Below are 56,207 nucleotides of genomic sequence, written 5' to 3'. Positions count from 1 at the left end.
TAATTCAATAAAACAAGGGGTACTCTATGCTGGTGAAGGACAAGGAATTCAGTAATTCTAACTCCATTGACGGTTTAAGTACAGCCACCATGAGTATTATGAAATGACATAATTGCTTGGTATATCACTTTGTAATGTCAAAGACACTGGGCAGGCTGTAGATCACACACATGACAAATGACATTTAATAGAGAGAAGTTTAAGGTACTGCACGCAGGCAATAAAAATGTGCATTATAAATATCACACGGGAGATACTGAAATTGAAGAAAGAATCTATGAAAAAGACCTAGGATTTTATGTTGACTCAGAAATGTCTTAATTTAGACAATGTGGAGAAGCTATAAAATAGGCCAACAAGATGCTCGAATATATTGTGAAAAGTGTTGAATTTAAATCAAGGGAAGTAATGTTAAAACTGTACAATGCATTAGTAAGACCTCATGTGTTCAGTTCTGGTCACCTCGCTACAAAAAACATTGCTGCTCTAGAAAGAGTGCAAAGAAGAGCAACCAGAATTATTCCAGGTTTAAAAGGCATGTTATATGTAGACAGGCTAAAAGAATTGAATCTTTTCAGTCTTGATCAAAGAAAACTACGCGGTGACCTGATTCAAGCATTCAAAATTCTAAAAGGTATTGACAATGTCAACCCAAGGGGCTTTTTTGACCTGAAAAAATAATCAAGGATCTGGGGTCACAAATGGAGATTGGACAAAAGGGCATTCAGAACAGAAAATAGGAGGCACTTTTTTTACACAGAGAATTGTGAGGGTCTGGAACCAATTCCCCAGTAATGTTGTTGAAGCCGACACACTGGGATCCTTCAAGAAACTGCTTAATGAGATTCTGGGATCAATAAGCTACTAACAACCAAACAAACAAGATGGGCCGAATTGTCTCCTCTCGTTTGTAAACTTTCTTATGTAGATTAAAAAAAAGCCTGAATCTCCAAAACAACTCCTTCCATCACCATCAGCTAGATTAACCATGTAGTTTCACATGGTGGCTAGAGAAAAGGTATATGAGCAAGAAGATCCAGGTTTCAAATCCCAGCTGAATTACTGACTTACTGTGAAACTTTAACGGCTGGTTTCACAGATTATTTTTAGCACTACATTTAGACTACCTTAGCTAACATTAAAATGAGTGCTAGTCAGGGTCTGTAAAACCAGTCAACAAAGTAACTTGCTATGGATGTGAAATACAAAGAGTTATCTTAACTAATGTACCTTGCTGGTTTTTTTGCTATTTTCACTTTGTAGCACTATCAGTCATCACATCCTGGTGATTTTAACACTCAGTTTAACCCCTACGCGCTGGACCGCTCTAATTTTGGGTTTTAATAAAGTGGTGTCTCGTGGCCCTAATAAGCTGTGGTGCAGTCAAATCAAATCAGTCTTTCTGAGCCTTGTCATTGAATAAGGCTAGGCAATAGAAACAAACCAACTGTATCCGTACATGCCAGTTTTGATGATATACTTCAAAAACACAGGAAATGACGAGAGGACAAGATCGAGAGCAGGCTTATTCTTGACAGTACGTACACCACACACTTATTTATTTATTTGTTTATGTATTTGTTTGCTTACAGCGGTGGCCACATTTATTGCATCACCCTATTATCTTTATGATTACTGCTTTATGATCACCATATAGTTCTCTATAGACTTTCTTATTTATTTTTTGTTTTGTTTTGTTGATTTGTTGTTTGTGGGTGTATTGAATTCTATAACTTTTATATATAAATATGATTTTCTCTTCGTAATGTAAAATTATTGAAAGTCATACAATAAACAGCACATAGTTTGTTTTTCTATACATTTTTTGTTATAGTAAATTTTTCTATAGACTTAAAAAATTCCATTTGTGGTTATATTGAATTCTGTATGTTTGTATATAAATATGATTTTTCTCTTCATAATGCAAAATGATTGAATAATTTAATAAGAACAACTGCGTTTTCTACTTGTATGTATGCATATTCCATGGGTAAAAGGTTTTACATATGATTTGGCAATGCACTTTGTGATATTTTGCTTAGTCTGGACTACTTTCATAAAATAACTGACAGTGCCTGTAGATAGAGCCGTTTTGTCATACAAATCACAGCTCGGACAAAATCTTGTAGAAGATATTTTAAATCTGATTTTTTATTTGAAATATATAACTTAGAAAGGGGAAGTTTTAAAAAAATATATTATTTATAAAATTATACATGCCACAACAAAATACATTATCTCATGGGAAACAGCTACTTAATGCCTTTCTGTTGATATATTGGGTTTTAATTTCTGATTTAAGGTTGCCAAACTACAAGCACTAAAACACAAAGGGCTCATATTCATGTCCATATGTAATCATTCTGCTTAGGCGTCAAAGGGTTAAAGTACCCCTGTTGACCTCACTAGAGCTTTCAGAATCATCTATGTCCTCTATACAATCATTAACATGTTCCCTGCACCACTCTGCCTCTAGTGGATGCAAGAAATACCACATAGAACAAATGCACCAAGTTGTCTTTTAAAGGCAACTGCAGTAATTGTGCTTCGGTCTTATAAGGACAGTCAGGACACCACTGGGGAATAATAAGCCTTTCCGCTCACCTGGGTTATCCTGGTAAAATAATAAAACTACCCTTCCTCAAGCCTACAGTTCCAATTATATTACCAGCCGGGGGACTGCTTTCACTTCAAAAGTGTAAGAAAGGTAGAAAAGCACTATATGATTATGTGCATGGTAGGAAAACTTCTTAAGTTTGTCATCTCTTACATTCAGTTTATAATACATGCCTACTGTGCTAGTATTCCAAATTCCACTCAAAACATTAAATCAATTTGAAATGCCATTTGCACTTGCAGATAAATGTTCTGAAAATAAATTAGGGTGAAAAACTGAAAGAAAAGCCACCATGTTCAATTCAGATCCCAGATGAAAGAGATGAAATACTCAACAGAACAACAAAACAGAAATCCAAGAAATAGCTGCTATTCCAGACCACTATAACCAATGGCAAAATACAAGTTTAATAAGTTTAATAAGACACACTTGAGATTGCTACTTATAAACTTTGGCTAATCAAGCTCATAGTAAAACCTGGAATGGGTGAAGCTGCTATGCAATATGAGTCTTATTTCCAACCATGACATGCTATATGGTACATCTAATTCGTTCCTGGTTGACCTCTAACTGATGACGCATTCTTGAATGCAATAATGAATTACTTACTTACAGTAAGACATCTCCCATAATCAGTGACTTTACCTAAGAATGCATTGCTGTAGTACTGGGGTCTCCAAACCTGGTCCTGGAGATCCCCTATCCAGCAGGTTTTACATCATCAGTGGCTAAAGAGCTGGAACACCTGTTAATCTTGACTAATTAAGCCAGTAAGTGGTTCAGTTAAGTAACAGAGATTACTAAACAAAAACCAGCAGCCACAGTAGCTCTCCAGGATCAGGATTGGAGACCCCTGCTGTAGTATCAGGAGAGGGTCTGCATGATGTCTTTCGAATGCTGGGTCCAGGGTGCAATCTTTCTGTAGGTTTTCACTCTGTGGATGAGCTGAGAGCCCCCATACTGCAGAGACAGTGTGTCCCTCTGGTCTTCATACAGCTCTTCAAACAGTCTGGACAAAGGACATATCACTGAATATTACTGTATGTAGCATGCTATAATATGATTTGTATTATTATATATAGCTCTCAAATGTGCAGTTTTAAAGTTTTAGAAAATCTTTGTTTACACTATGATTTTAGACTTTATTTCCTGTGAATTTTCAATTACAGTACCCCATAACAGCTCCAGCAAACTGATCCCAAGGTCCTGCCAATCACCTGCACCCAAGGAGCTTGAAAGTGAAAATTGGTGAGAGCTACCAGCCTCTGGAGTACAAATGCTAACCCTGCAAGGGGCTGCAGTGAGGTGAGGTGAGGTGAGGTGTAACCTGCAAAAGTGCTACAGCCAATGCAACACTCAATATGGTGAGCCATCTGGAGCCTCCTCTTTAAGATATTTTATAGAAACACAAATCATAAAACATTTGTGCTTACCTTTCATCAGGCAATGTAATCGATGTGGTGCTCCGGAGGCAGAAACTGCTTGAGGTACGCCACGGCAGGGTAAAGCTCCTCACTCAGGATGTTTTCATTCTTCTGCTTTTCATGTTTCTAGAGTTAAAAAAAAAAAAAATAATTAAGATAGACATTAATAAATCCTGACTGACAGTACTGTAGGCTGACACTCTTCTGATGATGAGTATTCACAAAGTGAGTTTACTTCTCACTACCCAGCCATCACTGGCTTACGGTAGGAAAAAAACAACAACTGTACAAGCACTGGTCTTGAGTTCACAATTAAAGGACATAAAAGTGATTGTTTTGTGAATCCCTATGAAAGCAAGGCTTTGTACTATTCATGTGGGAGTTACAAGATCACATAACTAATAAGAGCAATTGAAAATAATTTCTAAATTATTAAACTATGGGCAACAATCCTAACAGTTTTTCAAGTAATAGCTTCCCTTGTGTTAAACTGAGAGGTTTAACCCTTGATAAACTGTTTCTGTTTTGGTGGTGTGTTTTAGGTCATCTTGTAAAGATGACAATGCAAAATACAATATTCTAACAAAAGAAAGACATATGGAACTGTACATAGCAAAATGCTTAAGCATTCCAATGAAAAACAAACACCTATTTAGTTTACACAAGTTTATCAACAGGTTACAAAGGGGTTATTTAAATGGCAACTGAGTGTTTTCTTTTGCTGTAACATGTATACACGTTAATCAGTTGCTCCTTAATGGCCTTTTTTATTTTGCTTTTAAAATTGCAATATCAACCAAACAGAAAACATTTTTCATAAGAGATCACAGCTACTTTAGTGTACATACAGTATCGTTGTTGTAAAAATCATCAAGAGGTTTAACGTGACTTCATAAAAAAGGATATGTCATGTGGCTTGTAAATAAGAGCATGGCTTTCAACTACATCCAAATGAACACAGGCACGACTGAATTAAAAGCAAACTATGCAAGTAGCAACGCAGAACTCCAAGGGAATAAATTCACAGACTGTTTCAAACCAGTCTGAACAGGCAGTGTTTCCACTCTGTGTGTGGCTATTCATGTTCATTCTAGTTTGTAAGAGATAGAGGGCTTCTTCAGTTGCCAATAACCACAGCAGCCTTTCACAGGTTTTGTAACTGATAGGCTTATTTGATGGGGGAAGAGGAATTCTTAGTTAAACAGTTGAACAGTGTATTATTGACGCCTGCTGAGTACTTGCAGTGCTTTACTGTCCCGCAGATAATTAAGTAAAACGTTATGTTATTAACTCCAAGATTGTAAGAGCAGTACTTGGGTGTTATTAGGATGACCCCTAGTCATAATTCAAAACAGAAGTACTCTGTAGCAGGCCAGACACTCGCCTGAACATACTGTAGTTACTGTATTACCTATATCAAAAACGCATCAATTTACAAATGCAAATAAGCAAAACAAGAAGGACAGTAATATATTTCCCATCCATGGCTCTACAAAAATACATAGTTATCAGTATCGGGGACTTTTCAGGTTGAAAAAGTCCCTTGGGTTGGGTCGACATTGTCAATACCTTTGAGAATTTTGAATGCTTGAATCAGATTGCCATATAGTCTTCTTTTTTCAAGACTGAATAGATTCAATTCATATGACATGCCTTTTAAACCTGGAATTATTCTGGTCCCTCTTTCTAGAGCACCAAAGTCCTTTTCTGTAGCTAGGTGACTAGAACTGAACACAATATTCTAGATGAGGTCTCACTAATGCATTGTGAAGTTTTAACATTACTTCCCTTGATTTAAATTCAACACTTTTGTTATGTTTTGTTATGCTAAAATTACTTAAAACTCCATAGGAATGTGTCGACATGTGGGACATGTTGTCCTCCTTTGTAAAAACTTGTGTGAAGTAATCATTTTAATAGATTTGCTATTTTTTTCTCTTCATCTGTGATATTGCTATTTGTATCTCTTAGACATTTTACTTCCTCCTTTAGTGTTCTTTTTCTGTTATAATATTGGAAAAACTCTGCACAATGCAGAGCTAAATGTAATAATGCTTTTACATAGCAAAACTCTACAACAAATCATAAATATACCCTTGTTAAACAAGGGCATAGACATAAAAAAAAAAAAATCTGAGTTGGCCCTTTTTTTTTTTTTTGTTGCAGCTTATGTCTCTGAAAGTGTAGTTCTTTGCAACTTCCATATGTGTGTTATAATGAAGCTGCATTGCATACATTTTGATCTGAGTATCTTTCTTACAAACACTGCAACTTGCTCAGAAGCTGAATCACTTGCATTTCCCACTGGTCCTGAAATGTTTGCTTTTCTTTCTTCCATGTTCTGCTTTTCTTGGCAGTTGATTTCACATGGTGTGTCTGTACAACGTTATCATCGTTATCAAACTACGAAACATTTTCTGATAGGCCTACTGATTGAAAAATGTTCTGATATCCATACTGTTGTTTTCACGTAGTTCGACCAAAGCTTTCTCTCTGTCACCTAATTTTATGTGCACCACTTTTTCAAAATGTTGCATTTCCCACATCGAATTAAAAAAGCTGTTATTTCATGATATGAACATGAATTTACTAGAGCTGCTTCTTCAGCACATCACTGTGTAATCCTAGTCTGTTTTGTGTTGCTGAGTAGATTTTATGCTCTACAGAACACATCACACGGTACGGTTTTGCCTTCCTGTGGTGATTTTTACTGCAGTGAATCAAGTAGGGCACGAAGTAGCACATTATAGTGTCGCTGATTAAGGAGTTGATTGTGGGCTACTCAGGAGCTGCTGTGGCAGAAGCGTGTGTTTGTTTTACATCAAGGAGGAGAGTGTGCACTCGGTAGGAACTACTACGGACCCCTTCAACTGCAAGACTGTGTCTGTGAAGGCGCTTGCCCAGCCAGGACCGTCAGAACTGCCCGGAGTCCCTGGGAGGCTGGGACTTCTGAAGCTTTTGTTAGCAGCGTGTTGAATAAATCTGCCCGTCTGTGTGGCGTGTCAAACCCAATGCTCTGTGTCTGCCTCGTTATTATCCAGTGACGACCCACACATGTAACCCATCACGCTGTTACACCTTCATATTACATTTTGTATACAGTCTGACACCGCCTCGCTTGTAAATCTGTTTGAAAATACTCCTGAAAATAAAATAGTGTCATGGGTTAGATCTCTTGACAGGGCCTGTTCGGATGTGCCTATCCCGAGATCCGGATAGTGAATAAATGCAAATACATGTTTGCATAAACATAGATTTCTTTCAAAACTACATTTTTGAGACCTATAAAGACAACTGTGTGTGGGATAGAAATGTATGGACTGAAGGTAGTATTTATCAATAGGTCAGTAGCATGGTGTCCCTACCTTAGAAAAGGTTGGGAACCATTGCTATATATATATATATATATATATATATATATATATATATATATATATATATATATATATATATATATAATATATTCACTATTGTTCACTGTAAATAAAACAATAATTATTTGAAGGATGCTAAGTGTTCGGAGCTAATCACATGTGCAGCATTAATAAATATTGTACCTGTTATGAAAGTCAAGAAAGTTATGGGCAATGTCAATTGGTGGCATCTGGGTCCGTGATTATCCTGAAAGCCTAAATAAAATGCATGTTAATTTTGTATTTGTAATTTTTAAAAAAAAATTCTAACTTGCATCTAATGGATGGTTTGGGCATCATGTTGGAAATGTCCTGAGGCCAATACAGAGAGACAGAACCTTGGATTTGTACAGAAAGATAGTAACTCCCGGCAGGGAAGGAGATCACTGAGGCATCATGGATTATCTGTTCTATTTCTCTTCATTGGCTACGTCCCCCTGCACAAAAAATAGCATGTTAAACTCCTAGTCTATGACTTGTACTGTGTGTGTTGAAAACATGAGGAGAAATTGAGCAACATTGTTTTTAGACTGCATTTTGTTGATCACCTTTGTTTGATTGGCGGTTACATAATATGCTGTTCATTTACCCCAACCATGCTCTTGTTATTTAGGAATCCTATTTAAAGAGGACTCTTAAATGGCAAGATGGTTCAGGTAAATGAATCAATAAGAAAGCACACTTTATGAAGTGTGACCTTCTATTAGTGCTAATGCCAAGAAATAAAAGCCTACCAAATATAAATGAAACCAATTGCTGGCCAGCACACTACTGTACTGTACATTGCAGCTGGCTCCTCTCTTCAGGAAACACGTTCCTGCAAATGTGCTTGATCTTCTGGCAATCAGTATGATTTGAATTAGTCAACCATATATCAGCAGCTCTTAAGTGTTAAGGTTGGGAAACAATCGAGTGATGATGAATTCTGTTCCCGGAATTTAACCAAAGAACAGTGGTAAGTAATTAATGTGGTATTTGTGTAAACAGTTTGACTATTTTTGTTTTAGTTTTCTTTTTAATTTGAAGAAACTTGTTGATACCACATGCCATTTCTTTTAGTTTTTTTAATTGATGTACAGTATAAATGGCTTCATTTTTATTAACATTGTTTTCTTTGTTGAGCATTGCTCAAATGCTGCTTGTCATTTGTTATAATGTCTTTTTATGGAAGGATTTAATTTATGTAAGCAATATGTCCTATTTTGGTCTGGTATGTATTGGTTTTTTTCTCAAAAGATAAAGGCAGAACACAGAGAATCTAGTATATTCAGAACAATCGGATATTCTAGGCTGTAATCCAGACCATAGCCACTGGTGGCTTGATTTTCTAAAAACAAAAAAGCAGAAAATTAAAAAGGTAGAATTATACGAGACACCAGACTGCCCACAGAATCCATGAATAGGGTTTATTGCTGATGCCTAAACCACTGAAAAACAAAACAACCTGCAAGTTAAATCATGGAATACACAGTCTGTAAAAAAACATGCTCAAAGTATAATTTATAAACTTTTTTTTTTTTTTTTTTTTTTTTAAAAAAGAGAAAAATACCAGCTAATTTTGTAGCAAAAAATATAATGTACGTTAGGGCACTCAAGTACTCTCTTAACACAAAGGAACCTGACAACCCTGCAATAGCTAATGAAAAAGTTTCTGGGGTATCTTGTGCTTCTAAATGCACTAACAAAATAAACTGCGTACAGTAGGGTTAAATGGTCTACTGTGTTGAGTAGAGTTTTTTTTCCCTATACTGCACTACCAGTCGCTTTTTTGAGTGGAGTTATTCTTCCTAGGTCTGCTGTGTAGAAAGAGTCAATGCATTTTAATTAAAGGCTTTTATAATATGGACCTTGGTTTTTTTCCCCCTTATGAGTTCTAAAAAAAGGATCTGCTAGTTTCTCAAAATGTCAAAGTAATGAACTCCCACCTTGCGAAGGTAAACCTTCACCTTCGACGATATCAAAGCTATCCTGTCGACTCTGTGTTGAGATCTCCTCCGTCTTCAGCATCTCACTGGGCATCTTCAGGACTGTGAGACTGTACCGCAGGGAATGGCAAGTCATAGCTGTAGCTACAATTTCAAACCAAATGACCAGTCAGAGTAATTTAAAGTTCTAGAATAAACATGCCACTAGCTGTATATGTGATTATATGTTATTCTCTATTAATGTATTCAAAATAAAAGTATACAATAAGTGAATAGAAAGTAAACACAGCAGTATAAAACTTACCTGAAGCAAGTGTTGCTGGTCATATCAACATTTTGAACAATCCTCACATATCTAAAGGTGCAAAAATACAAATTTTGAATTATATACACAAAACCAGTTACAAATTTGCTATACTGTACATAACAATACTTAATTGCTGGTACAAATACTTAAATAGCTTTAAGAGGTAAACTATCTCAAATAAAAAGATGCAGAGATTACTATTTTCATATTTGTAAGATATTTCTGTATGTAATAGTGCTACAGTATGCACTTTAATACTTTAAGAATGTTTTTCATACTTTATTTTACACAGCACATTATAGTTGGCCATTGACCATTTTGTCTACAATGATAACAATATGCTTAACATATGGTATTCAATGTTTGGTGTATTTTCTTATTTCGTTTCATAGTATTGGAAAAAGTCACACATTTTGTTAACATGCTCCCTTTCTTTGGCTCTGGATGCTTGGCCTCCCTCCTCTTGGGCGCTGGAGATGCGATCTCCCCTTTTCCAGGCACTGGACGCTTGGGATCCCCCTTTTGGGAACTGGATGCATGGGCTCCCCCTTCCGGGCACCGGACGCTCAGGCTCCCCCCTTCTGGATGCTTGGGGCCCCCCCCCTGCTGGGTGCTATATGCCTGGGCTCCTCCTACTTGGCCAATGGATGCTCTGGCTCCCCCCTCTTGGGCAATGGACGCTTGGGTTACTCCCAGTCCAAGTCCATGTCAGGGTCCCAGTCAGCTTCCGGGCAGCTTTCCTCCTCATGTCTATAGCACAGGTTGAAGGAACACTCTGGGATACAGGCCCGGGCCTCTCACTCTTGGTAGACCCAGTTCACTGCTTGGGTCATTGCCTCCAAGGCCTCCATCAGTCCTAGATGTCCTTGGCTGATCCCTTCTACCTAGATCTCGGGCTTCAGCTGGATGAAACCCAGGAGGATATACAGGTGTCCCTCAGTAGATGTCTCCCTGCCATTCTCAGCCACAGGGGGGTGCTGGGGTCCCTCAACCAGTTCTCATACCTCTCAATTTTTGGCACTGGAGCTGGTAAGAGCTGCTTCCTCTTGGGCACCAGACGCTTGGACCTCCTCCTCTTTTTGTGGTCTGGTGGCCCTTCCTTTCCCCTCTGGAAAGGACCTTCTCTTGTGTAGCACCCCACATCTGTGAAGTGCAGGCACCATGAACCTTCCTCCATCCTCTTCATTCACAAAAAAAAAAAATTCTTCAAAAAAGAAAAAAGATGTATACCCGCAGTACCTGTTCTGGCCTGGGTCCGTGGAGGTGCCATTATCTAACACTGGACATCAAGTGTGGCAGGATGGTTTGGTGGAGACATCCCAAGACCAGGAATTTGACACATAAACACGGGTACTGCAACTTGATGTGCTGGTGTGTGTATTATTTCAGTAAACAAAAAGGACTGACGCAAAAACAGTGATCACAGAGCAAAATAACAGGGTAAACAAAGACAAATCACAAGCACAATAGCTCCATCCAAAACAAGTACCGTGCTGGTCCTTCCAGCATGTGTAGCAATTGTTATTTCTTTCTGTTTCTCCCGTTTCTCTCTTTCTCTCCTTCAACACCCACCCAATTCAACAAATGCTGCAGGTTTTTATACATGTGGTCATCTCCAGATTAGTAATAAATCAATTAATCTAGAGATGACAACATTCTGCACAAGAGTTTTATATCTGCGTAGTCAACAGCCAATCTATTAATGATTAATTTGCTGCCGACCACGCATTCTAACGAGATGTCTGGCAGAGACAAACTGCTAACATCGCCTCTGCAGACCACATTTAACTAACACAACACTTTTAAGCACACACCAAATAATACATTAAAATCACCCATAAATTCACCCATTCTAAAACCAAACAAAACATTTTACGCATCTTCCACTTCTTAATGATGGACTTCACTGTGCTCAGAGGGATAATCAGCGCCTTTGAAACTGTCTTGTACCCTTCTCCTGCTCTGTGCCTCTCAACCACTTTATCCCTGACTTGTTTTAAAAGCTCCTTGGTCTTCATGGTTGCTTTGTTGGATCACTATGTGAGTTGCAGCTTGAAAGTCTTTATATACCTGAGGGAAATTATCTACAAGTTAAACAACTTTGGGTACACACAGGCTGAAACCATTTCACTGATTTTGTAACCTTTTAAACAAATCATTTGCACCTGAACTGATTTAGGACTGCAATAGCACAGGGGTTGAATATTTATATATCTGAGATTAATGTGTTTTTCTCTGTAAATCTTACTTATTTATATTCTTGTGGCAGTGCAAAGCTCTGCCCTTTTTAAATTGACAGGGATGGGGTTAATTTCCCCTACCTGCCTGGGTTTATTATGTTCAGGTGGCTGGGGTTGATTAGTTGATTAAGTTATCATTTGGGAGGAGGGAGCTGAGGAAGCAGGTTGGTGTTTGTGGTTGTTTTGTGATTTTTTGAATTTTGATAAATCCAGTGAAGGCATTGCCCAGCCTGGAAACTTTATTTTTGTGAGTTTTGTTTTTGCTTTATTTGTGTTTGAGTATCTGTTATTTTGCCCTTGTGCACTTTATTTTTGTGTTTATTTATAATAAAATTGTTATTTTTTTGAACTGCAGACTGTCTCTGGGCCTCTATCCACTCATCAGCCTGCCACAATTCTATATGCATCTTTTTAACTTTATCAATCTGGAGTAGTTTGTGTAGATTCTACATGTAAAGTCTAATTTGAAACCGTCGTGGATAACACTCAAGTGCCAACAAAATGTGAAAACTTTGCAGGGGGTGAATATTTTTGCAAACCACTGTGTGTGTGTGTGTGTGTATGTGTGTGTGTGTGTGTGTGTGTGTGTGTATATATAAGCACCTTTGACCATTGTTCCATAGTCCAATTTCTGTGTTCTTGTGCATATTTTAGCCTTTTAGTCTTGTTCCCCTTTCTTAACAGAGGTATTCTTACTGCAACACTGATTTCAAGAGTGACCTTTGTACTGTTGATTTGATGGACAACTATGTACACTACCTCAACTGGTTTCTCAGATCAGGGTTTGACAATGTGGAAGTGGCAGCTCACAAAAGGGTTAATTTTTCTGTATAAGACCCACGATTGAACTTGACTGAGAGAATCGCAGAAGACATTTGTCTACTAAGTAAAAAAGGCTTCTTAAATGTTGCTTCTTAGTGCAAGTAATTGTAAATCTGAAACAAAAACACACTGTAAATGTGAAAAAACACCAAGTTATTAAAAGTGCCCAGCCATTTAAAGTAAAGATATCATAAACCCAAGCCAAGTTTCAAGAAACCATTGGAGCAACCTTGCTCAGCACAAAGCAAATAGGCACAGATTTAAAAGCGGTGGGGGTCAAGGTTGCCCCAGTTGTTTCTACTAACTTGTCTTGTTTTTGATGCAAGTTCGGTCCACTTTTATTGTGCCTGAAATAAGATGATCCCTGGAGCCAGCACAACACTTCAGCCATCAACACCAGGCAGAAGGATATCTACATCATCAGATGGAAGGAAATGTAAATTAATGGAGATGCAGATAGATCACATTAGTTACTGTAAAGCTACATCTTAGTTGGTGTTTATCTTGGCGAGAGCCGAGTTCAAACCTGCATGAAGTTGTAACATCTACTCTCATGTAATGGCAATCCCCATTCAGTTGGAGTTGGAGAATATATATATATATATATATATATATATATATATATATATATACATTGTGATCACGATATGGATGCTGTTTACGCTTTCATGTCCTTATTCGTTTTTGTTTTTTTAAATTATTTTATTTAGCTGTTTAGTTATACGTAGTTATACAAGTATTTCAATATTTTCAATAACAGGATTTATAGAAACCACCTGTACCAGTTTACACAGTAGCTGTGTCAAAATTTGGCACAGCACCAACAATATCAATACTTTACTACGTGGCACAGTGTCTCTAAAATGTGTTTTAAAGACCCTTGTTTTTAATACTTTCTTTATGCAATATACAGCCGTTAGCCCTCCAATGTAACATATTCCTGATTTAACATTTGTGTGTCAGTGGGAGCTAACTAACAGTTTTGTTTCATAACAAAATTACATTGTATTGTATACCCTCAAGGATACGGTATGCAAAACTTTGGAAAATGAACAAGCAGAGAGAATGAATTTGTATTTAAAAACGAAATTAGATCTACCATTGTTAATAATAATAATTAATAATAATAATAATAATAATAATAATAGTTAAAACCATTAAAAGACAGCCATGTTGATATCAGAACACAGGCGTGTAGGCTACGCTTACAGAAATAATAATAATAATAATAATAATAATAATAATAATAATAATTGTCACTTCATTACGCTCAAGCTCCTCCTCATCTTCCTCAGCTTCAATGGCAAAGACAGAGAACCGGCGTTTCATAGAGCCCGCCGTTTATTTGCAGTATTTTCTAGCAGACCCCGTACTTATTAGAGATGATTATTTGAGACCTGGAAATAATTTGAAGTTTTACAGTATGTATTGTACTGTCTGTTTGTGTTTACATGCTGTGTGTGTTATTCCCTCCCGCTCTATTCAACCATTGCTTGTTCACCTTTTGTGTGTGTATTCCTGAACCACGTAACATGCTGTTTGTTGGTCTCCCTGGTCTGTTCCCTTGGTTGTTATCTGTGAGTCCTCATTGGTTGTTGTTTGTCTGTCTGTGCCCATTGGTCCTGGTATGCGTCTAAATCCTTGTACCCTATTTGCATAACGGGACGGGCTAAGCCTATAAGAAGGCACTGCAGCTGCCCAACTTTGACGACACCACGATCTGGGAGACCTTCTATGCGCAGCTAACCATGCTGGGTAAGCTGTGCAAGTGGAGTGAGGACGATGACACTCATAGGGGAAGCCCAGGTTGTGCTACTGAACCTGGCCAAGGCGGAAATGGGCAGCTACCCTGCAATCGTGGTTTGGTGGTAAAGGGGAACCAGCACTGCCATGAACCAGGTTCTGAAGGCAAGCATGGACAGCAGGGGAGGCCCAGTAGGCATACGTGGACGCTGCCGCCGCAGAGCAAGAGGAGCAAGCCCAGTTCCAGTTCATTAAAGCCACGGGACCTGGTGAGCTCCACAAGTACCTACGCCTTGCCAAACACTGGTCGCAACAGACCGTCCTCCAACTCGCCCAGGAATGAGGAGAATGATGCCACCCAGAGTCTTGCATTTCTGAAACAGACTGTGCAGGTTATCATGGCCATCCAACAAGCCATGGTGGAACAGTCTGGGCCACCACTGTTCCCCAGTCCCCGTCTGGCTAGAGAGGCGGGCAGCCTGGTCACATCCGTGACTACTGCCCTTGGCCGGTGCCACAGTTAAAAATGGAAGAGGTCCAATGCAAAAGGTAAAACCTGCTGATGAAGTGGAAGGAAGAGGACTGGCGGCCTGTTGGACTGAAGTAGCCCCTCTCTCTCAGGCTGTGAGGGCCACCTGCAAATAGTGGTGCCTGCCTCACTCCAGCGCATTGTACTCCAAACCAACCATGGTGCGGCAGGGGTAGGACACTTTGGTATCAACAAAATGGTGGCCCGCCTCCGTGACCTGTACTACTGGGGACGCTGCTGTCGTGATGTAGAGACCCACTGCCGACAGTGCGATGACTGCACCACCAAGAAAGGCCCCGGAGAACAGTTACATGCCCCCCTGCAGCATTGCCAGGTCTGTGAACCAGTGCCATTCAGACCAAGGGCAGAATTTTGAAAGCAAGGTCTTCGACGACATTTCACCCCCAAAGCGATGGCCTGGTTGAGCGTTTTAAACACACGTTTGGCACCCAACTGGCCATCGCCACCAGTGAGCACCAGTGGGATTGGGCTCTCCACTTGCCGTTGATACTGCTGGTCTGTTGCAATGCCATGCAGGAGTCCACCCGCTGCACCCACTCCCTGTTAATAGCATGGGGCGGGAGCTGCAGGCGCCAGCTGTAATCCCGTATGGACCGTTGGGGATAAAGGAGCCGCCAGTTATGGAATACGCCCAGTACTTGCAAGACCACCTGGATAGGGCTCACGCCTTTGCCAGCGAACAGCTCCAGGCTGCTGGGATCCAGCAGCGGCAGAACTATGACCTGTGGGAGAAAGGATGACACTTTCAACCTGGGGAGTTGGTGTGGGTTTACAACCTCCGCCTAAAGAAGGTGGGACTGTATACCGTGAGTGGATAGGGTGGTCTTCCGGGTGCAACTTTGCATCTGGAATCGAAAGATTGTGCTCCACCGCAACCGCCTCACACCCTATCACGGGCCAGAGCCCGCAGCCAGACCACCTTCGACCCCGCCCCGACTCCCCGACTTTGCCAACAGCACAACCCTCTGCCTCCAGTTTGGGACCTGCAAGAGACTCTTGCCAAGGCGAGGCAGGGGCGCAATGACCCTGCCGGCCGCCCGCTCAGTACAGGAACTTTGTGTCCTCCACCGTACAGCCCAGTTGGGCAATTGAACCGTGCTGGTTCAAAGCACCTTGACTGACAGCAGCAACATGTAAAACCTGTGCCAGATTGCAGTGACGTCAGTGGGGCTGGCATTGTCCCAGCTGTGGAGCAGCTCTTGGGCATTGAACCCTGTGGACTTTTTGGAGATAAAAAGAGACTAAGGTGGAGGCAATGTAGCGATCGGTGCATTTGTATTTAAGTACTGTATTTCCTGCTGTCTGTTTGTGTTATTCCCATTACTTGTTCACCTTTTGTGTGTATCCCCGAACCATGTAACCCGCTGTTTTTTTGTCTGTCCTGGTCTGTTCCCATTGGCTGTGCATCCTCGTTGTTTGTTGTTTGTCTGTCTGTGCCCATTGGTCTTGGTGTACCATTTGAGGGCCAATGAGATATGTTTGAAGCCTGTTACCTTATTTACATAAGGAGGCCAGCTAAGTCTATAAGAAGGCGCTTCAGCGCTCTTCAGATGCTTGTTCCTGTCATGTAACGAAGCGGACAGAGCAGTGGTCTCTGAGTGGATGCTGGAGAATAAAAATAATTAAACTGAAAGCAGCCTGTGTTCTTCATTTCTTGCCTCCCGTGAAATGCTACAATCCCTTTTTCAAATGTAAGTATATACATTATGTTATTTTCTGTTCTTTGATGTGAATAAAATGCATTATAATACATGTAATAAATCATTGTTCAAATAATAAATAAAACAAAATTTTAAAAAAATTAAGCTCTGCTTATAAAGAAAAAACTAATATTCCCAGAATACAAATTATATAGTGAATTAAACACAAATCAGTGTCAAAGAAGGGGAATGAGCGTAGCAAAATAAATAGTGTAAGTGATGATCTATAGTTTTAACATTTTAACACTGTTTTATTCAGGGCTGTTGTCATATCTGATTTAATACCCTGTATATGTGTAGTTTAGCAGGCCAGGAAACTCAGACTTCACCCGTTCCAATCTGAGAATGTTGATGCGTGTTTTCAAACACATTTTCAAACCATCAGTTCCTAACTGAGAATTCTGACCGTTTCGCCCCTTTTTGTGGGATATAACAAGAGTATATTGCTGCAGTATTAAGGCTCACACAGGGTAGCTCACACAGGGTAGCTCACACAGGAGCTCACACAGGGAGCTCACACAGGGGAGCTCACATAGGTTAGTGCTCTGTGCACAACTCATAATAGACGTAGTGCTTCATTGACCCTCAATATCCCTACCACATGACCATAATACCCCACAAACCATAGGTTTAGGGTTAGGTTGTTGTTATGAAATAAACTTAGTTTTAGTACCTAAATTTATCATTCTTATCAAATGATCGGGCTGTAGCATATAATGATGACATCTATTCCGAGTTGCGCAAGCAGCACACCCTGTGTGAGCTACCCTGCAAGAGCTAAGCTGTGGGAGCCTTCATTCTGCATCAATACGATAAAATCATTTCAAACTCGATTTTCATCTGGCTGTTGCCAATGACGCAGATACAAGTATTCATAGCGATTATTAAGCCCCACAAAAATACTTGCATCTGCTTCATCGGCAACAGGTGGATGGGAATCAAGTTTCATAACCATGACAGTGGAACTGGAACAATTTTTAAAGTGGGGGAGCTGAAAGCCACTGAAGAAAACTGTAACCCCTGTATATGATGGAAGCCATGCAAAGACAAGGGGGTGCAACCGCACCCCCAGCACCCCTAGTTCCAGCACCCTTGAACCATGATGATTTTTTTTTTTTTTTTTGTGCTCTAGAAATATTTAGATATAAAGTTTTTAGATAAATATTCCTTCTCCTCATCAAGGTATGATGGAATAATTTCTTCCGTTGTTCCCGAATGTTTTTGCAATCATTTACTAACGTTCTTCGATCCTTTTTTTTTTGTTTTTTTAGTACTAGCCTACAGATATTACTTGCAGCTAAAAGTCAATTTACTTATTATTTGTCTAACGACTTAATGCTTAGTATATTAAATATGCGACCTGCCTGTTATACAAACAAGTGTGGTGATTTGAAAGTCTAAAGCTGTAATGTCTAGAGCACACACGAGTCGTGTAAATTATATTAAAATTCATAATATGTTGTTTACAGATATTTCGTTATGTATTTTACATACTGTATACACACAATATTTATATTTGGTGTATACAGTAAAAAAAAAAAAAAAAAAAAAAACACGGGGCATACCTATAGACAGCTGGCAATATCATAGTAGTCTATCGCTGTATAGTTTGGTATCCCCAGTGTATTACAAGCAACGGGGCTCCCAGAAATGACTCACAGTCCCAGTATGCCTATAGTGCCCCATTGTCACACACAAATGACAGTAAGGTCATGAACAAACAAGTCGCATTTAAAATAATATAATATGTATTTCTGAATGCATAAACTTTTTATGGAACATGCTAAAGTAACAAAGTGGAAATGAACAACACAATAGAATGTTTCCAGAAAACCACCTGTGATTACAGGAAAAGAAAGCAGCATGCATCTCTTCCTTTTACCATTCACACGCTTCTCTTCGCCTGTGCTTTCAGCTCTCGTCGGCGAATCTATGGTAATCTCGCGAGATTGTCAGGCTATATTTGTGGACATGTAATTGAAGGTAAGGTCCTGGAAGGTTTGTATCTTTGTTTTTCGTAGTTGGTCGTCTGGCGAATACATTTATTGTGTTGGCTCGAGCAGAGTGGGAGCGAAATTTAAATACATAACTCGCCATTTAGACAGTGTTTTATGTAACCCATTAAGTTTAAGATACGTGGTGGTAGAGGAGGCTGCTATGGCGTCTGGCTCAAACCACACAACCGAAGAGAGAAAGAGAGAATGTACACAAAACATATTTGCACTAATAGGAATCTGCATAGAGTAGTTAAAAACACACTCTCGTTTATGAGGACTGGAATACAATACTACTAATTTCATTTAATTCTGATTAACGAGCAGCATGGAGCATAATCATTATTACTGTAAAAAATAAATAAATAAATAAATAAATAAATAAATAAAACGTTGAATAACAAGATTACTGTGTTAATAATGCATTCACTAGGACTGGCTAACTGCCGGTATGTTAATCTTGTCTCTGGAATATAGTTATGATGTACCTTAATGACCTTTAGTGACGTTTACGCAGACATGACCTGAACTATGCGTTTGCAGCGCAATGGGTCATCTGATTTTACAAGTCTTCTGACAATGTAAATGATAAGTGTACCGTCCACTGATCTGGTCAGGGAGAACTTGGTCTCCGCACATTGGTACTTGCTAGTGATTGGAGAACACTGCCGTTGGAAATAAGGTGTGCTAATAATATTCATTCGGATCAAAATATTCTGGTCAATATTAGGCCTCGAGTTAGCCCCTGATATATTAATACCAAAAAAAACCCCACAACTTATTGTAAATGGTGACATTGAAGTTTGAGGTACAGCATTATTTCCAGATGAGTGTCTCTTAACTTACTGGCCAGGGTGCTGCACTGCTTTTTTATGGAATAAATAGCCCATTGTGCAGCAATATGTAATTTCACATTGAGAGCCGAATTAAATATACCAGTGTTTTTAATTCAGGACTGGGCAGCTATGTGGAACAAGGTTTCCAGATTTCTGACAGAAAAATTGAAACATCTTTGATCAAAACAATCGCAGCTCCAGCCACTCCCCATTTCTGGTCACACTAAAGAAAAATATTTAATGTGACATACTTTTTTTTTAACCAATCAGAATGTTCTGTTCGGGACACTTTAAATTGTCTTTGTAATATATGTCTGAAGTAGGCACACAAAAATGTGGTTGCAGAAGCAAGTGAGAACACAAAACCAAAAAATTGACATTCTACTTTAAATAACTGCAGTTATGAAAAAAAAAAAATCAGAAATTTATATTTAAAATACATTACTTACTATTTATTGGGCGCGAATAACATAAAATAATACATTATATTAATGTATCAGAGACCTGTGCCTTCAATTCACTGTGCTGTTTGAATGCAGTCACTCCATTTCTTAAAAATGGTACAGCAGCTTGCCAATAAGGACCAGTCATGTCCATGCACATTATGAGCATACTGTGTAGAAAACTAGAGCTCTTTATTTCAACCTGGGTGTACAATATATGAGTTCGACACAAACGTGTTATGTTTTTTACTTTTGACATAAGCGACCAGGAACAAAAACAAGCCCAAAATTTGAGAAAAAGCAACTAAGAAGAATTGCAAACGAATGTCTGTATAGGCAAGCCCAATTTCGCGGGTTTTAAGCAGAACTGGTAACACTGATGTAGGAAGTTTCATTTGGATCGAAGGCGGTCTGTGTGAAATATTTTAGCAAACCTCACAATTTGATTTGAAACAAATTCAGCCCTTATTGAAAACTATTCCTTCAGGTCAGCAACTTGTTTCAGCGCTTGTCGCAATCTTATTATTAACAATGTCCTTTGGAAAACTAATGTCTTATTGATACAGTCAGTGCCGCCTAATTGGGATACTGATAATCGGGATTGCTGCTTTAATGGGATACAACTCTGGGAGACGGTTCTCCCCAGTGATATTTATGTAATTTAATTGGGACGTCACTTTGTTTAATTGGGATACAGTGTTTTCAAGTAATGAATGAATGGAGAGCAAGACAGGTTTGCGTAGCACAGTGCAGTGAGTACATGATTACACTGTGACTTGTGTAAATTGCATAAACCACGTTGTTGAAGAAGGAGTCTCCTGTGGTTTCTCAGGCTGCTGTTCCTGTGGTTTCTCAGGCTGCTGTTGAAGAAAGTTGCCATGTCAACATCGCAGGTGTGATTCACTTTGTTTAGGAATAAAAAAAAAAAACACTGACTCACATTTTAAGTTATGTATTTAACATTTAATCATAATGTAATGTGATCTTCTTCTTGTCATTAAGAATTCAACAAGTGTGACTAAGGTCGTCTCAACTGCCTCTCCTTTATTCTGGATATTTTTCCTTCTCCCGAGGCGTCCCGATAAAGCAGCGCCGACTGTAATAAAGAAACTGGTATCTACACTAGCAAATGGACAAAGAAATCCTTTGACAAAAAATCCTATTTCTTATAGGATTTTCAATATATATATATATATATATATATTATATCTATATATATATAGTATATAAATATTTGTTAATAGCACTGTCGGTAGAAACTCTCAAAGAATTTTCTTTAAAGCCTGTGCAGCCGTTATCCTCTTCATACACCCAATTTGAGTCCCGGAGTTCCATTATTCATTAGATGCACGCTAAATGTTTCAGTGACCACGACATTAACCTCTGTTGAACGTTATTTGTTAGATATCTGCATGACACAAACATAACACTAGAAAATGTACTTCATATTTGGTGCACTTAAAACTTGCCATTGAAAGGTAGTTGCAGAACATGCCCGATTCATTCACGGTATGTTTTCAGAAAAGCATGGCATTTATTGTTCTGTGTGATTATTTTATGTATTTAATTTTAAATAACATTTATATTTAACTAGTAATTGCCCTCAGTTGTCTGTTGTATCACCAGCTCTTGCCATCTGTCTGAAAATTGCTGTTTGCAATTTATGGTTTTCAGTTTTCTATATATTTCTTATTGGTCTCTTCTCATTTTTTTTTTTTATAAAGGTTCCAAGAAATAGCATTTGCTCCGTAACAAGATGGAAAAGCCGTTACAAGACCTTGCAGCCACTGCATTTGTCCTTTATTCCAAAGACCACAAAGACACTATATTGAGTAAATTTGAGGAGCACCGGAAGAAGGATTTCTTGTGTGACATCACCCTGATAGTGGAAGATGTTCATTTCAAGGCCCACAAAGTAATACTGGCTGCCAGCAGTGAGTATTTTTCAGTGATGTTTGCCAGTGAAGGCCAGGTGGGTCAGTCCTTCTACATGTTGGAAGGGATGGCAGCAGAAACATTCAGAGCAGTGCTGGACTTTGTCTACACTGGCCAGGTCTCTGTCATGCAGAGGACCGCAGAGCAGATCCTGGCGATGGCCCAGATCTTAAAGATCAGCGACCTGGTAAAAGCCTACACAGAGTACGAAAACGATAGCACTGTCAAAAACATGGAAACCACAACAGAGCAGAACAGCAGCGAGAATAACACCGAGCAGGATGTGAAGCCCAAACGCAAAAGAGGGAGACCAAGGAAAAACTACAGGCCTGCTGGTGGGGAAGAGGCAACAGAAACTGCAGCTACCAAGTCAGGTGAGACACTGGAAAAGGAAACCACAGCACAAGTCATATTAGCAAACGGGGACACTGAGTCCACCACCCAGGAGACTTCAAATGAAACACTTCAAACTGAGGAGCTAGCTGATTCAGAGACTCACCCAGACCTCCCTGAGGATAAAGACGAGGATTACGACCCGAAAAAGGAGGGCAGGCTGGTATATCGCAGTCGCTATAGTAACCGAAAGATAAAAACGTCAGTCAAGCTGAAGGGGTTCCGGCTGGAGGAGGACCAGTCAGAGAGGTGGGAACCTGGGAAGCGGGGGAGGAAGAGGAAATATCCGGACACAGAACCGCGCTGTGAAGACTGTGGAAAGATCTTCAAGAATCATCTCTTTTTAACTATCCATCAAAGAACCCACACTGGTAAGCCTTTCAGAGGATTAGTAATCGTGACAGAAGTTGTGGTAACATACAAGAATGTCTTAGATATTCATTGCTTTCCAGTGCACATAAAAGACTGTGCTCTAAGGCTTTAGATAGTTGGAGTCTCACAATATTAGAATGCATGAAGTACATATTGAAGCAAAGCTTAACTGTAGTGTATGTCTTGTTTTTATCTTGTAGGAGAACGTCCATACAAGTGCGTTGAATGTGGGAAAGGGTTCTCCCAGAAGCACACCTTGGTGGTGCACCAGCGAATGCATACAGGAGAGAGGCCCTACATCTGTACTGTGTGCTGCAAGGCTCTTTCTACAAAGCACTCGCTGGTGGAGCACATGAGCCTGCACACAGGTATGTGCATCATTTTGGTGTGTGTAGACCAGGGGTATTCAATAGGCGGAATCCGGTCTGAATCCGAACCGCCAGGTCATATGCCAATCTGTTTTATCTTGCATTCACATTGGAAATGCTGTGAATTTTTCAGAGAGCATAGTTCTTATTGGTGCGTTGGTTGATGTGGCCTGTTTTGTAACCATCAACATATCCTTTTCTCTATGACTAATAAAACAACCGTCATTTGTAATTTTTTTTTTTTTAAATACACAATTAAGGTAGAATTTTCATACCTTATGGTACGAGTTCCAAAAATCTCACTTCACAAAGACCAAGAAAACAATGACAGGTACCGGTGCTACAAAGCCCATTTTTGTTAAGCAGTTTTACCAAGCCGATTCAAAAAATACTAACAGGTAAAACATATTATTTTTAAAAAACGCATACGAGTCAATGTTTATTTGTGTTACTGTTGGTGGTACTCCTGACTCTGGGAAAGCGCACAATATGGGACCGTACCGTACTACTCGTGTGTACGAAACTTCACTTTGCAAGCAGTGGTAGCGCAACGGACAGAACCCGGCCACGACAGATATCTTATCATTCCACCATCCACCAAAATGTGCAGCACTGAGCTATAAATATGCTGATTGTACTGGTGATTCAAATTGTCAAATTCTGCAATCCAAGTCAGGCTTACAACACATGCAGTTAAAATGTTTCCTGTCTAAAGTATCTGCAGAACATGTGTCTGGATTTTCGTTCTCCAAGATGAATATTAATAATATTAATGTCAGCGTTCTGTTCTGACTGATACAAATCTTTTCGTCTCTGTATTGCTCTTGCTGAGCTCACCTATAACTCAAGGCCTTTGAGAACTTGCTACTTCTCCCACTTACTGTATTAGCATTTTTATAAATGCACTGAATATAAAATTCTTCTTGTGCTTCAGTTTTGTTTGTGACAATTTGCATTGTTTTTGCAATGGTGAAAAAAATAGGAAATTTTACCTCTGAAACAGGAAGTGTTGCCTGGGTGGCTAGATGCTTGCGAGTGACTGATTTATAGAAAGTTTTATGGTACCTGTGTATATCGTGCTTTTTTATTTTTTAGAGCAGAAATCTTTCAGTTGTGACCAGTGTGGGAAGAGTTTCAGTCAGAAGAGACAACTGAAGAGCCATTGTCGAGTACACACAGGTAATGCATGTGAAAAAGCATCAGATTATTTCTGCATTGTGGATTGTTGTGCTATTGTAGTTGCTTCTCTTACTTGAAAACTGTTGAATTTTCTTTCTAGGTAAGCCTTTACCAGAGTGTGCACATTGTAACCGTAGGTTTATGGATGCTGCTCAGCTGAAGAAACATCTAAGAACACATACAGGTAACAAATTCTACTACCACCAGTTACATTTCATTTTTTATATATTTTTTGGGTTTGTTTTAATGTATGTATTTAATGGTGTGTAACCCTTAAGAATCAAATTAAAAAAACAACATCACTAAACTATAACAGGCTTTGTATTTCTAACTTTATTGTTTTGTTTATCACAGGTGAGAAACCATTTACGTGTGAAATCTGTGGCAAGTGTTTTACAGCAAAGAGCACCCTACAGACTCATATCCGAATCCACAGGTAAGAGGCCCTGTGTTTTACTGGCACTGTAGGGTTCCCAACCTTTTCCAAGTGGAGACCGTTTTGGTGTTAGGCATGTTCATGCAGACCGATACGTAAATGGAACCAAAAACATATTTATACTACAGACTGTACTGGTTCCGACACTGTAGTAAAACCTTATCTAATACGTTCTAACATTACTTTGTAAGCCTCGTATTTTCCTATATGAAACTCATACACATTATAGTAAATGTGTATTTGTTTTTGTTTTGCTTTTTTATGCTATCCCATAACATACAAACTACAGTTTCACAGGATTTGTATTGCCACCACAAACGTGTGCCTAGGTAATATCAGACAGGCAACAACTCACTTGTAAATAAATAAATAAATAAATAAATAAAAGGAAGAGGTTTATTTATTTATTTTCCCCCCGTCTGTTTTCAGAGGAGAGAAACCATATGTGTGCAGTGTCTGTAGCAAGTCATTCTCAGACCCAAGTGCCAAGAGGAGACATGCAGCCTCCCACTCTGGAAAGAAGCCTTTCTCCTGCTCCCTCTGTAATGTAACTTTTGCACGCCTGGACAACCTGAAGGCTCACACGAAGACCCACAACAAGGAGAGACCCACCGAGTTGGCAGAGAGCAGTGCAGGGGTCGAGGAGGTACGGAGCATTCTCCAGCTGCAGGAGTACCAGCTGCCAACTTCTGGGGAGCAGGAAATTCAGCTGGTGGTCACCAATGAGGTGGACAGTATCAACTTCTTGCCTGGTCAAAGCCAGGAAATAAGTATCATCACTGCTGACGGATCCCAAAACATGACTCCAGAGCAGGCATCTGGACTGACGCTTCTGACTCAGCCGTCACAGCATGTGCAGAATCTGGCCCTGGTCACGCAGGGAGAGCAGGCAGAACAGATACAGACCATCAGCGTCATGGAGGGTCAGGTAGGCGCAGGCCAGCCAGAGCAGATGCACGTCATTACTCTGACAAAGGAAACCATGGAGCACCTCCAGGTCCACCATGGGCCGCCCCAGCACCTGCAGATCATGCAGACACCTTCACAGCCCGTCCATGCCATGCAGGACTCAGCCCAACAGATCCATATCAGCCAAGAGCCTCCTGCTCAGCAGCTGCAGATGAACAGAGAGCAGCAGGGGCAGGCAATACACATCAGCGGACAGACAGCCCAGCCGATCTCCATCAGCCAGACGACCCAACAGATTCCCAAACATCAGATACAAGGGCAGACTTTTCAGATCCAGGCAGGGACTGTTTCTTACCTCTACACCACAAATTTGACAACACAGGATTGATGTGAATCAAGTGCATTTCTAAATAAAAATAGTTTGTGGAACAGTTATACAATATACCATGCATAAAGGGTGATTCATAAATAATGGACCATATGACAAAAAAACACCTATTGCATGAAACTTTGTAACTACAAAACTTTGCTTACTTGAACACTAAGTCCACATGTTCGTCACTCAACACTGTATGTGTTCTTGTCTACTTAGAAACCTGAAACAAAATGTAGTTATAAATGTAGTTGTATTTCTGAAAAGAGAATCAGCCCATTAATGAAACCCGATATATGTAGCCCTTTTGTCTACGCCCCCTCGTCCCTTGCCTCCACCTTGCAGCGTAACTTAAGCACATGGTTTTATGTGGGATTAGATTATGATGATATTTTTAAAACAAGAGGTCTTTCTTTGTTTCAGATTACTATACTTAAATTGGAAGTTGCAATATCTGTTTCTTTGCAAAGCGACAATAGCAGCACTGATGCATTCAAAAGAAACAATTGCATCTAGTCCGCTGATTGGTGTTGCCATGGAGAGCACGGATTTGTTTACAGCCTGGCTTGTCCCACAACTTTCATATCGCGAAATGCATTGCAGAGGTAAATCTAAAACCCATCGTGTTCATTTTAAATAAATAAAAAAATTAAAAATTTTAAAATGTAGGAGGGTCACATTTACATTTTGTAGATAAGGAGTCAGAGTTATAACATATTTGGATTAAGTTGGTTTTACTGGATGCTATGACACATTTTTCAAAATTCAGATAGATAAGCTTATTCATATATGTTGTATGTGTGTGTATATACTATATATATATATATATATATATATATATATATATATATATATATATATATGTGTGTGTGTGTGTGTGTTAAACGAAAAAACTTTTTAATAAAGTGTATTTATTGTAATAACACATTACTTCATTCTACACATGATTACTGCAAATAGTTTTTCTGCTATAACTTGTTCTTATGAATTGTTCTTTCAATGATGTGCTTGATACCAAAAAGCAAAATAAATTAAGAAAGAAAATTCAAATTAACCAAATAAAAAAGATGTGTTTTACAAAACAGGGCCTGAAACTTAAGTTTCAAAGTAAAGAGTACCACAGGGGGCAATGTGTCGTCTCCGCCGAGGCGAAGAGATTGACCTTTGACTTCCTGAACTGCTTCCAAATGCGCTCCACCACCTGAGTGTGGAGCCGCCACTCTGATGGGTGCATACCCTCCCTTGAGAAGAGGTCCGCCGCCCAATTGTCCACGCCCATGACATGTGTTGCCCAAAGCGACAGCAAGTTCCTTTGGACCCAAGTCAAAAGCCTGAAGGCAAGGCGATGCAACCCCTGGTGGTTGACATACGCCACCACTGATATGTTGTCAGTGTGGATCAACACATGCTTATTGCGCACCTCAGGTAAGAAGCGCTGGAGAGCAAGGAGAACCGCCTGCAGCTCCAGCATATTGATATGCAGGGATGTCCAGCGGCCCAACCAGGACACGTTGACTCCTCTGCCTTCGCAGACTGCACCCCAACCCAAGTTGGAGGCGTCCGTCGTCACGTCGTTGGAAACCACTCTTATTCGGACCCCCTGGCACAGACGAGGTCGTCCTCAACCAGCGCAGGGCCACTGAGCACGCAAGACACACTGTCAGCTGACAGTGTGTGTCGCGCTTGGGATGCAGATGAAACGCATTGAGCCACACTTGCAGTGGGCGCATGCATAGTAAGCCCAGCTCGATGGTTGATATCGCTGCTGCCATCAGTCCCAGTAGTTTCTTGCACAAGACAAGGGGCACCCTCGATCCATGTCAAAACAGGGAGAGATGGTGCTGGAGAGCTGCTACTCTGTCATCCGACAGGTATGCACGCATCATAGCGGAGTCCAGTCGGAGCCCCACATATGTTGTGTATTACACAGCCGTCAGCCGACTCTTGACATCTTTGATGGTGAGGCCCAGCCTCACTAGATGCTCCGTCACAAGCGTCATGTGGGCCACCGCTCCCTCTCGCGACTGGGAACAGATCAACCAGTCATCGAGGTAGTTTATCACTCTGACCCCTTGCAGCTGCAAGGGGGCCAGGATAGCGTCTACGCACTTTGAGAACGTACAGGAAGCCAGGGAGAGGCCAAACGGCAGCACGGAAAACTTATAAACGCTGCCTTGAAAGGCGAATCAGAGGTATTTCCTGTGTTCTGGACGAATGGGGACGTGAAAATACGTATCCTGCATGTCCACCCTGGTTAACCAGTCGCCCGGCCGGACCGAGGAGTCAGCATTTGGAACCTCCTCTGTTTCAAAAACCAGTTGAAGAATTGCAGGTCCAGGATGGGGTGAAAGCCACTGTCCTTCCTTGCCACCAGAAAGTATCTCAAGTAGAATCCCTCCCCGTGAGAGGTGGTGTCTACGAAACGAATGGCGTGCTTTCACAGCAAGGTTGCCACTTCGGTCTGGAGCACCGAGGACTGGAGCGGATCAAAAAGAAGGAGGTCCCAAGCGAAACTGAAGCGCATAACCATCTTGCACGGTCGCAAGCACCCAAGCATCTGAGGTGCAAGCTCGCCAGTAGTGCAGCTGTTATGCCGTGAACTGGGTCAGAGGCCGCAAGCCTTCAGTGGCCCTGCTGGGGCTGTTGGGGCTGACTGAGGCGGCTGCCTAGGGCGATTACCCTGGAACCGCCTTCTAAAGTGCTGTTGCGTGGACTGGCCGCTGCCTGCGCGCCCTCCACGTTGTGGGAGAACCCTGTCTCTTTCCTGTGGTGAGGCCTGTAGGCAACGCCTAAGGTCACCCAGCAGGGCTGTGGGGACGGGCACGGTCCGCATTGGAGGTGCGTGTCAGCGGCTCAACCTACCCCATGCTGGAGTGGGGGGAGGGAGCAGCGCGGCCACCTGCCAAGATGCCTTGCATTCTCGGAAAGACCACTGCAGGATCTCCTCCACTGCTTGCCCGAAGGTATGGCCTGGCAATATAGGCGCGTCCATAAGTGCAGCCTTATCCGCATCAGGCACCCGTGCCTGCGACACCCACAGCTATCTGTGCACGACCACTAGGCCAGCCAGGCTCCGGCCCAGGGCTTGCCCCAAGCAGGCCAGAGATTGGGAGCAATGTGTGCGACAGCAAGCACAACTCCATGGCCACCGGCTCTGGGAGCGGGGCGTCACGCAATATGCCATCCATGTATGCGACCTCCCACCACTGGAGCCTTCACCAAGGCTGCAATTGTGGAGTCTACAGGGGGAAATCCCGCCAGACCCAGCTTCTCAGCCCCTTACAATGAGGCCAGTTGAGAACTGACTAGGTGCTGTGGCTGGGCATCCCAAGAGGACAAAACCTCCTCCACAAAGTCAGGGAAGGTGGGGAAGGGCTGTGGCTGCGGATCCACGTCATGTGGCTGAAAAATGGAGCAGCGTGGCTCTGCCGCTGCTGCCCAGGGGACCTGCAGGTACGCTGCTGCACGCCCCATGAGCGCGGACAATGACCCTGACAGCGGTGGTGCACTAGTAACCGAGGACAGCTCGGAACTAGGGACTGCTTTGGTCGGGAACTTGGGCTCCGCCTCGACCTTCGGCCGTGATGGAAAGCGCGTCCTCATCAGAACATAGCGCTCTGTCTTCCTGCTCACCCTGTTCTCCCACAGGGAGATCAGGGGGCGGTATAGCAACCCTCAGTGGCACTGGAGGTGAGGGCAGAGCCCCCGGGGCCTGCTGCCTTTCCAGAATCTCCATAATACCAGCAATCTGGGCTTTCATGTCCATAATGTCCCGCGCCTGCCGAGACTTCTTCACCCGTTTCGCCGTAGGCGACAGGAAGCGGCTGCGGGTGGAGACAGACACCTGCGCACAAGGAAGCACGCCCCCGTGCAACTCTCTCCAGGCGACTGGCAAACACTCAGAGCTGAAAAGCCACGCAGATGCTGCAGGAGCCTTGTAGGGCTGAAGTGGCGTGTTCTGCGGGAGACACACACTCACTCCTTTAAAAATCAATACTGCACAGGCAGTCTACTCACAGACGACAGACAGTAAAGACAAAGCATCCTGCAATGCAGGCGAGCAGGTGCTGAAGTTGTACAGTATAGAAAGAGAAAAAAGGGCTACGATTTAGGAGCTACTGATTCCATGAAAGCAGCAATCCAGTGCAAGGGAACTAACAGCCAGCTCGACGCAGCGCTTTTAAAGTAATAAAAAGGGTTCAATGAAACACAGAAGGTCTTACCGTACCAACTTGAGAAGCAAAGAGAGGTTGATCCTTCTCTGCATGACAGTTTTATTCCCTCAGTAGGCGGGACCAAGGAGGTCATCGAGGGGAGGGGGCCTATCGGTAGCTTTGATAGTAAGAGCTCAGTGACACCTACCTATAGGCAGGTGTATATCCCATAAACAGTGTTTGGTGGCCATCTTCGATTTGAAAGGGAACATGTTTCACCATGCCAAATCACCCTTCTTTTTTCCACTGACTTCCTCCTTTTATCCCCATTCTCACACTGATGGCCACTTTCATTATATTCTGTTACCAGAAGTGTCAGATTAAACAGAAGGGTAAGAATATTGGCTGTCTAAGAAGGTAATTACTTTTGGTAGACTGGGTAGAATGTAGGTGACGGTGCCCAGGATGGGTAAGATTTGGTAAAAACAGACCTGACAACCAAAGACAGGCCCGTCACGCTGCCCAGGTAAGCTTGTTTGAACCCTTGGCGTTTGTGGTTGTGGCCAGGGTTCAAAGGGGGGATTATGTAAGGATTTTGAAACCCTTGCCTGTATTGCCCTGACCTTGTAGGGAGTGACTGGCTTCTCATAACTCAGAGTGCAGCTGTGAGCTTGGAGGGATGATAAAACCTTTGGTTCTGCTTAATAAGCTGTTTTGAGCCTATATAAAAACCATAATCAAACCAATTAATACTGGTTCTAAAACCATTTACTTTTGTTAAGTGATATACTATAACTTAGGTAAGTGTCTCAGAACGCATAATAACGCACTATACAATTGGAAGACGTAGGTTTTTTCTGATAACCACACACCTTGTATGTGGCAGTATATACTAGTTTTTTCCAGTTAAATCGCACAAGCCCTTCTTGTTTCATCTGCCATCTGTTCTTTTCCGTTATACTACCGTTACTTATGCTTCCCATTTAAATGGTGAAAGAAGTGAGAAATCATAGAAACTGATTTTCCCCTGTTTAATGTAACCTCTAAATCAACACATTTAAACCCTGCAATCATCAGCCTTATCGTTCGACCTTGTGATGCGTGGGTAAAGCGCTTTGCAGCCTATGAGAATTGAGCAAAACTCATAGCATTGTTCTTAAATGTAACTTCTTGTTATCTGGGTTTCTGCTGACATTGGTAAAGTGAAGAAATGCAAACATTACCTTTTAATGTGCTTTGTCTCACACCATGCATCATGCTAGGGAAATAAGACCAAATGTGGTCAAGGAAATTACATAAGCTAGCTGTATATCTGTGCTATTCAAAGTCATTTCCGGGGTCAGCTCAGAAACTAACATCTCTGTGCCATGCCAGCTCAGAAAGTAACATCTCTGTGCCATGCAAGCTCAGAAAAAAGCCAACATCTCTGATGCCATGAAAGCTCAGCTCGGCTCAGAAGTAAATAACATCTACCCTGATGCCAGCTCAGAACACCATCAACTGAGATCTGTGTGTGAAAACACAGATGTATCGTGTTTGATTTGTTTTGTTCCTGTTTGTATGTTTGATTCCTGAATAAACTCTTTTTGATTGACTTTACCTGAAGAAGATTAATTATTTTTAAGAATAAATGGAACTCCTTACAATGGAAGAAAACGTACTTAATCCATGGGTGTGGAGATTATATTTTTATAGCTTTACACTCCACACATTTATGATGACAGGAAAGGAAGTGACTGTTTTCTTGCCAGAGTGAACATGGCCTTATTCTTAACCCATTAGAATTCCATCAAACTTTTGATCTAATCAATATTTTATCTGCTCTTTGTTGTTTGTAGCACACATTTGTATACAGGGATATCTCTTTCAGAGAAAATGCCATATGGAGGTTATTATTTGAGGTAAAGCCTGGAAAGAGTTTTGCATGGCCTGATGGCATGCACAGCAAGCAGTTGACACATAAAGTATTTCTTCAGCTTTTTTTAGAGCTCTGCTCAAAGACAAGTGTCAATTTTCATGAACTGTGCGCAGGAGAAGCAGGTCGATATTTCATTGTGTTTACCTAACAGCTGGATTCAGGGTGGAGGTAGGGTAACATAAAGGCTTCCAGTAGATTGTTTAGTAGTTTTGTGTTGCTGAGTTAAAGGACTGTACATTAATGCATTGCACCACCTAGCCCTCTGTCAGTCTTGGTAAATGGCAGAAATATGATGTACACACAAACACACTATAGAGGATTAGCCAAAATGCCCTGCTCTGGAGGTCTATAAACTGAGTTTTCAAGACCCTTGACGTTAATTCAATCTGGAAGAGGATTGTAACATCTCTTTATTTATTTAACAATTAAACCATGTACTGCGCTCTACCTGAAGCCATTTCCATTTTTTGCTGGAATTAGATTTTTATTTATTTATTTATTTTTTATCACAAGCTCATTCATAAGGTCTAGGGGTCATGATAATATTGTTCTCTCGAAATTTAGCAACATTTAACTACAGTACTACTTTTCCGATAAGTAAAATTAAATTACATCAAAATATCAATTTCTTAAATGTACGATTCATCTTTTGCATTTATAGACATCTCAGGTGGAAAAGGACTGGGTGGAGAATCAATTTACGGGCCAACATTTGAAGGTAAACGAGCTGTAAATGTGCATGACCCTATTACTCAAATAAATAACTATAAATAAGTATCACATGTTGATGATAAATAGTAAGGGGTTCTGATTTTCAGGTTTAAAATTTTTTTTTTTTTTTTTTTTAATGTGTTAATCTGGCTTTATTTCTGAACCTTTTTGGTTAAACGTTGGTACCACAAGTCACAGTTCAGCAGATGTATATTAGTGACAGATAGGTTGCCCAACAGCTCAGGATATCAGTTGTGGTTGTCTGCTTCTACTTTCTACTTTATAAGCAGAATTTTTCTCTCTCTGTTTTTGAGGAGTAAATAAAATACAGTAATACACCATTCTGTTGCTGTAGTACATGAAATCTACTATATTATAAATCTTTAAACACCTTTTAAAAGAAGAGCAACTTATTTGCAATTCAGATACAAAAAAAAAAGAAAAAAAAAGGTCGTCCTGGACATGCTTATGAGAAAAAAATATTTCAGGCTACTGTGCAGTAGTAATGACGTCAACATTTAACTAGACTGAGATTTAACCTGCTTGCAGTACCTATTTCTCACCACTAGATGGCATGTCTCCTCATCTTCGCCTATTTGTTTTAAACAATATTTGAATATTCTCAGAAGCCACAAATAAAGAGCTTTTTTTCTGATTTGTAAGTGTTTCTTGATGAAAGCTTTGCAGTTCCCCACAACAAAAAAGGGATACTGGGGATGGCCAATAAAGGAAGACACACAAACGGATCTCAATTTTATATTACACTTAAGCCTGCGCCCTGGGTGGACACAAATCATGTAGCTTTTGGGTGTGTATACTAGAATCTTATCCTGAGTTGTTTGTGTGCACGTAACACAATAATGCAAGAAAAATCAGGACATTACTAAGCCATGCCACATTCAAATCCTGGAGTTCATATGCAAAGGTATAGAAATAACATCATAATAAGTGCATATTTCATTTACATATCTACACAGTTAATGTTGAAGCAGGAGACTATGTGGTCCAGTGGTTAAAGAAACTGGCTTGTAACCAGCAGGTCCCCAGTTTAAATCCCAGCTCAGCCACTGACTCACTGTGTGACCCTGAGCAAGTCACTTAACCTCCTTGTGCTCCATCTTTGAGAGATGATGTTGTAAATGACTCTGCAGCTGATGCATAGTTCACACACCCTAATCTCGTATCTTGTCCACTATGAAAGGTGCTATATAAAAATAAAGATTATTATTAAATACAGGCATGTTTTAGTCCCTTGTACAATATATAAACACATAAAAGTGGTACAATTCACATTGATGTAATTTTCAATATTTATATTTGATGTAAATACAGTAGGACAAAGTACAAGCCCCAGCATGCAAGGTCACTGAAAATAAACTTTTTGTGGCTTACTGATCTGAGGCACTTTTGTATACTGCTGTGCAAATAGGTACACTTTGTGATCTGCCATGGAAAATAACAACTTGCAATACCTACTGCATGCATTCTGTACCCCAAGCTATTCTTTTTCATAGGCAGTTAATCGAGGGCACAGAGGTTCTGAAGAAACTGGAAGCTGCCCACCTACAACAAAAAAGGAATGAAAAGTGATGGACTGTGGCTGTGGCATATATGTGCCTTGAAAAAGAATGTATATTATCACATGTACAGTAACATTTAAAAATTGACATTCACCACTTGTCATGTTTTTCACGGCATATACAGTAACTAGAAGAGGAAGGTATTTTACTTCAAAAATCATGTTTATGTTGCCATAATTGACTATTGTAGTACAAATATTTATAAATCATGTCAATTGCTTCCAATTAAAGTAACAGAACTGGATCAGTGATAATCAAGTGGGTCAATTTCAAAAGGGGGAGGGATGCTTATTTTTTTCTTTAAACTAAAAGAAGCTTCATAAATTCAATGACATTAATGTGAGAGATTTTTTTGTCAAAACCTTTAATTGAATTGAATAAGTTTCTCATAGTTTTTTTCTAAACTTCCCATAGATAAGCAATATTAATTGATTACAGCATTCATAATACACCCCCACAGCCAGAATTTCATGTATACTGTGTATTATACACCTACAGCCAAAATGCCATCCCACACTTTTATATATAAAGATGAAAATGAAAATGCAACTATATGATATCTGTAAGCAGAATGCACTGAGAATGGAAACCCCCAATAATTCAGTGCAACTCAGATTTCATATAGGAGTAAATGAATATTCAGATTTTGAATTGCTTTTCCCAGAGGTGTCTGTTGACATTGTCACAGGAAATGTAGAACTGAACCTGTTTCCTTTCACCACTTTTAATGACCTGGAGTACTGAATGAAATACAGTGCAAATAATACATCTACTGCCAGGAATCAAACACATGGCAGTAACACAATCATGTACACATTTCAACAGGTTACAAGTTATCAATGTCCCTTTAAACTGAGTTTCTTTTAAAACTGAACATGTGGGTCTCCAAGTGGCTCACCTGGTAAAAGCACGACCGTGTGGGGTGCAGGGCGAGTCGTACAGCGCAGGTTTGAGTCCTGGCTGTGTGAAGTAGCGGGTCTTTGCTGGGGACTCTGAAGGGAGCGTTACATTGTCTGTGGCAGACCCGTGGGTTAGGGAGGCTAATCCGGCAGGGACTGTTTCTCCTCAGTATGTATTGTAATTTACACCCTGTTGATACACATGGAGTGTGCAATTGTCTGCCTGAGATATGCATAGATATATTTTTATAGATCACCCTGCAGTAGGCTTTTGACAGAATTATAACACTAAAACTCCATTGATTCTGTAACCTGACTGTAAGACCACACAACGGTGTCATAGTGCTCACAACATTAACCAATACCCATGGGGTATTGAGGCGACATATATAAAGCCATCAGCTATAAGTTCATACCCCCTTGAGCAATTAGCACCTGGAGTGCCTTCCTCATAAAAAAAAAACAAAACAAAGAAAAAGCATCAGCAAGATGCACACAAACCAGCCCAGTTTCACATCCGACAATCTACTAAAAGTGATATGTTTCCAATTCTGAAAAGACTGGGGCCTTGGCACATTTTCTTCATTTATAAGATCAGGTATTGATCAATGTTCTGCTGGCATCACATAACAATGCCTTAAGTCAGCGTCTAATCTAACATGCTGTTTATAACAGGGAGCACTATATATTACTGGTTGGGGTAAAGGGATGACTAAGTCTAGTCTGGCTCAATTACCTGGGGGGGGAGGGGGGGCAGTTTGGGGATCACTTGAATCTGGAATAGTGAGAGAGCAGTGCTCCCACAGTTGGAATGGTTTTACTGGGCACTCTAGAGTGGATGAATTTGGTCCCATGGGGTGCTCAAGGGGATGAGTGATGGCAGCAGGCAATGTTACTCCCAATAGGAAGGGGGTTTTCAATGAAATACAGAAAGCCAATAGAAAGATAGAAAGATAGGTAGATAGACAACAGGTTATTTTTACATAACGGTGTTGCGCCAACACACCTAACATACAAAACACGAAAAGGCTCAAATGGGCGTATGAGGCCTGAGGTAAAACAAAGCAGAGGGGCAGATACAATCATCAAGCACAACTCACCTCCTCCCTCTGCAGTGAGTCAGTAAGTGCCACATGACCTGGATAGCAGGAAGTAAGGTACAGCTACACAAAACCAGTCTTCAGCAAGAATCAGAAATAGTCTGTTGTTTAAGTTTTGCAGGATTATAGTCCATTTGTTTTTATATCAACTTCGTTCATATCACCTAAAAATGTATTGGAAACTACTCTTTGTGGCATTAACTCTTACCCTGCTGGGAAGTACAACAACAGCCGAGAAACTAGGTAAATATTTAACGGTGTACTCTTTTTTAAATTTTGGAAGTGTAGCAGAGCAAGAATAATACAAGAGTATCTTCGCAGATCCCACGCAGTATTTCTACATAAGGACATTTTATTTTTTAGGTGTGAGGAAATTGGGTTTAAAAGTTACGCAGTGACTCGACATAATTGTTATGTTTCATTACAGTTATTAACTTGTATGATGTAATAATAATAATAATAATGCAGTTTTATTTAAAAAGCAGTTTGATTCCTGTGTACTTCTGCATCGATGTTTAGTCGATTAATGATCCCTACGTGTCACGTATTTATAGTATACGCACCAGGCAGTTTATAACAAGGGACAATGTACCGACGACAGTTTTGAAAACAGCTGGTCGATTCTGCTGAAAATGTGTACATTCCCAGTTTAAATCAGTCGTGTCTTAAGAGCAGTTGTTCAAAATAACAAAACTTCAGGAGGAAGAGAATATTCTAGAAACTTCTTAGGTTGCCTCGCAGGTATCGCTGCTTCAGATAATATTCACAGAAACATGGACGTTATGCTGTTTACGATAACACAATGAATGACCAGTCATCCAGTTAATTATAAATCTGATTAATTTGAAATTCCAAAGCAACGCGCTTTGTTTGGGAGTGTTAACATTTTTTAAATACAGGTGGATAAACAGCTGACTCAACAGCCATGTGGCGTGGTCGAAACTAAATTGATAGGGGTCGTATTGAGTCTGGGCTGAAACAACGCTTGTCTAAAGAAATAGTTAGGCTCAGTGACGTGTGACATCGTTTGGGCTTTTGTCCTCTAGGCCCAAATTCCGTGGTCACCCCTTGTTTGTATCCATTTTTGAATCTGGGTATATTTACAAATGTAGTCATCAATTTAACAAGGTTCCTCTCTTGAATGATATGTTAAGACGTGTCTTTTACTACTTAGATTAACAGCCAGCGTACCTGGCTGTAAGTTAACTAATATAAATACTGAAGGGTCGTACACGGTCGTGAACATAATTTTCTCACCACTGGTAAACGGTCTGAAAGAGGCAGATTTTTACATTGGCATACCGGGTCTGTGACAGTACGCATTGTTAAATGTAGACAACACCTCAATCAATTTAAAATCCAGAGTTTAGTTTCTTCATCCCTTCAGTCCTTACTGTTCACTGTGTGCTTCAAACTACAGTTTAATTCAGTTACAGTCGCCTATTTCACAAGATGAACTCACTAGCTGAATTGTACAGGTTTATTTTGATTACTGTGTTTCCTCCAGATTTGATTTTTAATAATTAAAAAAAGGGCTTTGTGTGTCAGTTGTTGAACATTCTCTGTCCCAAATAACATCATGAATGAGAAAAAAGCAGACAGTAAGTAATCGATGCTGTTTATTAGAACGAGATTGTGTGCTGCTCTTTGTCGTTCTTATACTTAAAGTAAATTATACAAAATGCCTAATGCAAGTAAGCAATAAGGCACTTCAGGGTGTGTGATACACTCTAATGTCACCACACAACGGGAGCGTTGCAACCTCCCAGGGTGTGGTATTAGAGTATATCACACACCCTGTAGTGACTTATTGCGCTTATAAAATCAGTTAACTAGCTAAATTGAAGAAAAAACAAAACACAAAACGTTTTTCTAATTAACAAAAAAGTCGTTTTTATTACATATCCTTCCGCCTAAACTGAACAAAGAAAAAGTAGTTCCATATACAGTAACTTTAATTTTTTTAATGCATTAATAAATAACTAAATAAATAAATAAACGATTTTATAGATGTTGAATTGCACATTGCCATTGAAAGTTTTTCTCCATTTGATTCGTTATACTTCTTACAGTTCTTGGTTTGTTAATTAAATTTTAAAGTAAAATATTACTGTCTATTTTCATCTTGACCGAGCACAAATGAGTCTGCCTTTATCAGATGACAGTGCTGTGTTTTTTTTTTTTTTTTTCCCCCGCTGAAGTGACAGGAGCCCATACCGGATTAGCGCTACCACTTCACAGTGACAAGAAAGACATTATTTCATCCGGTCACTTATCAAACTGACCTTCCGGTTTATGGCAGGACAATGTGGAGAAATACTGGGCCCGTGTTAAACAATTAAAAAAATGTTTTTTAAAAAATCAGGGCAAAGCAGAAGACACCTGGAATAATTTATGTGGAGAGAAAGGTATGACAGGAATTGCCAAGATGTTTTTTTTTTTTTTTTTTTTTTTACTCTGTATCACAAATCGCACATCTGTGCAGGTGGGGCAGGAGATGCAAGTGACTGGAGTACAAACATACAGTAGTCCAAGGCCTGTGGCAGCAAAACATCCATTTAACCACATAAGGCTATTTTAAGAGCAACCCACATGTTTTTTTAAAAAGCTGAAAGTTTTAAGATATTTTGTTTTAAAACTATGCATTTTCTGAATGGGACAGGGAACGCTGTAGTTCTAGCTGAGTTCAGGGAGAAAAGGCAGAGCGATCAGACTGGCAAATTTTGAATTGTTTTGACTACTTTAGCATTTTTTCACTACTTGAATTAGTCAATGATGTCCAATTCAGCCTCATTCAAAATATCATCTAAAATTAGGTTTCCCAAAAGGTCAACATTTACATAAACATGGTTGGTTATTTCTATTTGTGATAAAATGCCTGCCGTTTTTTTTTTTTTTTTTCCCCCTCCAAAATTCTAGTGCCGTATGGATATATCAACCAGTGATTTGCCAATTTTTGAAAAGTGCCGACCCATGGTTGTACACTGTACTATCAGCACCCATAGGTGACCTGTTTTGACCAATCAGAATAGAGCATTTAAAATTCCCATTTTATAAGTATTTTTAAAGCATAGCACTGGTTTATAACAAACTCCAAAATGTCGTTCAACAAAGTAGTATTTTATGGTAATGAAGAACAATGTATGATCATTTCTTAATGACGTCACGCATAATAAAAAGGCACATTTAATTTTGTCGACGCTTAGGTTGAGTTTGAACATCTAAATAAGATATTAGAATGATAATGTAAAATGTCATTTTTCACCAAGCTGAACGTATTACATTATTTCTCTGAGAAGAATACTTCCATGTGTTTTGTTTGTGTTATTGTTAATTTTTGTAAAAACAAATAACAGTATGCAAATTTCCTAAAATCAGCACTATTGACTGATACAGTTTTAAAAGCTTAAAATGTGTCTCCTTTAAAATGAATGTCTTTTCAGGTGGCTGTTCAGATTGGACAAACTGTTCAAACTGCACAGAAGTCTTGGTTGCGAATGAAACTGCCTGTCAGTGGGTGACATGCACAGGTGAGTAGTAATAATGGCTGCAGTAATATGTTATGACTATTATATAGACCCAGTGGTTCACAGAGGTTTTCATATATGCAAAAAATCTCAGTGTGACTAGCAAACTTGTTCAGAATTAAAGTGCTTGATGCATTTTATGTGACTGGTTGGCCCAATTCACAAGGTTTAAGTAAACTACAAAAAAGCAATCTTCATATTCATTAGACATTCTTACACACAGAGGAGTTATGACGGTTCAGAACTACCACTGAAGCAACTTATAGGTCTGTGTTGAGACTATACCGCCACTGAAGCGCTGTGGTGGGTGTGGTTTCAAAGTCAACATGCCAGGTCACTATAGCATAGGTAGGTAAGGGCTGTGCCTGCAGTGCTTAATTTGTACAGCTGTATTAAATCTGTAGGTTTTTGTGTGCGCGCTAAAGAGAGGCAGTCCACTGCCATGTTTGCAGCCTATTTTAAATTACTTTATGATTTGCGCTTGAGTGCCTTTAAATAAGATGACACTGGCTGCAACTCTGTCGTTTTTTATACACAAATAAGCTTACTTGATTTTAAAAACGTCATGAGCAATACAAGCAACTTCTTACACTACTGGGTTTGATTAAATGAGCAGTACACAACAAAATATGAAAGCTGAACATTCATTTCAACAAAGATCGGCAACTTTTTAATTAAAAAAAAATACTGTAGCCTAATTCAATAGGAACATTAGCCTGCTGTATTATATTAAACCAAAACAATAAAAATAACGATCTGGTTCTCTTGCCTTTTTCAATGAATATGATTTAATTCATATAGAATAAAAACATACTAAGCTAACAACTACCTAGCCTAAGTTTAATGAGTCGTTTATGTAATCTATCAGCAGCTTCTGTTGCATACACGTCGCTGATAATAGTGCAGGCCGTGGGTCAAACTAATGTTTGTGTTAGGTCTTGTCAGTGTTTCAGATTGCACAAGAACAGTCTGCTGTTGCCATGAGAACAATCTGTTGATTGACAGGTTTGAAAGTTGCTATCTCTGGCTGTGTGAAAGGGTTATGACGTTATTACACCGACACAGACTGCGCAATTTCTGCTGTGTGAAAGGGAATTCTACACACTCGTTAGAACGTTTCAGAGACGGCACAGTAGCTGCATTTCTGTGTGAAAATAGTGTTAGACTGTTATTAAATAAGCCAACAAAAGTGTAGCAGTTTTACAGATATCAAGCTGTTTTATTCAAAACAACAGACTTGACTTGCAGTACAAGAAAACACAAACCAAAATGTTAGCAATGTGAATTGCATTACCCAGGCTGTTAAGGGTTTAGATAGGGCTGTGCTTTTCTGCCAGGTTTATCCCCCCCCCCTCCCCCGCATGTTTGTTTTTTGTGGGCGGGGAAAGAGATGATGGCAGCTGGATAGCACAAAGCTGTAAAATGTTTGTGCTTCTGTATCAGTTATCTGTAAATGTTTTACCAAGTATTTTATATGTTGTATATCAAGTATCTATCAGTACGTTTGACACCCAGTGAACCATGTACACTATGGGGACATAGGGCAAATAATGGTGTGTTTGTCTGTTCATCACAAAAGAATAATGAAATTGTCTCTTTTTTTTCACAAACAATCAGGATGTTCAAATACATGAACCTTACTTTTGGGAATTGTTGATGTAGTCTACAGTAGCGGAGTGAGTCTAGTGGGGGGGGGGGGGGGGGGGGGGGGTACAGAATGCAGTTCATGTCATAATTGCTTGTAGTTCTTCTGAGATATTAGTTTGTCAACTGAAACCAATTGAGACCAATTGCAAAGTCACTACATTTATTTAAAGCCACTATGCAACAGCATGTCGGGTATTTAAAATGACAGAGTGTTACAGTGTTATCTGTTTCAATGTATTGTGACAGAATGACCTAATAATAATAATAATAATAATAATAATAATAATAATTAACAGTGCAGAGGTACCCCAAAGGCTTTCTGTACTGCCAAGACTGGTGCTATACTAATATTTTATTGTTAGAATTAAAACATTAATGCTGTGCATCTTTTAATTTTCTGTTCTTCATTTAATAAATCTCTGTGAAACCAGCCATATACATTAAAAGGTAGTTAACAGTTTAATATCCCCTTTTATTATTTTTGGACTTAAGAGCCTGTGTAAATGGGAAGCATAGAACACGAGAGCAAGGATCAGCAACATAGGAACCGTTTTATCCACAGACTTTTATGGCTGATTTTACTGACTATGGTACCGTAGCTGTGGATCAGGCTTCGGGAAACCAGGTGATAGTGTTGTCGCAGAATAAATGTCAAATAAATAATACAAAAGATAAGCAACAAGACCTGTAGGGCTAATAAAAAAATACTTTTAAAATATTACATGTTGGACATAAATTATAAAATGAATAAACAGTTCTGAATTGGCTGTAGTCACTTCACAATGGCTTTATTTAAATGAAGAAGAAAAGTAATATGTAAAAAAGATTTTTCACATCAGAAGGCATACTAGTAATAATAAAAAATTGATTATTATTTTTTTGTATCCTAGTAACTGTGATTTATGGTATGTTTTCAGTGCTGCAAAATATAGTTTACAGTTTACTGCACACAGTGTGCCATATGCTGTAACTGAAGTCACTGATCTGTGCTGCTCTAGTGCTCTATAAAAAGTAAACAGGCTGTGTTTCACATTTTGTGTATTTTACATAAAGGGGTTTTTTTCATGCTATAATTTTAGAAGGGAAAATAATACATGAATTCCATTCTCTCTATCTAGCTTAGACTATTACATAAATGACACACTCTTGTACAGAGAATGGATATCAACCTCTGTTGTGTAGTCCCCAGAGAAGACCTTTAGGTTAACGTCCGCAAACCCCATGAATATTTCATCCTTAGACGGGTCGGATTGACTCCGACCGAGAGCTTTGTAGAAAATGAGGCAAAAGGGATGTCAGCAGCAGCTGAGTATGGCAGAAAGTTCTGATTCTGGAACTCCCTCTGGTTCCCATCCCAGAATGTTTTGATATGCAGGGAATTCATTGGCATGCAGGAAGAGGTAGAAAATGTGAAATAAGAACAGTGTAACTGCTGAAAAAAATAAACTATATTAAACTAGGAAGCTATTGGAAGCTTTCCAGTGGGGGGAAAGGAATTCCAGTCTCTTGTCTGACCAGTATCTTTCTATCTTTTGTCAGCAATTTGAGAAGAAAAAAAAGTTTTTGTTTCATGTTTTTTCAGTATTTTTTACTAATTCCCTTAAGCCATTAAATGGGCTGTTACTGTCTGCAACAACCATATACAGCTCCAGTGATGCTAATGCTGACATTTACTATTAATGTGGTCTTCTGAATCTTTTACCGTAAACAGTAAAATAAAGTAAAAATGCAAGTGTTTTTTTTTTTTTTTTTTTGGAAATTTACCATCCCTTTTGAATATAAAATATATAAATAAAACTGATGTTTTCCAGGAAAGGGGCATTTGTTTTATTTGTGAGGGGGTAACCTTTACTTGAGTCTGTTCTGTTGAACACGTGTATTTATTTTCAGATGTATTTTCATTATTTCATTATTTTCAAATGTGCCTTGGGATCATGGATTTGATTAGCTCTATAGAAATAGGTTGAAGCTGTCTTGGTAACTGGAACATTTCACATCATGAGCATCTGTTTAGGCATTGTGCAGTCTACAAACACAGCCTTCAGTACTGAGTGAAACACTCATAAGGATTTGTAACAGGAACTAATACAGTACGTGAAAGGGACATTATTATTACTATACAGCACTTTGTGACCGGTAAATACCATACATGGAAAAAAGGTGTGCATGCCTATGCTTTATGTTGTTTATTTTAGATAAAATAGACAATGCATATTTTTTAAAAGTAATTCCTGCTACTATATTTTCTTTGCAATAAAAAACAGCCATAAGCTCTCTTTCCATGCGTGTATCGAGGAAGTTTATAATTTGCTCAGTAAAATTGCTACAAAAATAGCAAGACACATTGAGGAAAAAACAGTTTACCAACTAATGCAGATTCTTCCAAGTAAAAGTGGTTTCCCTGTGACATTTAATGTCGTCATAGCCTAATTTGAATGTGTCGCAAACGTCTTCTGCTTCCTACCGTGAAATATATTCGCTAGATGATTAGTCATTAGTCTGCTAAGCAAACACTAAAACTTGTGAGCCTCTATGCCTATCGTAAGGTAGAGTGAGATTTGTAAAAGTACCTTCGTTCCTTGCTGCAATCGATCCCCATATAGAAATTCCCCTTCAAGAACACTTCTGTTTGGAAGACTCCTTTTGATGTTGCTCTGTCAGCTATCACCACCAGTAAAATGATTAAATTTGAAGATTCTGACTGGCTGGGATTGAAATAGGAGCCCACACATTTGATTCCTGCGCCACAGTGCAGCTTTCAGCTGTTTTGTTCTGTCCTGTGACATCAGAAGAGCAGGGCATGCACTGGTTGGCTTAGGTTTACGGGGTACGATCCATGTAAAGAGATATACTGTATGACATGCAAGCAAGTAACTGCTGTCCAACAAAATGTTGGTGGTTCTGATTTCTTGTAGGCAGGATTGCCTATTTAAGTTCAACCTTTAAAAGCTTGGATCCACTTGTAGAAATTCTATTTCAGTCCTTGATGTTTGAAACAAAGAAAATTGGCTGGTGGAAATAACATATTGAATATGGAGAGGTTTGCTGTTAGAATTACATTTTTACATTTTATGTTGGCCTACTGTGATGTTCGACTGCCATAGGCCAAGGCATAATGGAATTGTACCGTAGCACTGCTAGATCTTCAGAAAACTGGCTGTGCATTCATATTTAATGATTTATATGTGTTACAAAATCCTGTCATCAGAGAGTAGTACTGTCTATTTTTCCTGAAAAAGAAAACACTGTATCCTGCCAAACAAATGTAAATAAAACATTGGCGCTAATGGGGAAACCAGACGTGGAGCAAGCAATTTGTGCCTAGGTTAAATAATGAATATGGTTTAAGTCAGGGATTTTTAACCTTTTTTTGAGGCTATACCCTTTCTGTCTGGAGGTTTCAGCTTGTATCCCTTTACAATGTTGAATGGTACAACAGCTGCAATAAGAAGAGAGAATAATCTGATTAACACATTTCCTTTTTTCTCCCGTTTTATTTAAATAATTTGTTGCAACAATTTGGGATTAACAAACTGCTGGGTTAGGACAGAATACCAAACAGTAGATTTAATTCTCTAGAAAAACTTGTATTTTCTTTCAGATAGTATGAATAATACAAACTAGTGTGCAGTGAAAATGTTTATCAAGTTACCATTTACTTCCCATCTCTGCATAATGTACAATTTAAAATGTTTACAAAAAACATTGACCTCAAGATAAAACTATAATAACTAACTTTTTCCAAAGGCATTCGGTATAATGTTCTGTAACTTTGCACTTTCTGTTGTGTTTCTTCCTTGGTTTTTCTTTTGCAAGTAAGAAGTGTATCAATTTCACCAAACACCAAGAACAAATTCAACCAGCTGCTGTTGCTGTTACTAAAATGCAGCCACGCCTAATAAAGAAAATAAAAAACGTCAAAGTATTCTGATTATTGTTTACGTTTACTGTAGCATTTCTTCTGTAGAAAGATTGTGCTTCCTTGATTAGGAGGCTTGGTGGTGCAGTGGTTAAAGAAAGGGGCTGGTCACCAGGAGGTTTACCCCCAAGTCTCAAAGTCGTTTTGGATAAAAGCGTCTGTAAAAAGACTAAATAATACTCATAATAATTAGTGTTCAGTTATACAACAAGTTGAAAACAGCAAAGTTTATGAGCAGCACATAGCGCTCTCCGTAGGCAGAATTGCCTGCCTGTTTCACCCACCTAATAGTAGGTTTCAGAGTGGAAATTCACTCAGTCAGAATCACACATGCGAACATGGGGGTAAGTACGGATGTGATCGAATCTGTGGGATTTTTTTCTCCATTTGAGGTTCTCTTTGAGTTGCTCAACAAAAATGAAATATTTAAGCACAGTGGTTTCACGATAATATATAATAATGTTAAAAATATGAATTCAAGATCATTATTTTCTTTTGCTTTCATGTTTATTTGTGCATTTCTGATTCATCCTACTTACCCCCTATGACCCCTAGAAGTACTCCAGTAGGTCACAATAGGATTGATCTAAAATAAATGTAATGAATAAATGTAACCTGCCCTTTTTCACATAAATAACTTGAACTACTGTTTTTTTCCCCCCCAGATGTTCCTTTTTTTATTTGACCCTAATGTCTAAAAAGTTATTTAAAAAAAAAAAAAAAAAAAAAAAAAAAAAACAGGCAGGTGTTAAGAACATGGCTTCCTGATTGTGTTCATGCCTAAATTCCACTGCAGCATGTACAATTATTTCTGTATAGCATGCATACTGGAGTGTATCTGCTGATGTACAAACTGTTTTAGTTGTTCGCAAATATGTTTTGAGCTTCAAAATAATACTAATAATAATGTCTTAATGCTGTTGAGGGACACAATGATGGTGCATACAGTACCGTATGGGGCAGGCCTTTAATGCCATGTAAAAGTTCTTAAAGGGCAGGGTTTGCTCAGATAATCCCTCAAATTAATAAACTCGCATTCTGAATTTCATGTTTTTGCTTTAAGCTTTTACAGTATAATCGTGTCTAGGTCTCCAGACTGCAACTAAACGAAAAGGGTCAACAGTGGGAGTGATGTTGAAATAGCAGGCAAACCAGAGCCTGAAATAACAGCTACCTGATTTGTGGCCACCTGAGTGGTGCTTTTCTTTGGGTCAACTTATCCTCCCTCAGCCACCTGCTTGTTCTCCAGCAAATTAACAGAGCAGGCCATTTAATCATGTTTGTTTGAAATTGCAGTTCTCGTCAAGAGCGCAGATGAAACATAAATGACCAGGGAACAGGAGTGGGCACTGATCCATCTGTTCTGGTGCTATTGTTAGAAACTTTAATCTAACCTTGATGCATACTTGTATTTATCACCAGTAACCAGAACACCTTGTTATGCATATTCAACATTACAGCTATATCTATTTAGAAGTAGACAAGACCATTTGAATTATTTAGTTTTTACCAACCAATTTTTGAAGCTTGTGGTTAGTAAACTGATTCTTTTCTAAGTTGTGCTGTGTAGTGCTTGGCTGAGGTGGGGGCACAATTTTTATTTCTACCACTTCACATAAACGACCACTTTCACACAAAAAGTAAACTCCTTGACTTTTATTTGAAATAAGTCACATTTCTTATTAACACCATGCAAATGAAAAAAAAAAACAAACAAACAAAAACTATTAGTCATTGCACTGAGTGCTTCTGGTGTGGAAATGCATGCAGGGCTGCAGGTCATGTAATCCAGGACTGGAGTGTGTGTGTGAGGAGGTTGCTGTTTTGGGTATTTTCAGAGAAAGAAAAAAAAAGATTTCCTACATTGTTTCAGGTATAGCTGATGCAAGAAAGGCAGACAGTAAGAGGATGGTAAAGCATCATTTGCACAGCAGATTTACCGAGGTGCAATAAAACTAAACAATACTTCAGTCTGCTCTGTTCAGATGCCCCAGTGTAAACCTTGGCCGAGTCAGATACCCCAAGGGCTGTGGAATGTAAATAAGTTATGTGTTTATAGTAATCAGACAAACTAAAGGTAAATTGAAAAAGACTTTGAACATGAAATGGCTGGGCCACATCCATTCTTACTGAAACTCACACAACTTGTCTTATTTTCTCTCTGCTGCTTCTAATAGCAATTCACAAACCCTCATCTGCATTGTAAACCTAGACCTCATTTTTGAACATTTCAGTTTTTGTGTTTATTTTTTATAAACGGTTAACACATCACCTGGTCTTGCAGGGTTCAGCAGTATCCACAACAGCAGTGCGTCACATGCCCTCTACACATGTGTGGATCTGTGTGGTTTTTGTCATCATTTTGCACTGCGGCACATACTGCAACAGTAAATTAGGACAGCTCACGTTTTAACACTGAAATATAAGCAGCAGTGTTAAAATAAAATAAAAATAACACCAAAAACCATTTTGTGGAAGCATTTATTTATTTATTTATTTATTTATTTATTTATATTTATTTATTTTTAATTTAATGAATACTACTGTACTAATTTATCAGAAAACATTTAAATTGAGGAACACAGTTCACATTTTGTTGGCCTCATTGCTGGCCTTAATTAGGGTAATGTTTCACAGTCCTATCTGATTTTAAATCTATATGTAAACTCTTGAATTGGTGTGCTTAGAGTTGCCTGGTTATTTGGTTTTCGTCACAGACTGTTGTATTGCTTTCCTTAGCTTGGCTGTTAGAGTTTTCTTTACTTGTTGAAGTGTTTCATTTGTAGTCTAATTTGTGCTGAATTGACTGCTCTGCTTGGTTTTATTTGCAGTTAAATGAGGTTATGAATAATATGTGTTCTGATTGTTTTTTTGAGCTGGAGAGCTGTTACAGAAGCGACACCTACACTCCTATTCCTACAGTATAACCTCTGATAAAGAAGAGACTGCAATAAAAAAGGCTCAGAATGGGGCTCACTGCTGTGTTTGGCAGGATTTGCTTTTTTCTGGCTCAGCACAAGCTTCCAGAATGCACTGCTTCAGAGGGCTGCCAATTTTACTATTCATGGAAAGCTGGTCCTTTGCTAGTCATTAAAGAAGAGGATTTGGGGCACTAAATGTGTTTGGCTAATGATTGGTTTGAGTTTAACGGCCACTGCCAAGATGCACGAGTTCAGAGGGAGGCTTGCCAATTTTACTTAGTCATCCCGAGGTTAAAATGATAAGTCCTCAGCTCAGCGACCTAGTCAAATGATCAGTTTGGGGGGGGGGGGGGGGGGGATCAACTATGTAGTCTGTCCAGACTACATAGTTGATCTCAAGAACCATACTCAAAAACGTTTTTTAATTAATCCAGCTCAAAGCGTCCACACTAAAGTACCATTTCATGTTTAGTCGGGCTTAATGCATACACACACTATTAAAATAGTCTGGTTCCAGTTCCTAGCAGCGCAGTGGACTGGGATTTAATATGACACTATCCCACCATGCACTGGATTTTATGTTTACAACCCGGCAAATATGGAGCCCGTGCCCACGGAGACACAGCGCTTCTTTGCATGAATGCTGTGACTTTGTTTGGTACATTTTATCATGTGTGCATTTTGTTTTGAACTCTGCAGTTCTCCTTGACTGATTTCATTGCTTCTGATATCAGTGTGCCTTGATTTCAGCATCTGATCATGTCACTCCATGAGCCAACATTTTACAACAAGCTTCAGAAACTGTATACGGTACAGCAGTGTTGACAGTCATTCTCACTCCTTCAGGCGCCTGTTCTGAGTACTGTATTTATAATGTCCACACGCGAAAACATATCATAAAGCATTTTGGGATATTGGAGGATACACAAAAAATGTAGTTCGGTATTAGTGTCCACACTTCTGACAAGCCGCTCTACCTGATGAGATCTAATTTAGAACCGGACCTGAGACTACCCCCCGAGGTGGTCTCGAATCCAGTTGTCGAGTATGGTATTAAATGCTGCGCAGTGTAGACGCTGACTGTTTTTAGCACTTTTAAGCTGGTTTAAATGCAACTAATACAGTTTAAAGTAGGGGTGGGCAACGATATGAAATTTGTATATCGATATCGTGCTCGTTAAAATTATTATTAAATGTTTTAAATACCTTTGTTGATCGGGCTCTTGGAAAAAGAAAAACAATAATACCTTAATGTGTGGTGTTTGCCTATGAGACTAACAATGAGTTGTATGTATAGGGTTTGTATCTTAATATAAACTAAAGTTGCTTATACTGCGTGTGATATTTTTAGCAGTATTAGCAATAAAAAATGTCTCTGCAATATGGAAATTATTATCGATGTCGAAATCATATCAAAATATCGATATTGGTGCCCACCCCTAGTTTAAAGGCACAGTGTGGACAGGGCCTTATTTTTAATAGGACGTATAGGGCAGTGGTGCCCAATTATTTTCCACACTGGGCCACTTCAGATGATGACCAGAAAGCCAAGTTATGTTTACTCTGAGTATTATAATAAATAGAAACACAGTTTTATGAAAACAGTAATTTTAGAAAATAACCAGTTTAGTGTTATCACTGAAAAATAGGCAAAACACTATAAATACTGAGTCTCTATCAGGAAATATATTGTAATAAACATTTAAGCCCATTTTATTTGTGTTATGTTTTAAAAAATAAACGCTGCAGGGGGGTTTATATAATTCTTAATATCTGTTTGCAAATATCACACAATCTAGAATACCATTTGCAGTTTGATGGAGTTTCAATTTGTAGCTTTACATATGTGCTTGAAAAACTCACTGGTTAATGAGAAAAATGGCAACTGCGACCAGTGCAAGCCTTCTGAAGTCCGGTTAGAAGGACGTGGTGGCAGTACACAGGCACTGGCGAAGGTGGTCACCTGTGATACGATTTTGTTGCTGAGTTTTGATGAGATTCAACAGATTCACAAGAGAAGCCAGATTCACAAAGATATGTTGCGCCAGATATGGTTAACAAGAAAATGGCAAGTTTTCTGGTTGATTTTAAACATGTCTCAGGGATAATGCTGAATGCACAGGGATTAACTTCTTGAGCCTGGCTTTCAATACCTCTGCATTGCGAAGCTCAACCATTTCTAGTTGGAGAGATCCCTTATCCAGTGTAGAAAGCAGCTGCTTTGCTTCTGCAGTCCAAGGTCCATTTGCAGAAACTGAAACGCGCAGTAAAGTCTTCAATTAGCTTTGTCGTGAATGTGTGCATGACATTATCTGCAACGCATTTTGGCTACTGTGTTTAGTTAAAAAAATAAAAAAAAATAAAAAAATAAAAAACATGAATCTTAAACTTAAAATTTATTACAGTGGTGTCTAACAGCAGTATATTACAATCACATAAAAATACAGAATACACATTTAAAACTCTACACATCATCATACACGAACACAGGGCTTCTTCAGATAGTGGAGCAACACATTTTTTTAATTGACGATGGGAAGTCTCTGATCTAAGTTCCATCGGCAATGCATTCCAATCTGAAACTACAGCAAAAGCAAAACATATCCTTCCAGTAGCACTTTTTACTATCGGTATGTTAAAATACGTGGTACCACAAACATATTGAAAGAACTGAAATAGTCCTCCCCATGCACTTCCACGTGTCTTACTGCACTATTGTCAGGCAGTGGAATCTGTTTAACCAGATCTATAGTTGAATTTCTCGTTTTCTCATCATTACTGAGCACTTGATGCAGCCTTTGTATTGCACAGGCCTTAACAAGGTCCTTTCAGTGAATTGTTTTTTTTTTTTGCAAGAAGCCATGCTACCCAAAGGGATGCTCCTCTTCCATAGTCCTGTTGGGATACTGTTCCACTGATCATAAGAGTAGAACGCATGTAAGAAGAAATTAGGCTTTCAATTTTTTTTCTTTGCGGATTGTAGATTTCAGAGGAAAGCTGTCATTAAAAAGAAAAAAAGGTGTTGATTCCAAATGAGACTTTCTATCCAGGGCTTGTGCAAACTCCAAAAGGAGTGCTACATTTTTAACTCTTTTTCTCTTTGTTTTTTATTTATTTTTGTTTTGTTTTTTGGGGTTTTTTTTATGTTTTTTATGTTAGGCTTTAGATTACTGATTTTGTATATACCTGTGAAACAAACTTACTGAACCTGACATACTAGGATACACTTCACAGCACTGTATATATTTTTTAAATCACTTGATACATTAAATTTATAAATAAGTACATTTTAATGATCTCTTTGTTGTCTTTAATCTGTGCAGACATGTAACCCGGATTACTTTCTTTTTTTATAGCAGTAAACTCCACAATCACAGGTTCCTGTATGAATAGAACTGAAACCGTTGGCACAAATTGCACAATTGTCAACGCAACTTCTTGTACAGGTAAGTCCGCAAGATTACGCAAGATTTTACTTTAGTTTTAAAATCATGGTTTTTCTCTGGTGGTTGGTGCAATTTCCTTGTGCTTTAAAATGCTCCAGCTGTGGGTTATAACAACATATTATGTGTGTGATACAGTGTGCGTGTGTATTACTGTTTTTTTTTGTTAATTGTCACCCGCACCTGGTTATTGTAAATTAGTGCCAGGTGCAGGGTTTAAAGCGTGCAGTCAGTCAGGGCTGCTGATGCGTGTGTAGAAACCCGTCTGTGCGCATGTGCACAGCCATAACAGAAAAGGTAGTGAAAGGCTTTTTGAGTGTTTTGTGTGAAACTGTTGTGTTTTGTTTCGTCCGGAAAACAGCTTAGCTGTCCAGCTTATTAGTGTGTGTCCCTGTCTGTGGTAGTTAGTGCTCGTATAGGCTAGTTTTTTGTTTTCTGTTTTGTTTATTTTGCATTGTTAAAAATCTTAGCGCGTAAGCACTTTCAAAAACTTCCAACTCTGTGTCTGGGTCGAAACGAACCCGAGCCACAAGGCTTGTTTACAATATATATAGATATATAGATATATAGATATATATAGATATATATAGATATATATATAACACACACACACACAGTGGTTTGCACAAGTATTCACATTTTGTTTGCACCTGAGCGTTATCCACGATGCTTTCAAATTAGACTTTACATGTAGAATCTACACAAACTACTCCAGACTGATAAAGTTAAAAAGATGCATGTAGAATATAGATAAGTAAGATTTACAGAGAAAAACAGATTAATCTCAGATACATAAGTATTCAACCCCTTTGCTACTGCAGTCCTAAATCAGCTCAGGTACAAATGATACGTTTGAAAGGTCACACAATTAATGAAATGGTTTCAGCCTGTGTGTACTCAAAGTGGTTTAACTTGCAGATAATTTCCCTCAGGTATATAAAGACTTTCAAGCTGCAGCTCACATAGTGATCCAACAAAGCAACCATGAAGACCAAGGAGCTTTTGAAACAAGTCAGGGATAAAGTGGTAGAGAGGCACAGAGCAGGAGAAGGGTACAAGAAAATTTCAAAGGAGCTGATTATTCCTCACAGCACAGTGAAGATGCATCATACCACCCAGACACTACCCAGGTCGGGTTGCCCTCCCAAACTGAGCAGGCGAGCAAGCAGGAAACTGGTTCGAGATGTCACTCTGAAGCCAACAATGACCTTGAGAGATCTGTGTCTGAGATGGGAGTCAGTGTTCACACATCAACAGTAAGACGGTCCCTACATAAAGCTGGCCTGTATGGACGGGTGCCAAGAAAGAAGCCATTACTCAAAAATGCTCATCATAAGGGATGTATGGAGTTTGAGAAAAAGCATGTAGATGATACTGCAGACATGTGGAAAAAAAAAATGTGGTCAGACTAGACAAAAATGGAACTTTCTGGTCTAAATTTCAAGCGTTATGTCTAGCACAAGCCCAACACTGCACATCACCCAGTCACCACCATTCCAACTGTCAAGCATGGTGGTGGCAGCATCATGTTATGGGGATTCTTCTCTTCAGCAGGGACTGACAAGCTTGTCAGGATAGAGGGGAGAATGGATAGTGCAAAGTACAGGCGAATCCTTGAGAAAAACCTGTTTGAGTCAGCCAAGACTCTAAAACTGGGGAGGAAATTCACATTTCAGCAGGGCAATGACCCGAAGCAGAAAGCCAAAGCCACACTTTGCTGAACAAGAGGAGAATTGATGTTCTTGAGTGGCCCAGTAAAAGTCCTGACTTGAATCCAATCGAAAATTTATGGTGAGACTTGAAGATAGCAGTCCATCGACGATCCCCAACAAGCTTGAGAACTTGATCAGAACTGGAGCAATTTTCACCACCCTACTCTGCAAAGCTAGTAGAAACCTATGCAAAAAGACTCCTGGCAGTAATTGCTTCTACCAAGTACTGACTTAAGGGGCTGAATACTTGTGCAACCAGTAAATGTACAAAATTAAATTTTCTTTGCAAGTTTTGCTGACATTTAACCTCTTCCTCATATTACAGTGTTCAGGTTAACCACTACAGCTTTGAATAAAAAAAAGTTTGTTTGAAAAACTGCATAGATTATTTTTAATTCAACAAAATGTGACATTATTGGTAGGGGGTGAATACTTCTGCAAGAGACTGTGTGTGTGTGTGTGTGTGTGTGTGTGTGTGTGTGTGTGTGTGTGTGTGTGTATATATATATATATTATATATATATAGATATATAAATTTCAATGTGTGTTTCTTAGCTGAGATCTTATTTTATTTTTTTCTTCAGCCAATTCAACCACTGCTACTCCACAGACCATGACCAACTCTACTACTGTAGCGACAACAGGTAATTAACTAGTCCTCGATCATCCGTTCAGACCCTTTTAAAAAATATCTCACAGTGCTGTTTTACAGGTTGCATATTTTAAAATGTATGGTGCTAGGTTTTTTTTGTTCTTTTTGTTTTACAGCTCCTTTGAAGACGACCACCACTGTTCCCGCTCTAACCACCCCACACAATACCACCAGTCCTACAACAGGCAAGTACTGCTCTCATCCATAACCACAGGGCACACAATCTTAAAATACTTAGAAATACTAAAAAATGAGTTTCTTGGCAAGAAACATGCTTTTACAACTGAATCAGAATTGTGTATTCAGTTGGTTTAGGAAACTGCATGATGTTGTTATGGGGTGTAGCCATTTTGTGATTGACTTGTTGTTTTTTTCCTTATCGCAGCCAAAACCAACTCAACAGTGATCCCCACCACAGCCCCCCATAAGAAGTCCACCTTTGATGCAGCCAGCTTTATTGGGGGCATCGTGCTGGTGCTGGGCCTGCAGGCGGTCATCTTCTTCCTCTGCAAGTTCTGCAAATCCAAGGATAGAAACTACCACACCCTCTAAGCCCTGTTTATCCAGCGGTGGCCGTCTCTGTGTGCACTGCTTCCGAATGTCAACCACACACCCTCAGTCCTTCCAAACAGTGTTTCTACAGAATTCAAACAGCCTCTTCGGTATGCGCTCAATGCGTTGTTCTTGCGGTTGATCACACAGTGTAGCCGGAGTGCCACAGGTAACTAGCCCATGCTGTGTTATGTATGACATAATGTGGCTGTTAGGAGAGTTCAATCTTAGGTTTTTCTATAGTAAGGTTTCTTTGTGGTAGAATGCCTAATCTTATATTATTTAAGGTTTTACGGATTTTTTTAGGAACACTATTTAAACCAGACTGATTAAAAAAAAAAAAAATAAATATATATATATATATATATATATATATATATATATATATATATATATATATAACGAAGCAGTATTGTTTAATAGTTTGACCCCCCCCCCCCCCCCCCCCCCTTCCTAACTGTATGTTTAAAAATCCGTAAATGAATTGTAATACCACTAAATGAAACGCGTCTGGCTTCAATTTGTTATGATCTCAAAAAAGCAATTCTGTATCTTCCTTACCACTGTAAAACAAATAATCATAATACCAAAATACTACTGCATTTGAGTTTGCTTTAAAAAAAATCAAATGCAGCTTGAAAGGGGGCGGGGAGATTATACATGCCCTAAAAAAGCAAAATCAAAAGTAAAACAAACAAACAAAAAACCTAGATGTACTGCATGCAATCATTGATTTAATGTTAATGTTAACTAAACGAAATGTAAAACTAAAAATAGAGAGAAGTGTCAATCAGGCTAGTGAAGCCCTGTGTGCTAAAGTTGAGTCTTGCGATGTGGTTAATTACCATTACCAACAATTACAGTTTGTACAGTGGAACTGCCAGCTGATTTATTTAAATTTTTTTAGATTAATATCTACAGTGTGTTCATGCCCTTGGACTCTGCACAACAAAAGGAGATACATTTTCCCCAGAGTTTAGACAACACTTTATCAGGTGCTTTCCTCCAAAATACAAAATATCTTGTTAATGTTACAAAACCAGTATCCAACAACTTGTGAGGTTAATTTAATAACTCAAAATTGTGTGCCAGGTTGTTTGTCTCTAGCATTGTGACACAGCCAAGTTTTATATTCTCTTTACCAAATACAGTGATACAGACACCACTTTGACAAAAAGATCTTCATAAACCTGAGGAATCTTTTTTTTCATTCTGTTTTTTTTTGTTTGTTTTAAAGACAATCTAAGTTTATGTCAGAGTTCAGTAATTTAATACCCATGTGTACAGAAAGCATTAGTTCCCCCTTGTCTGTTTTGCTTTGAAACCTGAAGTAATACAAACTAGATGAGTAGTTCAGTTTTGTTGTGGTGGGGGGAAAGAAAGAAGAAAAAAAAAAAGTGCTGCAGGTTTGGCATTTAAAAAGTGAATCTAGGGGATATCTTCCCCCTTGAGCTTTACATTGGTGTTTAATAATCTTTTAATATTATATGATT

The 56,207-nt window shown here is 39.3% G+C and overlaps 2 protein-coding genes across 3 annotated transcripts; both read left to right on the top strand.

Annotated features, from left to right (window-relative positions):
* Positions 1 to 18,674: 18,674 nt before the first annotated feature.
* Positions 18,675 to 26,718, top strand: zbtb24 (zinc finger and BTB domain containing 24). Its single transcript, XM_041253341.1, has 7 exons — positions 18,675 to 18,724; positions 21,739 to 22,713; positions 22,915 to 23,082; positions 24,178 to 24,261; positions 24,362 to 24,445; positions 24,616 to 24,697; positions 25,127 to 26,718. Exons 2-7 carry the CDS (start codon positions 21,771 to 21,773, stop codon positions 25,992 to 25,994), a joined length of 2,229 nt encoding a protein of 742 aa, XP_041109275.1. The 5' UTR covers positions 18,675 to 18,724; positions 21,739 to 21,770; the 3' UTR covers positions 25,995 to 26,718.
* Positions 26,719 to 36,378: 9,660 nt separating this feature from the next.
* LOC121317419 (sialomucin core protein 24-like) lies at positions 36,379 to 55,047 on the top strand. Of its 2 annotated transcripts, none has more exons than XM_041253340.1 (6): positions 36,379 to 36,584; positions 39,785 to 39,871; positions 51,715 to 51,801; positions 54,095 to 54,154; positions 54,279 to 54,347; positions 54,548 to 55,047. In XM_041253340.1, exons 1-6 carry the CDS (start codon positions 36,512 to 36,514, stop codon positions 54,712 to 54,714), a joined length of 543 nt encoding a protein of 180 aa, XP_041109274.1. In that variant the 5' UTR covers positions 36,379 to 36,511; the 3' UTR covers positions 54,715 to 55,047. The 2 variants fall into 2 exon arrangements, with proteins under 2 accessions (XP_041109274.1, XP_041109273.1); XM_041253339.1 differs by having other exon boundaries at positions 36,380 to 36,584; positions 51,712 to 51,801; positions 54,548 to 55,046.
* Positions 55,048 to 56,207: the final 1,160 nt, after the last annotated feature.

The sequence above is a fragment of the Polyodon spathula genome, chromosome 6 (genome assembly GCF_017654505.1).
Source record: "Polyodon spathula isolate WHYD16114869_AA chromosome 6, ASM1765450v1, whole genome shotgun sequence".
In the NCBI taxonomy this organism is placed as follows: Eukaryota; Metazoa; Chordata; class Actinopteri; order Acipenseriformes; family Polyodontidae; genus Polyodon; species Polyodon spathula.
The sequence above is the reverse complement of the archived record's forward strand: the minus strand, read 5'-3'. Positions and strand labels throughout refer to the sequence as shown.

Coding starts and splice junctions, on each gene's coding strand:
- zbtb24 (XM_041253341.1), top strand. CDS start 21,771: ATGGAAAAGCCGTTACAAGACCTTGCAGCCACTGCATTTGTCCTTTAT. Junction 24,262..24,361: donor CCATTGTCGAGTACACACAG/GTAATGCATGTG, acceptor TTTTCTTTCTAG/GTAAGCCTTTACCAGAGTGT. Junction 24,446..24,615: donor ACATCTAAGAACACATACAG/GTAACAAATTCT, acceptor TGTTTATCACAG/GTGAGAAACCATTTACGTGT.
- LOC121317419 (XM_041253339.1), top strand. CDS start 36,512: ATGTATTGGAAACTACTCTTTGTGGCATTAACTCTTACCCTGCTGGGA. Junction 39,872..51,711: donor TCAGTGGGTGACATGCACAG/GTGAGTAGTAAT, acceptor CTTTTTTTATAG/CAGTAAACTCCACAATCACA. Junction 54,348..54,547: donor TACCACCAGTCCTACAACAG/GCAAGTACTGCT, acceptor TCCTTATCGCAG/CCAAAACCAACTCAACAGTG.